At 33.4% G+C, this 66,211-nt stretch overlaps 6 protein-coding genes across 9 annotated transcripts; 1 reads left to right on the plus strand and 5 right to left on the minus strand.

Moving 5' to 3' along the window:
* The first annotated feature begins 14,185 nt into the window (after positions 1-14,185).
* On the plus strand, positions 14,186-16,774 carry LOC115719370 (uncharacterized). Of its 3 annotated transcripts, none has more exons than XM_030648385.2 (5): positions 14,186-14,508; positions 15,203-15,538; positions 15,875-15,979; positions 16,070-16,117; positions 16,211-16,774. In XM_030648385.2, the coding sequence occupies exons 2-5, from the start codon at positions 15,272-15,274 to the stop codon at positions 16,448-16,450; spliced, it is 660 nt and encodes a 219-aa protein (XP_030504245.1). In that variant the 5' UTR covers positions 14,186-14,508; positions 15,203-15,271; the 3' UTR covers positions 16,451-16,774. The 3 variants fall into 3 exon arrangements, with proteins under 3 accessions (XP_030504245.1, XP_030504246.1, XP_060964832.1); XM_030648386.2 differs by having other exon boundaries at positions 14,188-14,508; positions 16,059-16,117; positions 16,211-16,291; XM_061108849.1 differs by having other exon boundaries at positions 14,505-14,632.
* A 5,517-nt stretch (positions 16,775-22,291) lies between these two features.
* Positions 22,292-23,748, minus strand: LOC115721419 (zinc finger CCCH domain-containing protein 3). Its single transcript, XM_030650712.2, has 5 exons — positions 23,567-23,748; positions 23,429-23,490; positions 23,196-23,280; positions 22,992-23,060; positions 22,292-22,587 (listed from the first exon to the last, which is right to left on the minus strand). Exons 1-5 carry the CDS (start codon positions 23,694-23,696, stop codon positions 22,478-22,480), a joined length of 456 nt encoding a protein of 151 aa, XP_030506572.1. The 5' UTR covers positions 23,697-23,748; the 3' UTR covers positions 22,292-22,477.
* Positions 23,749-26,958: 3,210 nt separating this feature from the next.
* Positions 26,959-31,185, minus strand: LOC115718818 (shaggy-related protein kinase alpha). Its single transcript, XM_030647635.2, has 13 exons — positions 30,915-31,185; positions 29,920-30,095; positions 29,700-29,792; positions 29,449-29,508; positions 29,046-29,318; positions 28,819-28,893; positions 28,625-28,681; positions 28,401-28,541; positions 28,263-28,313; positions 28,013-28,108; positions 27,853-27,936; positions 27,584-27,686; positions 26,959-27,446 (listed from the first exon to the last, which is right to left on the minus strand). The coding sequence occupies exons 2-13, from the start codon at positions 30,025-30,027 to the stop codon at positions 27,364-27,366; spliced, it is 1,224 nt and encodes a 407-aa protein (XP_030503495.1). The 5' UTR covers positions 30,028-30,095; positions 30,915-31,185; the 3' UTR covers positions 26,959-27,363.
* Positions 31,186-32,797: 1,612 nt separating this feature from the next.
* LOC115719237 (putative RNA polymerase II subunit B1 CTD phosphatase RPAP2 homolog) lies at positions 32,798-37,779 on the minus strand. Its single transcript, XM_030648194.2, has 7 exons — positions 37,071-37,779; positions 35,838-36,629; positions 35,476-35,669; positions 35,122-35,385; positions 34,859-35,017; positions 33,488-33,969; positions 32,798-33,377 (listed from the first exon to the last, which is right to left on the minus strand). Exons 1-6 carry the CDS (start codon positions 37,660-37,662, stop codon positions 33,850-33,852), a joined length of 2,121 nt encoding a protein of 706 aa, XP_030504054.2. The 5' UTR covers positions 37,663-37,779; the 3' UTR covers positions 32,798-33,377; positions 33,488-33,849.
* A 1,308-nt stretch (positions 37,780-39,087) lies between these two features.
* On the minus strand, positions 39,088-44,629 carry LOC115718627 (uncharacterized). Of its 2 annotated transcripts, none has more exons than XM_030647441.2 (2): positions 44,253-44,629; positions 39,088-41,381 (listed from the first exon to the last, which is right to left on the minus strand). In XM_030647441.2, exon 2 carries the CDS (start codon positions 41,332-41,334, stop codon positions 39,352-39,354), a length of 1,983 nt encoding a protein of 660 aa, XP_030503301.2. In that variant the 5' UTR covers positions 41,335-41,381; positions 44,253-44,629; the 3' UTR covers positions 39,088-39,351. The 2 variants fall into 2 exon arrangements, with proteins under 2 accessions (XP_030503301.2, XP_030503300.2); XM_030647440.2 differs by having other exon boundaries at positions 39,088-41,389; positions 44,253-44,615.
* Positions 44,630-57,989: 13,360 nt separating this feature from the next.
* On the minus strand, positions 57,990-62,264 carry LOC115718626 (FACT complex subunit SPT16-like). The gene is made up of 2 exons (XM_030647439.2): positions 61,730-62,264; positions 57,990-61,438 (listed from the first exon to the last, which is right to left on the minus strand). Exon 2 carries the CDS (start codon positions 61,422-61,424, stop codon positions 58,224-58,226), a length of 3,201 nt encoding a protein of 1,066 aa, XP_030503299.2. The 5' UTR covers positions 61,425-61,438; positions 61,730-62,264; the 3' UTR covers positions 57,990-58,223.
* Positions 62,265-66,211: the final 3,947 nt, after the last annotated feature.

The raw sequence follows: 66,211 nt of genomic DNA on the forward strand, positions 1-66,211 counted from the left end.
AGACTGTTAATGACAATTAGTTAGTCGGTTGAGATGTATTGATTGAGTTGGTTAGTTAGTTAGCTACTGTTAAGCATTCTGTTATTAGTTTGTTATGTCAGCATGTATAAATGTCTTGTATCACAATTGATTCAATGAGATCTTTCTTTCCTTCTCCACTCTTTCTCTGTTCTTTCTCTCTTCCCTTTTTCCTCTTCTTTGTTCTGTCTTTCATGGTTTCAGATTACAGGTTCTAATGGCACAGAGGTTTAACATGGTATCAGAGCGCTGGCCTCCGCTTAGTGCAAACATGGCCACGGTTGGAGCTGCTGGAATCTCCAACAATGGTGCAGCTGTCAACAATCATCAAACCACACAGAATAGAGGTTCTCAAGAACCGGTGTACTTCAACCACAACATTTCGATTCGCCTCAATGACTACAATTTCTTGCTGTGGAAACAGCAAGTTCTTGCAGCCATTAGAGGAAATCGTCTCTTGAAGTTCATCAAAGGACCACCACCACCGGAGTTCGATACAGATGAAGATCGCAATCAAAATCGAGTGAGCCAAACCTTCATCGATTGGGAAGTTCAGGACCAGCTCCTAGTCTCATGGTTGTTGTCGTCGATGACTGAAGGATTACTCACAAGAATGGTAGGGTGCAATTTAGCTCATCAGATCTGGAAATCATTGGAGAAACACTATACTTTGCAGGTCTCTTCGAAGATTTTAGAGTTTCGCACAAAGCTTCAAAACCTAAAGAAAGGAACACTAAGCCTTAACGATTACTTGCTGAAAGTAGAACAACATGTAGACCTTCTTGCAGCTGTGGGAGAAACATTAAGTGACAGGGATCATATTGCAGCAATCTTCAAAGGCCTACCGAGCGAGTACGACACCTTTGTGATCTCCACCAATACTCGTGTCGAACAATACACAGTAGGTGAGATCGAGGCTCTGCTTTTAGCCTCTGAATCGAGGATCGAAAGATCTGCGAAGGATATAGATCTCAGTGCGAATCTTGTGACTGATGATCAAGATTCATTGATGGAAGCTAATGTTGCCTGGAGAAGGTTCAAACAACAGCAATTCGGTCGAGGAAATCCCCAATCTAGTGGCTTTGGTCAATATGGAAATTTCTTGTCTAACAGAAATTTCAATCGTGGAATCGAGTTTGGCTCATTCTCGGGTCAGAGTTCTAGTGGTCGAGGAGGAAACTTCTATAATCAAGGAGGAAGATCTGCACCTGGAAACAATGGCAATAACAAAGTGCAATGCCAGGTGTGCTTGCGTTTTGGGCACACAGCACATGACTGCTTTTATCGATTCGATAAGTCATTTTTTGGTGCAATATCTGGTGCAACATCTGGTGTGAATTCTATGTTGAAAACTGGCAGTAACAACACTCAGCAGACACAGATAACTCAAGCCAATATTGCCACAAATAGCAACCTGGATGATGGTAACTGGTATCCAGATTCGGGAGCAACAAATCATTGCACTCCACAAGTTCAAAACATTGCAAATTGCTTTGACTATGGTGGACAAGATCAAATGTATGTAGGAGATGGTACAGGTTTGTCAATAAAGCATATAGGTCAATCTTATTTTATTCCTCGGCATACTTCTCATTCACTTGTCTTGAATAATCTTCTTCATGTGCTTGAAATTACAAAGAATTTGATAAGTGTTGCTAAATTTTCAAAAGATAATAATGTCTACTTTGAATTTCATGCCGATGTTTGTTTTGTAAAGGAGGAAGTGAGTCATACTACTTTGCTGATGGGGAGACACAGGAATGGCCTATATACTTTTGACCCATCCCAAATTGGACCTATCTACTCCACCCCAAACCAGGCCGAGACACTCAACTGTTTTTAGCAGAACCATTTTCAACTCAGCAACACCATTAGTGATTCTCCTAAGTCCAAGTGTACCTTTGTTGCTACTTTGAATAACACTTCTGTCACTATGTCAAATTGTTTTAAATGTAATACCAATGTTCAAAATAATTTCACCTTGTGGCATAATAGACTAGGACACCCCTCAGAGAAGGTTGTTCAAACCGTTCTCAAATCTTGTAATCTTCCTACTGTTAATAAAGAATCTCAGTTTTCCATTTGTTCAGCTTGTTGTCTTGGAAAAATTCATAAGTTTCCCTTTCCCAAAGCATCCACCACTGTCATTTCTGAGCCATTGCAACTGGTTGTCTCTGATTTGTGGGGACCATCCCACACAACATCCTTTAATGGCTATAAGTACTATATACATTTTGTGGATGTTTATTCGAGATTCACCTGGTTGTATCTCTTGAAAAACAAATCCGATGCTTTGAAAACTTTTCAACACTTCAAAGCTGAAGCTGAGTTACAACTTGGCAAGTCCATTATAACTGCAAACCGATTGGGGGGTGAATATAGATCCTTTACAACCTTTCTTGCTGATAGTGGGATTCATCATAGACATCCTTGTCCCACTACTCATCAACAAAATGGTTTAGCTGAACGAAAACACAGACACATAGTTGAAAATGGTTTAGCTCTTCTTGCTCAAGCCTCATTACCCCTTAAATTTTGGGATGAAGCATTTAGGGCTGCTGTCTACATTCATAATAGGCTTCCTACACCCTTATTACATGATAAATCTCCTTTGGAAACCTTGTTTCACACTAAGCCTGACTACACAACCTTTAGAACTTTTGGGTGCAAATGCTATCCTAATATCAGACCTTATAACAAGCACAAGCTTGAATTCAGATCAGCTCCCTGCACTTTTATGGGTTATAATCTTAACCATAAGGGTTACAAGTGTCTAGATCCCAAGGGTAGGCTATACATTTCGAGAGATGTTATTTTTGATGAGTTTTCCTTCCCTTTTGAGCAAGATGTCATCCATCACACTGCTAGAAAAATCCCCGACTTTCCTCCCTGTGTTTCAGCATTGATCCCTGTATGTTCTCACTTAAAACAAATGTACACCTATGCTGATCTTGTCTCCCCAGGACTAAACTCGACTACTGTTTTTCCCAGCACTTCAGATAATATTGACCATAATGCTTTTATTGATTCACTTGTGCTTGATCAGTGTAATCTTGATGCTCATAATTTGCACACAGCACAGCCAAATTTTGTTGCTACAGGTGGCATATCTGGTTCAGGTGGTTCAGGTGATTCACTTGTGCCTGATCCGTGTAATATTGATGCTAACAATTTGCACACAGAACAGCCAAATTTTGTTGCTGCAGATGGCATGTCTGGTTCAAGTGGTTCTGCAACACCTCTCACTGAACCAAATACTTCAGTAACACCTGATACCAGATCTGTACCAGGTGCTGGCTCTCCTGAAAATGGTGCTGTTGTCACTGCTAGTTCAACATCACAGCAGGTTCATGAACCCTCAGCTACCAGGCCTGCTACTGCCACTCACACCAGACCTGCTCCAGACCCTAGATCAGCACCAATTTTCTCTTCTCCAGCAGCCTTACCTCTCTTAGTTGGTTGTCTAAATGCCCCAGGAAGAAATAATTCTCACAAAATGACAACCAGGTCTAAGCTTGGAGTGTTTAAACCTAAAACACTCATGGCCTTGAGAGAACCTACATCCCTTAAAGAGACATTACAACAAGAGCATTGGAACAATGCTATGGGAGATGAGATTCTTGCCTTGGCAAGAAATAAAACTTGGGTTCTTGTTAGATTACCCGAAGGGAGACAAGCCATAGGGTGCAAGTGGGTCTATAAGAGGAAGGAAAACCTAGATGGTAGTGTGCTCAAACATAAAGCAAGGTTGGTTGCCAAGGGATTTCACCAACAAGCCGGCTTCGATTTCACAGAAACTTTCAGCCCCCTTGTCAAGCCTGTTACAATTAGAGTTGTGTTGACTTTGGCTTTATCCAAAGGATGGTCTGTCAGACAACTGGATGTCAACAACGCCTTTCTCAATGGTGATCTGCAAGAGGAAGTTTACATGACTCAACCACCAGGTTTTGAGATTCCTGGGCAAGAACATTTAGTGTGCAAACTAAACAAGGCTCTTTATGGACTCAAACAAGCACCTCGAGCTTGGTTTGAGAAGTTACAACACAGCTTGACCTCCCTTGGTTTCATCTCTTCCAAATCTGATCACTCACTGTATATTAATCATTCTTCCAACTCAACAACACTAGTTCTAGTGTATGTTGATGACATTCTAATAACAGGGAGTGATGAGATAGCTGTAACCAAATTGATCACCACACTCAACAATCAATTTTCCCTCAAAGATCTTGGTCCTCTTAGATACTTTTTGGGAATTGAGGTCACCTATACAGAACATGGGATTCATCTGTGTCAAACCAAGTATGCAAGAGACTTGTTAATCAAGGCCCAAATGCTCGGATCTAAACCTTCTCCAACTCCCATGACTAGTGGCCTTCGCTTATCAGCTCACGAGGGGGAACCGATTGGAAATGTTCAGATGTATAGATCTATTGTAGGTGCTTTACAGTACCTTACAATTACAAGACCCGAGCTATCTTTTAGTGTCAATAAGGTGTGCCAATTCATGCAAAATCCCTTGACTACTCATTGGCAAGCTGTAAAGAGGATACTTCGATATGTTAGTGGCACAATGAGCCATGGACTTCACTTTACTAAACCAGCCTCTTATGATCTTACTGCCTTCTGTGATGCTGATTGGGCTTCAGATCCAGATGACAGGAAGTCCACTTTTGGTTTTGCTATATTCTTTGGTCCAAATTTGATTGCTTGGAAAAGCAAGAAGCAACAAACCATTTCTCGGTCTAGTACAGAGGCAGAGTATAGGAGTGTTGCTAATGTCACAGCTGAACTCACTTGGCTCCATTATCTGTTTTCCGAGCTTCACATACAGTTTGTTCAGCCTCCTACTGTGTGGTGCGATAACCTTAGCACTATAATGCTTACACAGAATCCGGTTCTACATGCAAGAACAAAGCATATAGAATTGGATCTGTATTTTGTTAGAGAGAAGGTTATGAATCGAATGATACAAGTCAAACATGTTGCAGCCATAGACCAAATAGCAGATGGGCTAACTAAGGGCATTTCCAGCCAACGATTCTCGATCTTTAGAAGCAAACTCACAATTGAAGACCTTTCAATTATGAGTTTGAGGGGAGATGTTAAGACTGTTAATGAGAATTAGTTAGTCGGTTGAGATGTATTGATTGAGTTGGTTAGTTAGTTAGCTACTGTTAAACATTCTGTTATTAGTTTGTTATGTCAGCATGTATAAATGTCTTGTATCACAATTGATTCAATGAGATCTTTCTTTCCTTCTCCACTCTTTCTCTGTTCTTTCTCTCTTCCCTTTTTCCTCTTCTTTGTTCTGTCTTTCATGGTTTCAGATTACAGGTTCTAATGGCACAGAGGTTTAACACGTTCAAACTAAATCAAAAAACTTGACAAAAAATACAAACAAAAAAAATTGACAAAATTATAAACCACCCAATCTGTTAATTGGGCAGGTTGAAAATAAGTCCAACCCGCCCAACCCAACTAGTAGTTTTCTACTTTTTTCACATTTCACTTGTATTATATATATTAGTTAGAAGTTACGTACCGATGCACGTAAATATTAGTTTTATTTAAAGTTTAGTTTTTTTTTTATTTAGATTGTATATAAAGGTATGATCATGCGAATGATTTGTTTCATTAAAGTAATATTTGTGCTATTATAATTGGTTGGTAAAATATAATTGGGTATATATAAATCATGACAAAATAATACTTATTATTTACTTATAGAAAATTTGGAGGAACAAGATATAAGTTTTGCAAAATTTAAAGCAAACATTATGTAACAAAAATTAAAGAAAATGTGCGATCTTAAAATAGAAGAAAAAATTATTAAAAACAGTCTTAATATATGAAATATTATTAGAAAAACTAAAAAGAGTATAGTAAAACTTTTTCCTAATCTTCCATTGGTTCAGCTGCTTGAATGGTGAATTGATTGTACTTTGAACTCATTGTTCGGTTTTGATCTACATACAACTGTATTCTCCATTTTTTGGCTAATAATTGCTCCGTAATTTTTTGGACAAACAACCTAGGTTTCTGTAAAAATAATTTGTAATAAGATTTATTATACTTCTATTTATGAAAATGGATAAATTTTAGATATTTATTTTTGTATATTTACCTCGTCCGAATATGACTTTAGTTGAACTGCAGTACATGAGAATATGTTTTCTGCAACATCTCCGAACATCACAGCATCCAACAACTCGATACCATCGTCGGATGTACATATGTCTTTGAACTAATAATTTATACAGAATATATAACGGTTAGTATAAAATTTTTGTTTTATTTAAGATCTATCTAAGTGGAACTATATGCAACTGAATAAGGTAGAGTGTAAAAAATAATTTCCAAGTTTTTAGGCAGTAGTTGAATTGTATAATATTTTTTCTTTTCAAGTTAACGATTGAAAAGAATATTTAAAAAAAAAAATTATTTGAATAATTTATAAAATACGATTGAAAAGAATATTTTTTTTATTTTTTATTTGAATAATTTTTATTCTGTTAAAGAATGGTATATTTGAATAAAACCTAATATAAAAATTAGATACCTTCAAATGCTGATATTTGAAGCTATACCTTCAAGATTTAGAAAGTTGTGCAATAACTAAAACCATTTTGTTTAGCATAGCCTATAAACTATTAACTTGTCAAATATTTGGCACGAAGTAATATATTTGTAACCTATTTCAATTTATAATCAAATGTGTTTACTGGCTTATAGAAGAATATAATTAATTATTATAATAATTATACCTTTTCTGCTAGACTGTGACTATCAGTGGCTTGGCCCCTCCTGGCTCTAACATGAACAACCTCCTTTAGTTTCTCTTCTACTTTTATTGTATTGTTTTTCACTCTCTTCCCTTTTCTAGAATCCTGCAACTAATTAAAAACATTTAATGTTGAAACGTAAAAATAAAAATGTAACGTTAATTTACATATATAGAATAATATCGATATAGATATATAAACAAAGTGGTTACATTTTTCTTCTCAACCCCAACAAGTTGAGAGACTGGACGAGAAGAGTTGCCTGAGTTGCACTCAGAGGCATCCAAATTGGTCATGAGTGCCTTTCTCTTTCTGCATTCATGAGATATCTCATTTGTATTCTCACTAACAGTTGGTTGATGATGATGATGATGATGATGACTATAAAAGCCTACCTTAGCTCCTGAAAATGGTTAAGAGCACACTATAATCTAAACACAAAGGTATAGTCACTCAGTAAAATCAACATCATTTTATCAGATATACAATCAATTCATGAGCATAGCAACAAAATTTTAAGCATCAGTCTGAAGAAACATTATTCAGACCAAAACTTCACAAAGGCCCATATTGGGTTGCCTTCTGGTTTTCCAGGGTTCTTAGAGGCCCCTCCCCAAGATTTACTGCGAAAGATAAAAATGAACAAATGAATAAGTCCAAATGAGGCAGTTAGAATTACCTAATTTTTTTAATAGAACAAGGATCACTAATCACTAAAAAAATTAAAATTGAAATTATTTTATATTATGAGATTTGAAATTACTTACAGATTGATTCTATCTAAAGTTTGATTACTTCCTTTCTGGGACTGGCCCACTTGTTGAGCATCAACTTCATTTTCATTCAGCTCCGTCTCAGTTTTCAAATGCTCAGATTTACAAACACTCTTGTCAATATACATCACATTGATGCCATTTAGAACGTTTATAGCCTGTAAATGCATTCACAAACACAACTCAATAAATTATAAATAATTACGGAAGAAAGAATAGAAACAAGCAGTACCAATTATCTTGTTCAAATATTTTAATGTATCAATATTTACTTAAACAAGACATTTTGTGAATCTTGACTCTTGAGTGTCAAAATTATTAAATGATGTAGCGATGACATAACATACTTCACCAAAAGCCTACGTTAGTTCCTGAAATTTGGTTCTTCATTACTTCCATGGTATTCATCCGTTATTATTTGAGATCCATTTGATAATTGTGTCAAATGATATTGAGGAGCTATAGCAATTGAACCCAGTGGATATTCTTCCAACTGATTGGTGCTTTTACCATCTCCACTTAACTTTGCAGGACCTAGAACCCTATTTTCTGGGATTATATGCCTGACGATTTTCTTGTACTGTGTAGAAAGACCCACCCACCTCCTTGTGGGTAAGATTAAGTGATGGAAAACTTCCATTGTTTAACGTCTGATACCTGAAAAATCACCCAGAAAATGAGAAATACAAATTTTTAGTTAGCTATTTCTTAAAATTTCAAGTCAGTAGAATTCGTATAACATCCAAAAACACAATTCATGTAAAATTCTATAGCAAACATTTAGCACTTACTCTATAATGCAATTACAAACCCATTACTCCTTTCTCAAATAACCAATTCACATGTATTTAGACAATGTCGTAAGTAGAAATGCAAATACAATAACAAATTTAATTATTTATTTTAAAAAAAATATCAATTCAGAAATTTGGACATCAATGAAAAAAAAAATCATTGAGAAGAAAGAAATTACCAAAAAAAAAAAACTAAAGAAAAGCCTTGCTTAGAGAGCGCAATGGAAGAAAATAGCGGTATCGACTCTGTTTAAACCCATCCCATATCTTTATCAATTTAGGCAAATATCAGTTAGTATTGGGCACACCGAGGAACTCTGTATCAATGAAATTTGGGCCATCGATCACAATATCAAAGGCTGAATCAAACATTCGCAGCAGTTCGGTTGATCCGGTACCGGAGAAAACTAACTATATGTTATAATAAGCAGAAGATCTCATGAATCGTCAGGGAATTTTCACCTCCGATCAAGATCTTCAAATTTCTGCGATTGGAATTTCTGTTGTAGGGAGTGTTTAAAGGGTATATCAATTGATGTGGAATGGGTAAAAGTTGTTTGGGATTGGGATTGGGATTGGGATTGGGATTGAGAGTGAGATTATGGCTAGCTTTAGGGTCATTTGAAAAGAATCGTGTGAAGAAGGGGATGGTTAAAGGCGTTAAAAGAAAACGTTTTAAAAAAATAGTGGATGGTTCTTTTGGGGTTAAATTTAACAGAATATTCTTTTATTTGAAAAGTATATTCTGTTAAACCAAGAAATGTCGTTAGATAGGTACTTTTAATATATAAAGATAATATATTTTATTTTTATATTTATTTATTATTGTAGCTTGTAGTACTAATTGCATTTATCTTTATATTTATATAATTTGTTTTAGCATATATATGTATAGGTATAATTAGGGGTGTTCATCAAACCACTTAAACCGCCCGCACTGCAAAAAAAAATGCAGTTTGAAATTCTTTGCGGTGCGGTCGCGGTTTGATTTTTTCTTAAACCGTGCGCGCAGTGCGGTTTGCGGTTTTGAATTTTTAATATGCGGTTCAAACCGCACTGCACCGCATATTATAAAAATACCAATTTTTATATTTATTTAGGTCCAATATGTGAATGCCCAACTTAAGTCCACTAATTATTGTATTGTTGAAACTTGAAACTTTTTTTTTCATATTTATTTTTAAGTCTTAGGGTATTTTTGACAAGTGTTGCTCAAACTTTATTGTAGTTGTAATAGTTTAATTATTTAATGATAGTCCAAACCGCATCACACCGTACAATTTTTTGCGGTGCGGTTTTTGTAGTTTTTTAATTTCGCGGTACGGGTGCGGTTTTTGAAATTGAAAAAACCGTATGTGCGGATTAGTTTAAAAAAAATAGTAAAAAACTGCATTACCCGCACCGCGAATAGTCCAATGTGGTTTAATATAAATGTACTAGGTAAACTAGATAAAATGACATATTGTTATAAGCAATTGGGAGTGATGTTAGAGTTGCCTTTAGTTGTTGGGCTATGGTCACTGGTGGCGAGATGAGACTTGAGAGAAAACGTGGCTTTGGGTTTTGTCCGTGTCGTTTAGTAATGTATTCACATTTTTTTGCGTTTTGTCTTTTAAAAATTAAACTTCTTCACTTCAAATTCTCTTGCTCTCTTTTTATTATTTAAGGGTTCGTTTGGTACGCCGTATAAGGATCGTATTGTATTAAATAATAAATAACACTGTGTTTAGATTAAGCAATGTAGGGCTCGTTTGGAACGCCGTATTAGGTCGTATTGTATTGTATTGTATTATATTGAATTGTATTTTATGCAATATTTTTATGTAAAACTATATGTAGTATTAACTTTTATGGACACCTAAATATATAATATTTTATTATAAATTAAATTTTAACATAGTATTATATAAAAATATGATATATAATCCAATTTAATATAATACAATACAATACAATACGACCTAATACGACATTCCAAACGAGCCCGTAATGTATTAATTATTACGACCAATTTTTTTTAATACAATGAATGTTGTATTATTTAATACATAATAAATAGTTTGTATTAGCTTGTATTATAATATTTACAAATAATTTGGAGTCAACACCAATCTCCGACCCGGACCCGAACTTAGACCACGGACCCGGACCCGAACTCAGACCACGGACCCGGACCCGGACCTGGACCCCAGACCCAAACCCGGACATGGACCCCGGACCCAGACCCAGACCCGGATTAGGACCCCGGACCCCAGACCCTGACCGAAACCCGTACCCGGACCCAAACACGGACCTCGGACCCGAACCTAGACCCGAGACTCGGACCCGGACCCCAGCCTGGATTCTAGACCCCAGACCCGAACCTAGACCCCAAACCCGGACCCCAGATCCGGACTCGGTCCCGGACCCCGGACCCGGACTCGGTCCCAGACCCCGGACTCGGTCCCAAACCCGTACCTAGACCCAGACCCGTCATTGGTATTGGAATCGAGTGTATTAAAAATATATTATAACTTTACATAATCAATTAATACAAGTCAATACCAAACATTGTATTGTATTAAATAATGCTAATACAATACAATACAACACAATCCAATACAATACAATACAATATAATACATTACAATACGGTGTAACAAACGAGCCCTAAGTAAAAATTCATTCGCCAGTCATTATTATTATTAGTATTATTTAATATCGTGCTCTACAAATAAAAATTTAATTAGTTACTAACTAATCAATCAAAATGTATGGATGTATAAATGGAATTCTCTGCTTCAAAACTTTCTAACAAAAGACATCCTATCTTATATATGACAATATAGTTAGTACTTGATCGACTATATATTTATATAATCATTTTGATTAATAATTTGTTAAAATGTCAATGGTGTTCGATTGTAACAGATTTTGACATTTTTATTTATTTGTTTATGTTTTTCTTGCTTCCAAAGTTAACATAATAACTAATAATACATCTTCCATCCTCTATAAATTTTTAAAATATTACTACTTGAATAATATTTTGATTGTTATTTCCACAAACAAATACAAAAATATAATATACCAATTTCGATAAAACTGAAAAAATGATTATATTATTTTACAGAGCTTCGTTGATAGGCTTAATTACTAGTTACTACATTTTTTTACCAACCAAATGATCTCCATAACTTTGTCCTTACCTAATAATTGACTTTTTCTATCCCTTTCACCTCTATTCTTTTTTATTTTTCTTTATTTTTATAAGATCATAAAAAATGACATGTATATGCCTTACCATCATCCTATTATAATGCATATATAAAAATAACATAACAAAATACTCCAAGAAAATCTATAATATATATTAGGAAATGTTGGAAGAAGTACTTTTGTCTTTCTCATTCTAGAAAAATCTATTTTATTTGGATTATTCTATAGCTTACAGCCTACAATGCATTTTCTCCATCTAAAGCAAGCATTATAACTATTATTTTATAAATATATAGTTTGAACAATGAACATTTCATTGAAATATATGCTTTGAATTAATAAATAGTATTAACCTTTCGGTTTTCCTATAAAGAAAAGAAAATTGCCCATTGTTACTTTTGATCTACCGAATATAAAAAGTGTCTCCCTTTAAGAAAGAAAAAGAGAGAATTTCTTGGTGTGATGTGATGCTCTCCATAAAAAATAATGTTTTATTTAGTTTTTTTTAAAAAAAAATAAAAATAAATAATTCAATGCACTTTTTAAAAGAGGTGTACCTATATATTTTTATCTATATTGGTATGAGGAAGTATATTTAATCTAATTTTTTTTTATATCGTGTAGACTATATTATTTATTTAAGATACTCTGTAAAATTTTGAGAAATTCAAAAAAAAAAATTAATATGCCAAAAATAAAGTTAAAATAGTTTATTGCACGAGTAACTCTTTTATTTTAGAGCATTTTTAATAAAGATGCTATGAAGGATACTTGATAACATAGATATATTTTTAGCATGTTTTAATTGATGCTTATCATTAGAATAAAAAAAGAATACCATAAATGAATGTCATACCATAATATCTTTTACATCTTCTCTTTTTTATTTTTTATTATTATTTTATCATAGTGAGAAAAATTATTTATTTAATATATATTAAATAATAATCTAATAATATTTTAATAATTTTTAGAGATGTTTATTATTAGATTATTTTTTAACAAAAAATATCAAAAATGATATAAAAGAGAGATAAAATAAAATAAAATATTTTTAAGTGATGTAAAAGTTTTTGACACTCTTAAAAATACTATTATTAGAGATGTTTTTATCCGTGTGTGAAATAAATTATTAAATAATATTTTTTATATTGTAAGTTATTTTAAATTTCTAATAAATTTATAATATATCTTAAATAATTATAAATGGGAAATTTGATTTTCTATACTTAGAAAATCAAAAAAAAATTTCCCTAAACCAAAAATTTAAAACCTAAAAAAACTATTCCTTTTTTTTCAAAACCCCAAAAATACCCCCCTCACAATATTCTCTCTCTCTGCATCATCTCTCTCTCCCTCTATCTCACCCCAACCGCCCACCCTCACCCGAACCACCCTCACCCACCCACGTCAACCCCAACGCCGATCACCACCCTCACCCCCGTCGACCACGACCCCAACCCCAACCCGAAAGAGCAACCCCAGTCCGACCCCAACCCGTCCGACCGTCTCTGAAACTTTTTTTTTTTTCCTGCGATTTGAGAGAGGGAAGAAGACAGAGGTCCGATGGTCGGACCTTGGGGTCCGATGGGTCCGACCAATTGGACCCATCGGACCCCAAGGTCCGACCGTCTTTTAAATTTATTTTTTTTTTCTGCGATTTGAGAGAGATAGGAAGAAAGAGGTTCGATGGTCGGACCTTGGGGTCCGATGGGTCTCGGACGGGGTCCGACCGTCTTTTAAATTTTTTTTTTTCCTGCGATTTGAGAGAGAGAGGGGAAGAGAGAGGTCCGATGGTCGGACCTTGGGATCCGATTGGTCGGACCCCATCGGACCCCATGGTCCGACCATCGGACATGGGGTGTGGGATTCTTGGGACCGGCCGAGATAGAGAGAGAAAGAGAGATGCTGTGAGAGTTTGGGGGTATTTTTGGGGTTTTAAAAAAAAGTATAGTTTTTTTAGGGTTTAAATTATTGGTTTAGAAATCAAATTTTTTGATTTTCTAAGTATAGAAAATCAAATTTCCCTTATAAATTACTCAATTATTAAAAAGTTAAGCTAATTTTTTTTCTTAAATATCAAAACAGCTACAAAAAAAAATTGAGTCCACGTCATTGTAGGAGATAAATTGTATAATCACACATTTTTTATATATATTTACTGAAATGAATCATATACCTTTCAATAAAAGAAAACAATAGATTATTGATTCTTTCAACTACCTAGCGCAATTTAATGGAGGTAATATCTATAATTATTAAAATACACATATTAATTTAAAAAATATTCCATTCAAAAAAAACTTAAAATATTTTTTTTTCATTAATTCTTTCATCCACAAAAAATTAGCAATTTCAATAACTAACAACTTTAAAATAAATTAATGATTTTTTATTATCTATATTGAATAATACTTCATGTAAAAATAATTTTAAAAATTAGATCACTATGTAACAAGACTACTCTAATAAAGAACCCAGTTGATCATGCTCTTTAATAATTTTAGTTTTGGTAATAATAAAACAATAAACGACAAATAATTGGATAAAGAGAAATGGAAGACAGTAGGAAAGAAAGTTTCAATAAAAGAATGTCATGTAATGCCAAAATGTTTATTGCATGCTTATCACAAACTCCATCATATATTTTATGACCAAAACCCAATAATTCTACACAAATATTAATATTAATACATTTCAATACTTGAGATTCATTCATATAAAACTCTTGTTGCTCTTTGAAAATGACCCTCCACTACCACGTTCCTTACTTCATTATATAATATTTATGTGTGTATTTATGTAATTCTCTCTCTCTCTCTTACTTTATATATAATCTAATTGGAATCTTCACCAGTTGTAATCTCATCCTTCTTTCTTCAGATAAGATTGGTGGTTGAGTCATTTTCTTTTTTTTCGTTTCCTTTGGAGATTATATTACAGGTAATAATCGAATCGAAGCTAATCAATTTTGTTTAATATAATTCCAATAATCTCACATGGTTTATTTTATTTTCCCTTGCTGATCCATTTTTAGTTTAATTAATCTTCATTTTTCTGGGTTCAGGTAATTTGGCTTAATAATTTTGATTTTATGCATCAGATATCAATTGGGTTATTTCTAATTTTGTATTTTTATTTGGTTTGGAGGATCTAATTTGTTGTTGGGTCTCTTTTGTTTTTTTTCGATTTGGGACCAGATTATTGTGTTTTTTTAGGATCTTCGTTTGTTTTTAGATTCTGGGTTCGTATCTGTAATTCTCTCAACCCAATCATCTGACACGGCAACCAAGTTTGACTTTTTCTATTGCTCTGTCAAATTAAAAGTTTGTCCTTTTATTTTCTTCACAGACTTAAATACTCTTATCTGAAAGAATGAATTAGATAATGGATTAAATTTTGATGTAAAATGATTGCTTTTTTTGATTACTTTTTGTAGTGTTTATGGATCTAATTGTTTGATTTAACAATAGATTTTAAAGACCATATCTAGATGAAGAAACCAAGCCAAAAAAAGAAAGAAATAACAAATAAAATTGGGGGTGTTTATACAGTCTAAAGTGATGTTAGATTTCATTTGTTAATCGTAATTAGTGGGTTTCTGTTTGTTTAACTAGTTTTCTTATGTTTGATGTAGTTTCAAAGGTGTTGGATTGATTCTTAATGCTATAAAAGCATTTCTATTTTACATTCCACTGTATAGAAAATGGGGTCTGAAGGGCCTCCTGCAGTCACTATTCATGTGACCGGGTTTAAGAAATTCCATGGAGTTCCAGAGAACCCGACTGAGACCATTGTGACCGGGATCAAAGACTACTTGAAGAAGAATGGCTTTCCAAAAGGCCTAATCCTTGGGAGCTGCAGCATTCTTGACACTGCAGGAGAAGGTGCACTTGATTCCCTAAACAAGACCTTGCAATCTTCAATCACTGCTAAGGATTCAGAAACTTCGAATCCGGGGAGAGTTGTTTGGGTTAGTTTTTGCTTATTGGAATTAGTATGTTTGGTTGTTCCTTTGGGAAACCCCTTTATATGGATTGTTTTTAAACAACTTACACTCTTGAGTTAGCTTTGATTTCCTTGTGTTTTTTTTTCTTCATTTGAATGAAGAAGCATTGTTGCACATATTAGAAAAAAAAATGTTAGAATGGGAGAATTGAGAAAGTGATGGTTAGAAGATTTTAATGACATTATAGACTAGTCTTGTTCTGGTATGAGAGTAAATTATTAATAATGTCATCTTAGTTTCTGGGAAGTTACTTGTCATGTGTCTTAAACAACATTCTAAATTCAAGTTATATTTCCTTAGGTGCATTTTGGAGTTAACAGTGGTGCAACAAGGTTTGCTATTGAGCATCAAGCTGTCAATGAAGCTACTTTCCGTTGTCCGGACGAGATGGGATGGAAACCTCAGGTTAGATATAGATCCTAAGTGATTGTATTTTTTTCCCTTTTCTGGATTTAGCTTTTATACTCTTCTCACATATATTTAGTTGTTTCGCAGAAAGTACCGATAATTCCAGAGGATGGTGCAATTTCAAACAAAAGAGAGGTAATTGTCGAAATCTAGATTGTATTCATAGTTAAGATGGTGCAGACTTTCTTATTGCGTCTCTTGAAACGCTTTTCGGTTCAATTTTTACAGACTTCTGTTCCAGTTGAGGAGTTAACTAGTGCCCTTGTATCTAAGGGTTACGAGGTGATGACTTCAGATGACGCTGGGCGTTTTGTATGCAACTACGTTTACTATCATTCGCTTCGGTTTTCTGAGCAGAACAAAACGAAATCGCTGTTTGTGCATGTCCCGCTCTTCTCCACTATCAACGAGGAGACCCAGATGCGATTTGCTGCTTCTTTGTTAGAGGTACTTGCTACTTTATACTAGTAGTAGCCTGTTATCGTCGAACGCAGCAGCTTACACTTGGTTGCATTGCATGAACACTTCCATGTTTGTAAAAAGGTGGATGGATATGCTTGTTAAATGTTAATTGATATGCTTTCAAAAATTAATAAAGTGGTATTTCAAGGGGGAAAATATGTGTCCGCGAAACTTGCATCTAATGTATTTTTCGTAGATGTTATGAAAAGGTTTCTGGCAACTCGCCGAGTTTGCTAAGGTTTAGTAGGTTTATCTCTATTACCAGGATGCTGCACACTTTGTTATTCTCTGCTTTTTCCTGTGAATGAAAATATTAAGGTCTCACTTTCACTTTTGTTTCTCAACAATTTTTCATTGTGGTTTTGCTATATTCTTTGTCCCATTAATGTGCTCAAAATTATAGATAAAACAGTTTATAACATAGGTATCATATTCAAGAAAAAACAATATTATCCAACGAAAATAATAGTTACTTTATAAAAGTTGAACCACATTCATACAAGCTTTCCTTGCCAATTGCCAAGTCTTCAATTCTAAACGACTTGTGAGTTGGGAATTTTAAACGTACGACACTATATATCAAGGGTTGTTAATGTTGAGTAGGGATGCACATTTCTTTCACGGGGATGGGCTATGCGGGGACCCGTCTCTTATGGGGTAGGGATTTCCCGTCTAAATGGGAAACAGGGCGGGGATAGGGATTACTTTTTGTCCCTGAATGTTAAACGGGACGGGGACGGAGATCACACTTCTCGCCCTGACAGGGACCCGTTTAGTATTTTATTTTTTATTTTTAATAATATTTTATAATTTATAATGTATATTTGTATTTTTTAGTATATTAGTATTTTTTTTATGAATTTTAAATTGTATTTTGGATAATAATTAGTTTATTGAATAATAATTAATGTGTAATATTTTAATTTTTATGTAGTTTAATATTTTTTATATATTTAAAATTTTTATTGTAAATTTTATTTTTGCCCTATCTCCGATGGAGAATAAACAGAGATGGAAATTAAAATTCTTAACGGGGATGGGAACGGAGGGAGCACTTACCGCCAATTTTTCGCCCCGTGTGCATCCCTAATTACGAGTTAGGGCTAGGGCCGGTTCAAGGGTGGGGCAGCAAGGGCCTATGTCTAAAGCCCCTCCCAAGCCTAAAATACCCTTCAACATAAAGTTCTCAAATTTGTTTTCTTTTTTAAATACTATTTTTTGTATTTTTATTATTATTTATTAAAAAAAAATATAATTATTTTCTAAAAAAAATACCCTATCTCTTAAGATACTATATTTGATATTTTATTGAGAAAAAAATTTAAATATATTTTCAAAATACTATATTTTAAATTTTTACCATTATATATATATAAAAAAAAAAATAAAAAAAAATAAAAAAAACATAGAAACTTCCATATAAAAATACCCAAGACTTCCAATTGGCTTGAGACAAGCATGTCGTGAGCCTTGCCATTTTGGCTCAACGTTATCGTCGTCGTTCATAAATTATATGAATAAAAAAGATAGGGATTATATCACAAATACATAAAAATAACAGTAAAATTATTAAAAAAAAAAAATTAACACTGAAATATCTCTTAGTAAAACATAAAGTAGTTACCTGTAGAAACTTCAAATTGAGATATGAATACTTATGGTTTTATGAAATTTTAAATATTTTTACAATTTTTATGATTTTAGTTACAAAAAATACGGTCTTTTGATGTATTTTTATGTTGTGTTATTATTAATTTGTTGTTGATAGTTTGTTATTTGTATGTTATTTTTATTGTTAGTTAGATATTATTTTTTTTTATTATTTTTGTGCAGTTTTTTTTGATATTTTTCGTATTATTTTTATAAATCATTATGAAAATATAAAATAAAATCTTTAAAGTAAAAATGTAAAAAAAAATTACAAGTAATTTGTGTAATCATCCCAAAGATTAAACATAGCATCAAAAACATCATTTCTTATGATAATTATTCATTACATTAATTGAAATCTCCCATTTATACTTAGAGGAGTAAATTACATATTTTATAAAGTTTTATACTTTCTATCTTAAAATATGATGTTTTTATAATAAAAGTTGTTGTATGTGAAAAAAATTATGGGAAAATCATATAACGGTACCTTACGGTTACCAGAATGGTAACTAGGTAATCTTAAGTAGCATTTGATTGGAGGTAATAAAATGGAATGAAAAGGAAGTAATTTTTATTTTATTTCTTTGTTTGGTTTCTTTTAAAAATATTAGAATATCATTTTTATTGTAGCTATATTTTCATTCCTTCTAACATAACGCTACTTAATAGGATATTTGTTATGTGAGTTTGAGTTGGAGAGAGTAGACTTAAAGGGAATATGAAACTCAAGTGTTGGAATGGATTAATATTACATAGAACCTCTATTTAAGAATACTCTATTCAAGAATAACCTCTAATTTGTTATAAAATAATCAAGTCCCGATTTGGACTAGTTATAAATAAGAATAACCTCTAAATTGTAATTAGTTATACATTTTTTAAGTAAAATAATAATTTACATCTATATAAGAATAATTACATCTTAATAAAATATATACATGTAATTTGTAAATTTATCTATGTAAAATTAATAATTTTATTTTAAATTATAATACATGTATAAAATTATATTTACTTTAAAATATTTTTATTATGATATAGTATTAATGTTTATTTATTGTTATTATTGTTACATTGATATTTTTTAGTTTTTTAATTTTTGTTTTCTTGTGTAACTCTATTTAGTTATAACCTCCCAATTAGAATATAATTTACTTGGTCCCTGTACTACCATTTTAATTTAAAAAGTAGAATTCACTTGGCAACACAACCTCTTGGTCATTAAAATTTAATTTAGTTTGACATTTTCATTCCTATCAAGTTTCAACCTCATACCAAATACTCTTTAAGTAACTAGAGGAGTAATCAGTTAAGTTTTTCTCATATTTTTTAACTTTCTTTTTTAAGTTTTCCTACAAAATAAGTTTTGATAATAAGTCATGTTTTTGGTAGCTTATACCTTAAAATTCATAAAAAATGAAAATTTCTTTATTAGATTTTGTAAATAAGGCATTTTTATTATTGGGCTTTTCAGCTATTGCTTATTGGGCCTTAGTATATAAGGCATCTTTTCATATGTTGTAATTGGCATTTCAACTAACAGCTAAAGTGGCCATAGGAGAGTGCATGTGTGTTGGAAGTCCTCAGTTCGAGTTTCAAATTATGCATTGTTATAATATATGAACGCTTAAATAAAAAAAATTGCCATTTCAACTACTTTGAATGAGAAGAGACTATTCTTCTAATATGGCATCAGTGATATCACTCCTTTAACCCTAACTCATCCCACCACAACCCTTGACTCTAACTTCTTCTTCTCCATGGCACTACGAACCAAAAACTCTACCATAGCCACTGCTGAAGCCTCCTCTCTTCTGATGACTTCTATAGCCACGGTTCTCGCAACCACATCATCCCCTCCACTTTCGTCTTCTGATGTTACCATTGAAGTTTGCCTTCTTAGATTACAGAGACATTTTACGTTAACACTGGAAAACTTAGAGGGCTCTGGCTCAAACTCCAAGGGTTGAACCCGAACCTACAACACTTGTCTTTTTTATTGCTTAAGTGTTTTTTTTTTCACAATTATTGTCTTTACCTAGTTGACTTGTCTTCCTCTTTTTGTACAATTCTTCTGTACACTTGGGCAATGGATGCCTTAGAAGAATTCAAAAGAAATTTGGCTGTACAGACTTGGACCGTGAGGAAGGCTGCGGATACAGGGACCAAGAGGCAGAAGGAGAGACCCTCCAGTTCCAAGAAGATGATCAGGGGGACGCCATCTCCAGCAAACGCGGTGGACACCATGGTCAACCCAAACTTGGTGGTCCCGGCTATCCCAATTCAACAAGTCCCATTAGTCAATCCTCCTGCTCCAAACATAGTTGAAGGTAGGGGTGTGCAGAAAGTCATCCAATCCAATTCCAACCGACCGATCCAATCCCAACCGATCGATCCAATCCCAACCGATCCAATAGAATCGGATATCCAATCATAATTGGATCGGATCGGATGTCAATTTTAAAATTCCAATTGGATCGGATCAGATGTTGGATGAGACATCTGATCCAATGGATAACCAATCCAATCCAATCCAATATCATCCAATGTCCATCCAATCATATTTAATATTTATGATTTTATATATTTAATTATTTTATTTAATATTTTATATATTATTTTATTATCTATGTTAGATTATTAAGTTTTAAATTATGTTTTTTCATATATATATATATATTTAATGAAATTAGCCTAAATAGTGGTTAAAATGGATTGGATTCATCCATGGGATCTATTAGATGGATCCAATCCAATCTAATAAAAAACCAGTTAAAGCATCCAATGGATGGAACCGATCCAATCCAATACATCCATTGGATCGGATCGAATCGGATGACTCAATTCAATTGGATTGGATCGGATGGAAAAATCCAATATCCAATAAATAATTGGATTGGATTGTATGGGTCCAAATCCATTGGATGTGACCCAATGAACACCCCTAAGGACCTAACCAAGTGATCGATCTTGACAAGGAAGATGCCCCAAAAGTGCCTCTCAATCAGGGAAGTACGACATGTGAACAATAGGAAACTAGTACAAAGGCCAAGGCAACAGCCTTAGCAAAGAGTCAAAGAGAGGAAGGAGAGCAATAGGCAGCGAAGAATAAGCAGCAAGTCCCAGAGAGAAATTTGTAGTGACATCCCAATGGGGAGGATAACCCTCGAAGATGCACGAGAAGTCTACAAGGGGGAACCCTATGGCTCCATCCTTCCCCCTCAAGCCAGTTCAACCAAACGAGGGTGAAATTGCCTTTGGCAGAAAGAGAGATGGACTGATCAACATTCACATTGTCGCTTGCCGAATCATAGTAAGGTGGAGCTCAAAGATAGTCGTAAAGGGCTCAAATGCTCCTTTCGGTACTAGGATACTGGATAGATCCGCCGCTTCCGAGGGATTCCAAGTAAAGTTGGGCAGTGATGCAACTTCGTTTGTTGCGCATTTATACGAACTAACTGGGACTTCTCTAGGTCAACTGAGGCCAAAAAGGTGGGCCACGATCAATAGCAAAGATGTCGTGTTCTTATCTCAGGCTCTCTGCCACTAGGTCGTTGGGGTAAGTATTTCGGCTTGATACTATTCTCTTTTTAATCGCTTTTCATGTGTTGATTTTTTACTAAGTGTTTTCCTCCTGTCTTTTAAGGATGCCCTTCTTAGCGAGCGATGTGCTAATGCCAGGTTGGCTCTACTGGAGAACGCTCAATTCGAGTGCAGATTTGGTATTGGAGGAGCATAAGGTGGACCTTGGAAGCTATCTATTTTGACCTCGATATGGAATTCAGCTTCCAAGGTCATCGTTGTGCTATAGGATATCAAGTTATACCGGTGAATCGTGTATTAGACCAATCCATTTCAATATGTAATGATTGCAAGTGCCCGCACTTGCCAGATGGGTCTGATGTATGTGATAGACTAGTAGTGATGGTAAGAAGCTTAAACCATGAGAGAATTGGTAGACATACTAATTGACAGCAATGTGCGTGTTGTTTGTTAGCCTTGCCTTTGTCTTGTTTGGTGTTCTGAAGCATAACTCACGCCCTTGCTTGTAGTGGTAGCACTTACCTAAGGAAACCTTTGACCACTTTCAAAAACAAACAAGAATAAGTTAATACACCAAGAAGTTAGTCGATTTCAATGTCAATCACTTCCTTATAGTTTTGTTAAATTAAATATCATAGAAGATCTAGAATCAATCTCAAATACCCTTTTTTTTCCATTAAAAAAAACAAGTCTAAAAGAATGCAAATGCATGATATGTTGATGGATCAAGTTAATAGAAACAAGCAAAATGTTACATGAAGAAGTCAATTGATAGGGTGAAAATTGACTGGTTTCATACTAATGGTAAATTACACAACGAATTCTGAAACCCAAATCCTATCCCCAGTCCACAAAAGGAAGACTTGGATATCCACCCTCTGGAGGAGGCTTTAACGATGGAGGTAGATTGCCCCATGATATCCCCATTCTATCTCTGACCGTATCACCTGGCAAAACCCAATAAGGGAAGCACAACTGTCTCATCAAGCAGGTAGAAGAAATACCAAACAATGGAATAGTAGAAGAAATAGCAAACAGACAAGAGAAAAGGTTGTATTATTGAATGAAAAAGAAACAAACAGTGTAAAGATCCTTTAGGACCTCTGTTCTGCAATGCAGAAAGAAAGACTTAAATCATGCATAACACTACTCTCCCCTTACTCACCTACATATACTATCCTATTCCCACATTCAATAACTACCCTCAATACAATGACTCGTACACCTTTTTGTTTGCTCCCTTCTATCTTGTGTTCTACTCATCATGGGGTCTAAAAACTAGCCAATATAAAATGATGGCAACTGACTGTTGAAGAGTCTAAGCAACATCTTACTTAGATTGTGTTCTTACCAGACATAGAGTTGGTTCCAATAACTTGATTTCCTTGAAAAATAGGTGACTGATTACTACCAACGAAACCTGCCAACACATAATAACATCAAAACTATAAGCTAATAATGCTCTTAACCACCCCTATCAAAGTTAGAACAATAAAATTCCAAAATTATTTGGCCAAGCAAAGAAAAAGAGAAATATTAAAGTATAATTTTTTACCTGGCCTCCCTTGAGAATTGTTCAAATTTTGGACTGTGTTCTTTGGATGCAAATACTTGCAAGAATCCCCATATTGGCAAATTCCCTATAACCCACCCCCCAAAAAAATTAAAAAAAAAAAAAAAAGTTAAGAATATAATTTGGGATAATCGAAGAAAAACGCAAATTCTAGCACAAACCCATTATTCAGAGAGCAATTGAAAAGAGAAGTAGAAAGTGGAAGAAGACGCAACTGTTTTAACGAAGCGGTTACAGACACCATTTCCGAAACCTTCTGCATAAACTTGATTTTGGTCTGCAATCAATCTCAAACCAAATAAATAAGTATATAGAAATTACACATACATAGCATAAATATAGTAGATATATACCTTTGAAGGAGTCGTACCAGAGAGCTTTGGCTCTAAGGTGTTGAAGACCTTGAAGATGGCGTTTCCTAGCGAAAGGACTGTCCTGAAATTCCTTGTCGCAATAGTCGCAGTGATACTTACCCAACGGCATCTTTCCCTCTTCCTCCTCCTTTAAGGGTTTTCAATTTATAGGTTTGCACAAGTTTGAACTTTTAATTTTATTTATTATTATATTTTTTTTTTTTGAATAAATTTTATTTATTATTATTATTATTATTATTATTATTATTATGGGTAAATAGCGGCATAAATACCCAAAGTTTTGAGTTTGTAAGTGGCATAAACCCAATGATTTTTTTTAGTGGCATAAGTACCCAATGTTTGTAAAACTGTAATTTTTCTCTATTTTTGTCAATACAGGCTCCATTTTAAATTTATTAAAAAAAGATTTGGAAGTAACTGATACTAGGGCTGTACAGAAATTTTCGTAAACCGCCCAACCCGAATAACCCGACTAAACCAAACCGACAAAACCGAAAAAAAATACAAACCGACATAACTTGACAAAATTCTAAACCGCCCAATCTGTAAATTGGGCGGGTTGAATTTTGACCCAAACCGCCCAAATGAACATGGAACCGATTTAACCCGATTAAGAGTTTTTTTTTTTTATATATTATATAATATATAATAATATATAATATATATTAAAAAAAACCCAATCCCTAAATTGAATTTAGATTTGGAATATTATGTATTTAATGTTATTAATTTTTATTTTAGTTGAATCGAAAAAAAAAAAAAAAAAATCCTAATTCGGTTTGGGCGGGTTAACACTTGACTTGACCGTCGGTCGGGTCCAGAATTTTTTTTTTTTAAATTGGGCAGTTTGCATGCAGAATTTTATAACCCGATCTTTATGTTGGGTTGAAAAATATATAGTATAAACCGACTAAACCGACCGATGTACAGCCCTAACTGATACTACATATTTTTCGTCTAGACTAAATAATCTAAAATTTGGGTCTTGTATGTGTCCTGTTTAAAATAATAACAGAGTCTATACTAATGAAACTGGAAGAAAATTACAGTTTTACAAACATAGGGTACTTATGCCACTAAAAAAAATCATTAGATTTATGCCACTTACAAACTCAAAACTTTGGGTACTTATGCCACTATTTACCCTATTATTATTGAGTAATCTACTATAAAAAATATGTTAGGTAACTTGTTGTTATTGTTAAGTAAACTACCACGTGTCAATTTTAATTTGTCGTATTATTACCGTCAAAAATTAAACTTGAATATTTATTTACAAATTAAATTTAAATATTTATCCTATAAATTACTTTCTTATTATTAATTACTTCACTCAATTTCTTAGCAACATGAAAATGCATATTACATACTCAAAGGTAAGTCCATAACTTAAAATAATTTATGATATTTATACTAAAGTTTAAATATTTTGTTGCGTATAGTCGTTTGAACTTTTTTGACACTATATACTATTTATCTATACTATTTAAAAAAATTTAAAAATTTACAAATTACCCTAAATAGCTATAAAATACGTAATTATAAAGAAAAAAAATTAGACTAATAAACTTTTGTCAATGTCCTTATGAAAAAAACTTTTGAGAATGTTGAAACAAGTATGAAAGTCTACCGGAATATCTTTTAGGAAAGGAGGGTGTACTTCATAAATTCCCTTATAGTAAATTTTTCTAAAAGATGTTTTAATATTTTTATCTGTTAAGAAAAAAATTTAGTCTAACTTTTTTATTTAGAAAATTTTAAATAATTTACAGTGTGTTCAAATATTTTTTTTTTACATATGTGATTTTTTTTTAATTTTTTTTTTGGTGTTGTAAATTATTCATAATATTTTAAAAATTTATAAGTGGTCCTAAATAATTAAAACGCACATTATCATGAAAAAAAATTAAACTAAAAGAATTTTTTGAGTCACGAAATAAATAGGGGTCTACCAAAACATTTTTTAAGGGTTGTAATAGAGATTTTTCCTTTTATTCTATATTAATAAATAAAAACATGTCTAGTTTGTTAATTATTTATAATATAAAATAATTGTATAATATCTAGGTGGATTAATAATATGCTCACACATAAATTTTGACAAATAATGTCTACCAAGTTAAAAAAAATAGTCTTCACAAATAAAGATGTAAGAAAAAGTGTAATAAAGAATTTTTAAGCACTCTTCTTAAATAAACAACAAAGAAGATCAAGTAAAGATACTTATTAGAGGTTGTATGAAAAAGGGTCAAAAAGTCTTTTACTACCTCCAACTACCATTGTGGAATAATTGTTTCTTGCCAAACTTCATCCTTAAATAACTCTTACTAAAAAATTGCATTTTTCATCAATCACCCGTAATTTGAGTAGTTGGGACTTTGGATTAGCAAGTTTATATATAAATATATATAATATAAATATAGGGATATGATTTTGTCCCGTTATTGTACTTTCACGAATTGAATCTGTGATGTACGGCAGCCGTCAGATGAGAGAGTTATTTGATCTGACGGCTGAGATTGATCTAGGGGTAGTTAGGGTTAAAAAGTAAAAACGTACACTGACACTCAATTAATGTACCCTGAGACCCATCTAATGTATCACGGAATACATTCTGTACATCACGAGACAAAATCATATCTCTACCATGCTTTAAAAAAAGATACCTCCTTTTAAGAAGTTGCATCGTAGAGTTATCATATATATTTATATTTATATATGTGCCTATTTTTGTGGTGGTGGTAGTGTCCCCTCTGGTGGTGATATCTAGTTCTCATTGATCCAACCCAAGAGTATGAATGAGTAATGTGAACGTTAGTACTATTAATAATTTAATGTAATATGTAGTACCAATAATAATAAATAAAAAAGTTTGCTTATTTTCCCAATCCAAATAATATCCATGAATAACAAGCAAAACTATCCATACCTAAGGTTTTTGTTTTGGTATAAAAAGGTTATGTTTATTGGAATATAGAGCCTTGGTAAGCATGATCAACATTGGAAGAGAAAAGAGATTACAAATTTAGGAGCATTATTAATATGAAATTTCCATGTTAAAGGGTCAATTATGCAAATTAACAATTCCTTAAATTAATCATAGCAATCACCAAGAGAACTTAATCTTACATTGAGTAAACCTAAAGTTGTGGAAAGATACCACAATCCACAAGCCTCCCTAGGTTAAAATTAAAGCTTTGAGTAGCATACAAGGTAACAAACATTAATGAAAGATTTAAAATAGTGTACTAAGAGCATTATTAAGAGAATCTCTTCAAGGATTAGGAGTATTAAGAGGACAATCTTTATTCTCATAAAAAAATAAGTGTAGTCTAATAGAACCATTATCTTTGCCCAAATCACCTTTCAAATTTCAATATCAACATTCATTTAATATATTATATAAAGGTTAGCAAACAAACATGAAAAATATTGGAAACTAATATGCTACAAACAAAAAAGAGAGGGTATAGATATAAATAATACATATATAGTGGGACCTAAGGGTTATCACAAACAAAAATTGAGGACTACAGGTGATATTTTTGGCTTAGATAAATGCTCATGTTCATCTTCTATGTATTCTTACATAATACCCATATAGAGGTTTGGACAAGATAAGTAGTAGAATACATCTAGATCTGCTTCTTCTTCTTCTTCTTCTTCTTCTTTTTAATATAGAACAAGTTGATGGTACATTAAATAAACAGAGAACAAATAGTACACAAGGACAAGGCATAGCATTCATTTTGTTACACTCCATATTAAGTAATCAATCACAACCCAAGAAAGGAGGTGTTCTTTCTCGCGTGCTCCGGGATCAACTTCACCAAAATCTCCATTGAAACTCCCTTCAATTCTGAGATTATTAAATACCGGACGCAACATTAGAGGGACAAAAACTTGGCTCGAAACCAACCAAAGTGGATCCAATGAAATACAATTACAAGAATTCTATAGTAAAACAAACTGTCTGAGGAAAATAACAAAACATACCGTGTGCTTTAAAGTTGAACAATGGTGGAAGGAAACGTCCATTTGGTAAGCGTGCATTTTGGTCGCGAAGCTCATCGAAGAAGGGATGTGTTAAGGCGTCCAGCTGACATTGCATCAGGAAATTTAATCAGAAAAGGACCGAGTGAAATGCAGAATACCAAAACAAACACCAGATTACATATGTAATATGGATAAGAAAAATAAAATTTTTAAAAAATATGGTCACAATAAAATATTAAGCACTACAACTGCAAAGTACTACTACTCACAGCCGAGCATCGAAGATTTGGAGAGTATTGCAGTAGTCTTGAAACCAGATCGACAGCTTCTGGGGGCATACGCTTGTGGAATATCTGAAAGAGAAATAAGCATATATTAAAGTCTGGAATCCTGAAGGATCAACCATAGATGTATATCCTGATATATTACCTTGTGCCATGGATGAGCTTTAATTTGGGGGAATTTGAACTCTGTGTAGTTAGGATTCATGCATTTTATCTCCTCCCTTGTGGGAGTGCCCAAAACCTACACAAAAGATGTGAAGAAGTATTTTGTTCAGCAAAACATTCATCTGTTGTAGCCTCATCAAACAAATATAGACTCTCGAAAATCACAACAGCATTTCTGCTGATAGCAATTTCGCTAGGTGGTTTCACAACAAAGCTACATAAAAAGGTACCTTGATGATTTCAACAAGCTGGTCAACTCCGCTCTCTCCAGGAAACAGAGGCTGGTAGAATAAGAAAAAAAAGATTCACTGTGAGCGGCATAAAATCAATAGGGTATTTATAAACTGTAATTCACAAAAACTATTTACCTGTCCAAGTAGTAGTTCTGCAAGAACACAACCAGCAGACCAAATGTCAATTGCAGAAGTGTACTCAGTTGCTCCAAATATAAGCTCGGGTGCTCTATAATATCTAGAGCAGATGTAGGATATATTTGGCTCTCCTTTTACCTAAGAACATAATAAACATGTTAGATAAAATAAAAGGAGCTTTGTATGAACAAACAGAAAAACAAAAAAAAAACAAAGCTTACCAAAACTTTTGCACTTCCAAAATCACATAATTTAACTTGGTGGGTATGTGGATTAACCTGAGAAAAACACAGAAAAGGTTCAACTTTAAAATACTTTCCAAAAAGAACTTTTCGGTTCTAAATAACTCGTGTCCACTAATAGCTGTGCTGTTTCCAACATAGTTACGTTGTATGTGAAAGAAATATTAACATACCAAAAGATTTTGAGGCTTAATGTCTCGGTGACAAACTCCAATACATCGATGAATATAAGATAACGCTCTGAAGATCTGTTAAACCACAAGTAATACAATACGAACATGATCAAAAAGAGATGACATACAATATCAGCATGTACATTCAACAGAAGAACATGTTTAAATGATTATACGTAAAATGACAAATAGAATTGGAAGATGCTGTAAATCTTTTTAGAGCATACCTGGTATGTGTAAAGTTTTACATATATCAGAGGCATCCTTTGATTCAACTTGTTGTAGTGTTTAATCACACGATGAACAGTTTCAGGAACATACTCAAGTACCAAATTAAGATAAAGCTCATCCTTTTCAGTCGTTGAAAAGAAACAATGTTTCAAAGCAACAACATTAGGGTGGTCAAGAAGGCGCATTGTTTGCAGCTCACGATTCTTATACCTCTTGTCTTGAAGAACCTTCTTTATAGCCACAGTTTCAGAAGTCTCCAAGCACTTTGCCTATAGATACCCAAAAAGAAAATGAGCATACAATTGGAGAAGTGCATTTAGTTTGAGAGGAAAAAGTAGAATCCATTTAAAAATAAAAGAGCCCACAGCTACAAATAATCGAAACTGTACATAGCCTTACTTGGAACACAACTCCAAATGATCCGTGCCCAACAACACGCTCAGCCATGTAACTTATAGTCTGAAATCATAAAAAAATACACATATCACCATTATGCGCAATTTCTAAATATGGTAATTTTGGAATAAAAGTTTCAGAAGTTTCACAATCACAACAACCAGAATCAACACAGGAAAAATACAAATAGAAAGGTAAAGAAAAAAAAAAATTGTTATAACTAGTCATGTAAACATCTAACTGTAGTGCCATACCTGCTTTGGCTGACCATTTCTACCACCGATAGTGGTCACAATAATATGCCCTGTCTCGGTCCCGTTACCATCAACAACGGTGGCTTCCATCTCCTGCAAAAGATGAGAAGAAAGGAAATTTCGTGAGCACCTGGCACAAACATTGTAACTGAAAAACACAAGAACATAAAACAGCCAAATGTAACACAAAAAGAAAAACTAAAATGAATAGAAGACATACTTTGTCATCTCTGATTTTCATGTCATTCATCTCCTCAGGTAGCTTATCAACACCAGCATGACCACTGGGTTCTCTTAAGCCAGTAGGTGCCACCCCCACTGAAGCCATTCTTCAAAAAAAGAAAAAACTATTCTTGTCTTGTTAAATTTTTCACCTTGATTTAACTAACCATTTACCTGTTCAAATCAAAGCACTTGTAAATCCATTTGTATTATGGAAGTAGCATCTATTAAGCTCTCTCACACATAAAATCTCCAACAACAAGAAAAATGCATTAGTACTAACTAATAGATAAAGAACTGTAATCAATCAAAGCCATCAAAAGATCAAGATAAGTTCTCAGTTCCCCAGTGACCCATCCCCACCCACATTTGTTTGTGCCAGTAACATGTTTATTCTTAGGGAAACAGTTGAAACAAAACATATAGTTTAATATATTAATATTTTCAGATTCTGGACACAAACAAGAAGTAAGAGAAATGAAACAAAGAAAGATAGATGTGATGGATCAATAAATATTTTAAGTTAAAGAAAAAAAAAACCAACAACCAATTTTTAAAATTTATCAAAACCCACTTAAAAGTATTGACACAAAATAATATGCAATAAATGCAATTATTTTACCAAAACCACAGTTTTTATGTGTGTGTGTGTGTGTGTATACATATTATAAAAACAAAGATCAGAACAAAACGAATCCAGCTCAAAAAACCATTAACCTCAAGGCTAAAACATATAAAAGTTCATCACTTTTTTAAAAAATAAATAAATAAAATATTAAATAATTCTCACAAAAAAAAAATTATTAACGGAAAATATATAAATACCAACATACCAGAGGAAGCTGATCCATATAACCAAAACAAAAACAAAGAAAAAAAAAAAACCCCCCATAAAACAAATACACAGAGAAGGAAAAAAACTTCTTTTTTAATTTTTTTATTATATAAAAAGCAACAAAATAATTATTAAATTAGAAGGGAAAAAAAAAATACCGGAAGAAGCAGAAAAAAAGGGATCATGGAAGAGTTGAGCATAGAAGAAGAGCATCAAAAGCCTAGATCCATTGATTTGAGAGAGAGAGAGAGCAGCCGTTGAGGGTTTTCCTTTTGGTTTTGTTTTCGCCTAGTTTCCAGAATTGGGATTATTTTGGTGTGTGAGGAGAGAGAAAGAAGAGAGAGAAAGAGAGTGATGTGTTGATTTGTGTTTTGAGTTTATTTTGGCTGTTTTGTTTGTGTATGTGGTTGTGTTTTGATGCGCTGGTGACAGTCAAAGAAAAAAGCCCTAAATTATTAGTCCTTTTTTAAAATATTAATGTTTAATAATTTAATTTAATTTAATAATTAAATGAGTGTTTTGATGGCAAACAAAATTAGAACAAGTAAAATAATAATAATAATAATATTTTATTTATTTTATATTTGGAAGCAAGTGAGAGAAGTTTTGTGTTGTGTGCCTCTTTTTTGACCGTTCAAACTTTAATCTTACTTTACTATTATTATTTTTTTGGGAGTTTTAAAAAGGTGATTTTCAAAATAAATAATAATAATATATATATAATTATCAAATTAGTTGATTTTGACACTTCCCTACCTGTGACCACCTCCCTTTACTCTTCCAATAAATAATTAAATATTGACACAATATTTTAGATGTGTTAGGTTTTTCTTCTTGTTTTTTTCAATGAAATTTTAAGGTATTATTTTTTGAGAATTTCAGTAATTATATTCCCCTAAAAGAAAGGTGTAGAAAATTTATTATAATATGTCCTTTTATCTTTTAATAAATAATCTACAAAGAAAAAATACATAGTGCATCATTTTAAGGGTCTGGTACATTATTTATTTTATCTACATCTAATAAGAGAAATTTTTTAGTTTAATTATATAATTTTGTATTACATTAGATTTTCCATATAAAAATAAGAGTGGAATATAACATATAAATTATTATTTTTTATATTAAAATATTAATTGTTTATATAATTTTTAAATATATAAATATGTGTAAGTTAGATTAGATGTTATTTTTACATTATTAACATCTAATCCACACAATTACAAAATTTTTAAATTTTTTAATCTAAAATGGATTAATTATTTTATGAAGACTCTAATTACAACTTCCGTCGAAATAGATAGAAGAAGATATACCTGTCTAGGGTTGTACAAAAAAAATTGTAAGCCGCCCAAACCGAACCGAAAAAACTTATAAAAATTACAAACTGAAATAACCCGAAAAAATTACAACCCGCCCAGTCTGTTAATTGGACGGGTTGAAAATAGGTTACACCCGCCCAATTAAACTGAATAACCCGACCAACCCGATTTTTGCCTTTTATTTTATTTTTTTTTACTTTTTAGTTTTTATTCTATATAACATAAACGATTAAATATATAATAATATAAAATTATATACTTAATTGTTAGTTTCAAAGTCATATATATATCATGTTGTGCTGGTGAAATGTGATATTTTTAATTTATTTTTTTAATTTTTATTGACTTTAAAACCAAAAAAAAAAAAAAATTGGCCGTTTGGGCAGATTAACCCGACCAAACCGTTAGTCGGTTTACAATTTTTTTTTAAAAAAAAATTGAACAGGTTGCACTTAAATTCTAGCAACCCAAACTTTAAATTGGGTTAGAAAATATATAAGATAAACCGCCCAAACCGACCAATGTACAGCCCTATACCTGACCCTTTTAAATAGTGCACTATAAAATTACCCAAAAACATACATCTACCACAACCAAAAAATATACATATATATTTAATATTACACTTTTTTCTTTGGTGATGATAAACAGGAAATGTAACATTAACAATTAGTCCAATCCCAACTTTAGGACAAAATAAATAAATAAATTTTGGAATATATATAACATGATTTCTTTTATTTATTTATTTTGAAAGGGAGACTATAAGATGATTAACATCCAGCTTAAATAATTTCCTGCACAAAGAAAAATGGGTTAAAGAAATTGACAAATGAATGAGTTGTAATATTTTTATGAGTGACATTTGGTGGCAGCTTAATGGCCAATTAAGAGGAGCAGTGGAATTACGATTCTACCCCTGAATGAATAATACATGTGATTGATGGTCCAAAATCCCAATCCCTACTAAAGTCATAGCCTCACATAGTCAATGGTGTGGTTATAGGCTTCGGCTGACTCATTAAGAAGTGAGACCAAACCAAACCAGACACAGGACAAGTACAGACCATATTAAACCAATCCTAATGTCTTTAACCAAACAGACAAAGAAGAAAAAAAATAATAATAATAAAATTAAATATTATAAAAACAAAAATAAGAAGGCAGGTGGTCTATCAATTGAGGGCAATGAAATCCAACCCCACTTCAATTAAATAAAGGTTTGAACGAATAATCCTTTTTAGTAGAGAAGGTATGAAGGTCTCATCAAACAACTGCCATGATTGGACCATGAGGCACCTACATGATTAGCACGATAACTATTACTTATTTAGTACAAAAATTATATATAATTAATATTAAAAAAAATTACATATATTAATATTAGCAAATGCTAGACTAGAGCTTACTTGACTTAGGGTCCCACACACATTTGAAGGGTTCCTTTTTTTTCTTTTTTAAAGATGATACCCAACAAAGCTCCTAGTCATGATTCATGAAGGTTTGAGCAACATCATCATAACAAAGTCAAATATTCACAGCCAAAATTTCATACAAAGATGTCACATGGCACTTGCATGAAATCTCTATGAGACCTCACTAGGGTAGTTCTGTAGTTGTAAACTATCTTCAGTTTACAAGTATAAAAAAATCTGCCCAATTTTTTCAGCAGCAAAATCTTCCATATTTACTTCCAAGATTATCTTATAAAAACCCAAAACCAGAAGTTACCAGAAATGATTTTGGGAGTTGTGGAGTTCATGAAGATGGGCTAAGTTCTTTCGTTAAGCACCCCGTTCTGATCTGAGAAATGGGGAGTTCCGCCAAGCGGTAGCATCAAATCCTTCATAATCTCGTACTCTGCAGCACTAATTTGGGCACCATCCAGTACCTATGTTTTCAACCCCAACCACAATCATTGGCTTAACATTAATTTTCATTGATAACACATCATATCCAATATAATTGGAGATTTAAATTCAAGGGGGGTAATGGATGACTAGAATGTCAAGTCGAAGATGCAAAGTCATTATTAACAACCCCATATTAACTAAAGTTGAGGCAACTTTTATTGGAGAACAAAAGTGTTTTCATGTTTTTTGTAGTCAAACATCTCAATGTACTTCTAACCTCTAAAGTCTAAACTCATTGTTTTATTGGTTGATCCAGTTTCTTAGGTTATGATGGTTAAAAATACAATCATAAATGATTAATAAACATGTAAATTCTGTGAATACAGAACTACCACAAGAAAATATTATTCACCACCTAAAAAAATTAAAGGATATTTACAGCATAACACCTTGTTGCACTTAAATCTCTACGTAAAATTAATGGTGGCAAAAATCCTTATATTTGTTGCACTTAATCCCTATGTCAACGTTTTAGCAGCAAAAATCTCTATGTAATCATTTTGTTACAATGTTAGTCCTTTTGTTGTTTACCATCAGAGGCTAATTTTACCTCAAATGTGTAACGGTAGGGTTTTTGGCACCAAAGATAAACTACATACAAATTTTTGCTCCTAAACTAATTAAATAAGAATTTAAGTGCAACAAAACAAACAACATAGGGATTTTTTCCACCAAACAGTTAGAAAGAGATTTAAGAGCAACAAAATGACCTACGGTATTCAAACAAAGCATATAGAAAGCCAGCTGGCAAGAAAATTCAACATCACAACTCTGACAAAGCATTAGGTAGAATATACTGAACTCCCCATATGTAAAAATAGAAGACAATAATAAGTAAAAGGGAGAAAACCTTATTGGGGGGCTCACCTTATGGAACAACACCCTTTGATTTGTCATGTGTGGTGTAAGTGCAGGAAGTCTAAAGACAGAGAGAGCCTCAATGAGGAGAAGGACAATTACTTGCCATTGCTTTATTCTGAATGGTGGCAGTGCATCAACAAAAGACATTGTTTCCAATAAACGCCCCTGTTTGCCAAAGCAAATCAGCGAACCTCTCAATCATCTTAAATCTATCCAATCAAATTATTTTGAAAAAGAGGGGAAAAAAAAACAGTTTCACGCATCAATACCATTCCTTGCTCCAAACTAGACACTGGAACTGGCAGCCTGAGGTCAGCAACAAGTCCAGGTAAGGCTCGAGCAAGAGAACCAGCAAGAGTTTGCTTGATTTCAGAAGAACGACCATCTCCTAAGGCAATCTTTTGAGGATACTCCTTTCCGTTAACTGATAAATACTCCTCATGAACACTTTCGTCCCTTCCATATATATAAGCCAAAGTGGATGATGTCGTCCATGTAAATAGTGCATTCCACATTTGTGCAAAATGTGATAACTGAAAGGCAGTTAATGAAAGGAATTAAGAGAAGACACATCAACAAAGCATAAATTCATGCACCAAATAATAAGAGTTTTAAGAAGTTACTGTTAAACTAAACCCCTCAGGTGGCGTATCAAACCAAGAATCCTCGCGATTAAACACATCAGAATGCTGATTTACGGGTTTTTTTGGCCATTTCGAAGGAGCTTTTTCTGGTTCAGATGTATCTTTGTCCTCCAAAGACACTCCTCCATTTGCATCCTCTGGATGAGGTAATATAATAATTCCAGCTTCAGACACTGCAGAAAAGTTCAATACACGTAGGTAGAATATCTCAGTCATGAAACGAAATCAGCTATCTGAAAAACAATAGCATAATAAACTACAAACCATAAAAACAGGCATAGAGGCATACAATATTACATGTTCTTTTGTTAAGAGCAAAAATAAGGCAAACAAAAACATACTTGCATCACTGACTTCAAATTCTCCAGCGGAAACAGCTTCTGATGCCTCATTCAATGCATTTACACAAGCCTCTGCTGATGCAAGGCGCAACACGTCACCATCTCCAATGTCCATACTAAGCATATCAGAAGTTTGATTCAAATCTTTTATTTCTCTAACCTCATAAGCATCTTTACACACTTTGGTATCACAATTTTCACCAGCCCAAGACATGGAGGTACCAGCTTTCAGTGACCCCGAAGGTTTAAGAGGAACTTTGCCTTTCTTGCCTAATATAGAAGTAGCTTCTTTTTTATCTTCAATTTCTCTAACCTCGCAAAGATTACTTTTCCCGCAGCTATCAGATTTCTCATCAGCCCATGTAACAGAGCGACTAAGTTTGTTTTTCCGAGAAGCTTTTAGAGACGATTTAAGAGTAGCTCCAGTCACTTTATGAGATACCTCTCCTACTTTTTCAGAGCTTGAATGCGAGCCAAGTTGGGAAGACGCTGAAGTTGAAGGCATCTCCTGAATACCAAGCTCATCTCTTGAAACAGCTTTACAACTCCCCACTTCCATTTGTTTGGTTTTCGTTTCTAAATCACTGCTCATGGGATTAAACGATGTGTCCAATAAAGTAAACTGATTTTCAGTCTTCTTCCCCAACTTTTCTTGTGGTTCTTTTAGTTGAATATCAAAACCGGTATTTTTTGAGCTCAATGGTGTTTTGGACACGGTATATTCAACTTCTGTGAAAAGAGTACTCGAGAACTCCATGTCATTGATAAGAACCGGATTTTTAGCTTTAGACCCTGCAATATATAATCCACGTTCACTTTTGCCAGCAATAATATTGTAGCAAAATAAGTCAGACACATAACAAGACTACTCACACGAAGTAAATGTATTTGAGTTTTTTTTTAAATAGTTTTGGATCATTTTCAGGTTGACACCAATAATCTGCTAACTCAAAAATGGCACAACAATGAACTCATATTTATTATGTAAATGACATTAAGTTGGTTAAATAGGTCACAAACATATTAAATGATTGATTAAATAAGTCAATAAACATGTTAACATGTTAAATGCCTCTTAAACAAGTAAAGGTTATTATGTCAGGTGAATTCATTTATAAACAGGTCGGGTTTGGATTGAATTGTCACCCATTGCAAGCAAATAACGAAGAAAATCTATTATCAAAATCAGAAAAAGCTTAAAGTTCCCACATAAAGAGTTTAAACTTTCAATACCTTTCTTGGAAATTTTCGAACCCACCGACTTGAAATTCCGTTCTCTCTGCGGTACATAACCTTCAATCGCATTAGAAGGACCAGCCCAATCCTCCAAATTCAATTTCCCATCGTGGGTTTCTGTATTCTCCTTAATCGTTAGCTTAGAAAAACCCAAATCCCCATCTTTACCTAAACCCACTTCATTTTTCGAACTCGAATCCCCAATCAACGCCAAAACCGCATCAATCTTGGAAGAATCCAAAATCGAACACCTTTCTTCGTTCAAACTCCTACCAAAGGTACCGCTATTGACCACACAATCGGAGGAGCAATACATATAAGTCTCCTGGAGATCATAGACCTTGTGCTCCTTGAGTGAGATACGGTAACGACTCTTACGAGGTCGATCGGAAGGAAGGGGTTTGGAGCAAAGAGGGTTACCGCAGAGGTTAGCGAGAGCTCGCTCGGTAACGACGTCGTTGTAGTCGGAGCGGGAGATGACGGAGCCAGCAGTGGAAAGCTGGTTCTCATTGGCAACGCCTTGGAGAAGGGAGAGTTGGATTCTGTAGACGGCGTCTTTGACAGAAAGTGGAGGTTGGTTTTTCGCCATTGCAGAGGGTTTAGAGCAATAGGGTTGGTTGTGTTGGGTTGTCTCACTGAGATTTTTGAAGATGATTACTCTAATTTTATAAGACCATATCTTCTATTTGGTGCAACAATGATTCATATTAAATAATAAACCCACTATTTCACTAAATAAAATTTATAACATAATGGTTTAATATTTCTATTTTGCTTCTATTTAACTTTTAAAATTCAAATTTTAGCGGTAAAATTTCTAAAATTAAGAATCTGTTAGTAATTTACAATTGCTATATGTTAAGTGTTATATTAAATTATTTATGTGTACCTCTACATAGACACAGTGTACACAATGCATAATTTAATTGATGTACATAATACATTATTTTAAAAATATTAATTTAAGATTAAAAAATTATAGATAGAAAATATATATTTTCTAAAACAAAAACCTTAAAATAATTAAACTTAAAAATAAATTTAGTTTAAAGGGTATAAATTAAAAATAATAAAAATCTTAATTTCTTTTTTCTTTCACCCTCACTCGACACCCACCTTCTCTCTCTTCTTTCTGCATGGGACCACCGTGCTCCGATCACCCACGCCCTGAGAGGACCACGCATCACCGTCCTCAAGTTCAAAAAACTCCAAGGGCACACGGCTCGGGATCACAAAATTAATGCCTCCAAGTGACAGTGAAACCATTTGTAGCTTCCACTTTTTCTATGGATGACTGGAGACACTCTCTGATGTTGGGCCGAGCTTGACGCGACAAGATAAAAATAGTTTTAGAACACTTTTTTTTTCAAAAACAAAAATTTTACTTTTATTTTTATGTTTAAAAAATTTAAAATTAAAAGTAGGGGTGTACATCAAACCGCTCAAACCGCCCGCACCGCAAAAGAAATACGGTTTGAAATTATTCGCGGTACGGTTGCAGTTTGAATTTTTCTCGAACCGCGCGATGCGGTGCAATTTGCGGTTTTGAATCTGTAACTCTTCACAAACCCTCGTTGGAAGTTTGTGTTTGTTTTATTTTTAATCTATTGCTGAAAGTATGTTAGTTGTACATTTATATTGTTGTTGGAATTTAATTAGTTTCAAGTTTGTTATTTTGATTTAAGTGTGTTGTTGAAACTTTAAAAAGATTATTGACTTATTGTTGTTGTTATAGCTTTTATTAGTCTCAAGTTTATTGTATTTTGTTAAGTGTTTTAGAATAATTATATTAATGATAGTTTAATTATTTTATGATGATTTCAAAAAAAAAATTGTGATAGTTCAAACCGCATAAACCGCACCGCATCATTTTTTACAATGCGGTTTTTGCGATTTTTTAGTATCGCGATGCAAGTGCTGTTTGAAAAATTAGAAAAACCGCATGTGCAGATTGTTTTGAAAAAATAGTTAAAAACCGCACCACCCACACCACGAACATCCCTAATCAAAAGTCTTACCAAAACACCACTTAAATTTTATCATCAAATTTAAAACCCAATTATTTTAGTGTGGCTACAACACCGTGTGTTTCATAGAGATATTAATTCTAAACAATAACGAAGTGATAATTGCAACTTAGTATATTTTTTTGTCCATCTCTCTCTCTATATAAGATATAAATAGGAAAAAAGAGAAAGTGAGAATACAACAATCTGATCCTTGTAATTGCACCCATTCAGCAAGCCGATACATACAGATTTGTTCACAGAAACCTCAATTAACAGTCAACTGGTTCCTTGCTGTTATATTCCTCCCTTGCTTCAAGGACATCAAAAGAATATCGCTTCGATAGAACTTCAACTTGTTCAGAGAATGGCTTGTTCACATGGTCACCAATATGTTTCACCATTTGATGCCATCGCTTTCGACAAATATCCCCTGTCCTATGCTCAAGCAAATTATCCCAGTCCACATCTTCGATGCAGGCAGCATCCAAGTCGCTGAGACTATCAATCAGGCGGTGGTCATCGGTGTCATCCCACAACCCTTCAACCACCATTGGTGATGTTAATTGTTTGTACCATTTTGAGCAGCATCCAACATGGTGCCTGGTGGACAACTTCTTACTAATTATTTCCCAACAAATATTATCCCGCAACATGCCATGCTTGACTCTCTTTTGTTCAGACGCCCTCAAACGTAGGTCCATGTTGACTAAATCAAATAGTTTTGAGTACTCGTCTTGGCTCCAACGCCCTTTGTTCACTCCAGTGAATTTGATTCTTCGAAATGTATCTTTGACATGTAGTCTATGTTTGTTTAACTGTTTCGACAGCTTCTTCCAATCTGCTCCATGTTCTTTGTGAAAATTTAAAACACACTCGTACTCTTCGGGAGTCCATTTGTGAATATCACTCCTTTCAAAGATCATGTGGGCTCGATAATACACGCTATAGCGTGGCCTCCAAGGTAGAGCTAAGGCTATTGTCTTCCAGCAATTTTTCACTTCACGATGTGATTTGCAATTGAGAACCATGTCTAAACCCGCATCACCTAAACCGCGCTCTTCTATGTATCCCAAAACTGCAGCTTTGACCAACTCATCTTCTTCTGGTGTGAAGCGCTTACCTTGTACTAGGCCTCCCACTTGCCTACTCTGTACACTTGGACTATCAGATGGTGAAAAAACCTCCACATGATCAGAAAAAGTAACTCTCTTAGATTTACCTTGTGGTGAAAGATTCTCAGATGTCTCGATAGTCTTGCTATCTTTTTTTGTTCTTACCTTTTGCTTGTTACCTTTTCCATCTGAAACTTGCTTTGCTGCTTTGGCTTTCTTCTTCTTGTCTTTCTTGGAATCATCTTCCTTACTATCTCCTTCACCACGTTTGGTTGACTTGACCTTCTTCTTGCCCTCATCACTAGCATGAACAACATCATCCAATTTATCTTCAGTACCCAGATTGTCAGCAATAGCTTCCTCTATGGGCACATTTTCCCTCTTTCTTTTCTTTTTTGAGAGGTTTTGTACATCTGTCTCGCTGTTCTTTACCTCATTATCACCATCATCTTTTTCCCTCTTTCTTTTCTTTTTCTTTTTCTTTTCCGCATGTTCTACATCCATATCCACTACAGAAGTTTCTTGGCAATTCTTGTTGTATCCTTGCCCTTTAACTAATTCTTCCATTTCACAATTCGCAGCATTTTCACCCGAAGAGGATATTCCATCAGCTCTGTCTTTCTTGTTCTTTTTCTTTTCAGCACGGTCCATCTCGTCATTCACTACATTGCATTCCTGCACCTTGACTACCTCATCCTCAACATTCTCCCTCGACGAAGATATTCCATCAACTCCTTCCTTCTTCTTCTTCTTCTTCTTTTTTTCCTTTTCAACCTGCTGTACCTGGCTACTCACTGCAGAAGTGTCTTGGAAATTCTTGTTAAGCTCATGCCCATCCATTTCATCATCCTCACAGTTCTCACCCGAAGATGATATTCCAGCAATTCCCTCTTTCTTTTTCTTATCCTTCTTGTGCTTTTTCTTCTTCTCTTTTAGTTCCTTTTGCTCAATTGCTTTTTCATTTGTACTGTCTTCGCCTTCTAAGCAAGTTGTCTTTATAGTTTCCGCAACTTCATCAGTAATCTTTTTGGTATCCTCTTCATCTTCCGGAAATTCCTTGTCATCCTTTTCATGCCCATTTGTTTTCTCCTTGTGCTTCTCACTTTTATGCTTTTTCTTCTCTCCCATTTTCTCGCCCATGCCAATAAAGATGACTTGCTGAACTCAGTACTCTCAATCAAATAGTCCTACAAAGTTGAAAACAATTAAAGATCATCAGGGAAGCTGCTAAAGTACAAATTATATAACCAGCTGACCAGCATGAATGGAATATCAGAAAATATAGAAGAAAGGTCAATAATCACAATCTAATCACGACACGCATATAAAGAAAGAAAGACTGGGAAGGGGAGAATATTTTAAATCAACAAACTCCTATAACATTTTTCAGATACATAAAATGGCAAGAGTCACAGTTTGGAATTTACCAACGATCTCAAAGTATTATTAGATTTATTTAAAAATAAAAGTTTAATGAATCAATTGAAGTTTAAAAAAAATGCTCAGGTTTTTGTTGTTAGAAGATATAGAAGGAATTCGTGTTGCAAAACTGTCTTAAGAATTATCAAACTGTTGTGACTCTGATCCATCTCCAAATTCAAACATACAAAAGCTTTTGTCTTTCTCTTCAATGATTTGCTTCATTACTATTATTAATTCTCGTTTTTGTTGTTTTTCAGACTATTCATATTTTCTAAAGAGCCACTTGATCAATGAGCCACTTGATCAATAATAAAACTAGAAAGCATTGTATTCATATAAAAAAACTGAAGACTACAGAATGGATTCTAAGGCCTTAAACCCAAATAATTAGGATTAATTCTACTTCTACCGACAAAAATCCTCAACAAAATTGTTGAATCAGAAATCTAGAGCAAACACTCGGACTTAGAATAGTTGCAATCAAGTAGTAGTACTAGCTGTCAACAAAACTCAGAAACACCTCCAATAGCAAATTTCAAAAACATTATGGCCTCTCTAAATTACTTCCTAGAACTTCCTCACCTATCACCAAAGATAACTTCAATTAGATAAGGAATTCTGTTGTGAAGAATTTGGTAGTAAGTCAAACACTTAAAAGTGTCTCAGCTACATAATCTTGACACAGAGTGAAACCAAGAATTTAAAGACTGACAAAGAAAAGGAACCAAAATTCTCTCAGAACATATTCAAACTACAAACCCAACAAATACATCAAGTGAAAACTTCAGCCAAGCTTAACATATAAACACCTCCTACATTGCAAAAATAAATTATACATACATCTTATCTTATCTTACCTATATTATAAATGCCTGTGTAAAAGAATTTCTTGTGGCTTAACATAACATTTTTAAAACTCTATTAGTTTCAACAGAAACGTGTCAAATGCTAACAACAATGCTGGAGAGATGCAAATGAATAAACCGTAATTGTTCACAACTTCTCTAAACTAATTATTAGTTGGTATCTATTCAATGAAGTATTGTCCATTTTGGTTCGAAACTTCTCTAAACATGTTATTAATTGGTAACTAGTCAATGAAGCATTGCTTATTTCTCTTCTCTTACTAAAATATCAGATAAAACTTGAAACAAATAGCTACAAATTATCTCTCCAATCAACAACACAACATTGTTCAAGGTAACTTATTTGTCACTATGAGTAGTTAAAAGAATTATAATTCAAATTGCCTAGGAACACCATAAATTAAATTTTATCTGGAGAAAAGATTCTCAATGTCACCAAACACTACATCAACACCAAGATATAGAATTATCCCAAAGTTAAACACAGTGCTGAAATATAATATGTAGGAACAAATACATACAAATGGGATTCACATGAAAAGTGTAATCCCAATGAACCAAAATCAGAAAATGATGAAAGTTTCTTTGGCCCTGGCCCTTAAATTTCAAAACCATCCAGATTAAAACAAAATCTCGTATGATGATTAACACATATAAACTAATTAAACACAATTCTAAATCTTAGAACTAAACATTACAAACTAATTACGACAAACCTAACTATTAAAAAGAAAAGAGAATTGGATAATAGCTGAATCATATCCCTATAAAAAAGACATTTAATGCCAACGTAAAAACAAAGAGAATCAAAAAGTCAAACAACTAGAGAAAATTTATTTCATCATCAGGTTTTTTCAACCCTCATTAGCAAGTACCTGTAAGTGAAGTAATTGTTTATCCGGCCAAGGAGTGAAGCGTAGTGGGAAACGAAATTCCTCCACTCCGATCAGGTTAGTGAAAGAGGTTGATAATAGTAGATTTCTAGGGTTCTATTCTAGTGAGTAGGATTGTTCATTGGATCACACCCAATATTTTTAGACCCATCCAGATCCAATCCAATTATACATTGGATGTTGGATTTCTCCAACCGATCCAATCCAATATTGTAGGCTCCACCGAAGCGATCCAATAAATCATTGGATTGGATCGGTTCCATCTAATGGATGAATCCCTGCATCGGATTGGATCTATCCAATACTTTTGATCCAATATTTTTTAGACCGGATTGGATCCATCCAATCCAATCCAATCCAAGAGTAAAACTTAATTTTCACCTAAATGGCTAATATATTAGTTCAAAATATTACAACCCAATATAAAGCCAACCCAATATAAGTCCAACATAAATTCAACCTAAATTTTAACATAAGTCCAAAATAAAAGCACAAAAACTAATTAGAATAGAAAGGAATATGATAAAAAAAAAAGTTGATTATCATATAATTAAAGGAAACCCACTTAGAAACTAATTAGAATTGAAAGGAATATGATACATTTACATATATCTATAATACAAAAAACTAAAGAAAACACTTAACTTTGATACTAATTCATTCCAATTTAATGCATGATGTCAAATGTTAGCAAATTCATTCCAGCATACAATTTAATATATCTATAATCAAATATGTATCCTGATTTTTCAACTCACAAATTAACTATTATTGGTTACATCTTTTGACCAAGTTAATTAGACAAAAATGAACTAATTAAGTCACTGGTTTTTAATTTCAACTATGAAAAATGAAAAATAAGAGAAAGTTAAAAGACCTGAGTTGCTGCCGTTTGCGAGGAAGAAATGTGTCTTCGTTGGAGAGAGAGGAGCTGTGTCTTCGTCCGAGAGGGAGGGGCTGTGTGGGTTCCGTCGTTAGTGAAGATGCCGTCGGCGACTTAGGGAGGAGATGGGCGTCGTCGTCAGCGAGTAGGGGAGAAGATGCTGTCGTCTCCGTCTTCGTCAAATGGCTGGGCAGCGAATCACCGTCGTCGTCCACTCTCTGGGCAGTGGGCAGGCGGCTTCAAAGAGTGAATACGAGAGAGAGAGGAGAGAGAGAGAGAGGTCTGACTTAGGGTTTTATTTTTTTAAAATGTTTTTTATATATCTAAATATAACAGAGAGGGTCTGATTTAGGTTTTTTTTTCTAATGTTTTTTATATGTAATAAAATAAATATAATATATATATATAGTGAAGGGTCTCATGCGTTTATTTTTTGTTTATTTTTTTTTTATTTTGGTTTTTAAAATATAATATATTTAATATTATAAATTTATAATATATATTTTCTATTTTAATATTATATGGTATTAAATGACTATTGGATTGGATTGGTCGGTTAGATTCATTGGATTTACGTATCATCCAACCAACTGATCTAATATTGGATTTTTAAAATCATCTGATTCAATTTAATCATGATTAGATATCTAATTGTTGGCAGTCAGTTGACATTAAATCAATCGGTTTCTCATTAGATTGAATCATTTCTGCACAACTCTAGTAACAGGAATTACTACGTCAAAACTATATTCAATGTACCTAGAACGCCATTCAATCCCCATGACGCTAATTCTCTTAAGTTTCAGGGATCAGTTTATCTAAAAGAAGTTTCATTCCGCTCCAAGGACCCAAGACACGTAAATGAAGGTGTACAACAAATGAAGATCCTCTGGCAGCAAGTTGCTTCTAGGGAGTCAAAAAAATCTGAAAGGGTAACTTCAGTTACTCAAGAGAGACTACAGCTTGTAGGAGCAAAATTTAAGCTTATGGATTCGTCCTCCTTTTGGTGATCATGGTAGGAAGCTCTAGTATGCGGTAATGGGAGAAGTGGGAATGAGAATCTGAAAGTTTACTATGTTTGGTTAGGTTTTTAATATTTTAATGTTGGCTAAGTGAAAGTGGTGGGCTTTAGTTTCACTTTTCAATGCTATTTGCAGACACAAACTTTTGCATTTTAAATTTTAAATTTTTTATATATGAATACTAATATATATATAAATATTTAATATATGAAGTAATTCTCCCAAATTAAAAAAAATGATATATGAAGTATTTTCCTTATTTTTTTTATATATTTTATTTTATAAAATATATTATCAATTTGTATATAAATTTACTCTTTATAATTATTTATTATTGTTAATTTTTTTATAAAATTATATGAAAAAATAATAAATAAAAATTATTTTGAACACTTAAAAAAATATTGAATTATTAGTATTTTATAAAAAAAAAATTATTATTTTTTTTTTTTTTTTTGACGCGGTGATCCAGATCACACATGATTAATAAAGCAGCAATCCACAATCGGCGGCGGCACCTCCTCGAACCAGGATAGCTCATTGTCTAACCGAAGAGCATGTTTTGCCAAACCATGTGCTGCAGAATTCATATTCCGAGCCACATGGGACAAAACTGCTCTCGGGAGTTTAGACAATAAAGCTATGACATCCTCAAAAAGCACACCCAGCTCGTTGAAAAAAACCTTTCCTTTGTTTATAGCTGTGACTAGAGACAGAGAATCGGAAAAAACCTCTTTAATTTGGATTCCGCATGAAAGCGCCCAATTAAGTCCAAACAAAAGTGCCAAGGTCTCCGCTTGTAAAACAGAGATACTTCCTGAAGACATAACAAACCAGAAAACACCACAATGAAAATTATGAGTCAAAGTTAAAGGCAAACTACCACAAGAGACGTAACCCCAAAACGATAAAATCAACAATGCTAAGAAAGAATAAAAGGAAAAAAACTAGCCAAAGGGATAACCCTTTGGCTAGTAAAAGAACACCATAAAACATAAAATAAACATTTTCCCCGAAAAAGGGCAAAAACATATTAGTCTTGGTACATTCAAGCCTGATACAAGTGCACTCCAAAAGTAGCCTACCAATGATTAACTAATCAGTCTAAAAATACCTATCCACATTATATAAGCACCACCAGGTACTGCTCAATCACTTAGCTATAAGCATATTTTAAAACTGTTACATCAGACCTAGCCCTTTTAGCAATTAAGATATAAAAGACCATGCATCATCTGAAATATATAGAACCAGACCTAATACTATTCAAACATAAAACCGCCCCTTGTATAACGTTTGGAAAACCTGTTCAAAACACTATGCTATAAAATTTAAGGTTAATACAAATCGAAAAAATTTCCTTAAAGATAAAGATCTGTCTACCTTTGAGAGGCTTGCAAACTGCTGCCCTTACCCTTCTATCTTCTGAAAGGATAATAGCCCCTAAACCAACTGAACTTGTATTATTCAGTACTGCTGCATCAACCATAAGTATTGTATGTCTCTGTTCTTCTTGAGGATCCCTATGTAGAACTTCTGAATTATTTCTATTTCTTTGAATAGGAAGGCTACTAACCTTGGCTCCTTCACGAGCAGATACAACAGTTCCATAATAACTGTCAATCCAATTAACAATCTGTTGTGGTTGTCCTAAATGTTGACCATGAGTAATTTTGTTTCTCTCCGTCCATATGGCCCAAGCACTAATAATAATTTTCTCAAACAAATCCTTTTCTACCACCTCAGCAGCATATAATATCACATTTTTAAAATCAATTACCTCTCTCACCTCATGTAGAAATGTAAACTCCAGAAGTTTCCAAATTTCTTGTGCAAAGGGACACCAGAAAATAGCATGAGCATTAGACTCTCCTCCAAATCCACATAACTCACATGAATTATTAGAAACTATTTTTCTTTTTTCCAATCCAATACGCGTTGGCAAGATTTCATGGAAACCCCTCCACGCAAAATGTAAAATTTTCCTGGGTATTTTTAATCCCCAGAATTGCTTCCACCATGTTGAGAACACATCACTAGCTGATGAGGGTAATGACTTATCCAAAGTCATCGCAGTGTTATATCCACTGCCTACAGAATAATTACCATGATTAGTATAATGCCAAAACCACGCATCTTCATGATTGAATGGACTCAACGGGATGGAAGAAATACATTCTGCATCTGGAGGATTAAAGTGTTGTTGTATTATGGTAAAATTCCAACATCCAGGTGACTCAATAAGATCTGACACTCTTGCCACCTCATACGCTGGAGCTGAGCTAGGAAGGAAAGAAGGTGGTCTTGGTAACCATGGGTCTCTGAATGTCCTTGTGTCTTTACCATTTCCTATACTCCGTCTAAGGCCCTTTAATAACAGATCTCTACCCCATAGAATTCCTTGCCAAGTTGGTGACGGATATGATCCCTTTTCTGCCTGTAGAATATTCTTGAGTCTGAAATATCGTGCTTTCAAAACTTGAGCCAATATTGATTTGGGGTTCATTAAGATCCTCCATGCCTGTTTTGCCAAAAGAGCTTGATTATATTGGCTGAACCGTCTAAAACCTAAACCTCCATCACTCTTTGGTTTACAAATCTTATGCCAAGCTCTCCAATGAATTTTATGTTTGTTGTCAACTGATCCCCACCAGTATCTTGCTATCAATTTTTCTATCTCTTCCCCGATACCCTCTGGAATTTTAAAACAGGACATTTGGTAGGTGGGCATTGCTTGGATAACAGCTTTGACCAGTACTTCCTTACCCCCTTGTGAAAAAAGCTTTGCCTGATACTCATGAAGTTTTGCCCATATTTTATCCTTTATTGGTCTGAAAATCTCAGTTTTGTTCTTTCCACCTATCATAGGTAAACCCAAATATTTTTCAATGGCCTCCGTTGTCTGCATATTTAAGGCTTCTGAATACAGTTTCCTCATTTCTTCCTTTGTATTTGACGAAAAACAGAGAATAGATTTATTGAAATTTATTACCTATAAATTCGAAAGAAAGAATTAAAACATAAAGTTACTTATCCAACTTTTAATTCAAATAACATTTGGTTATTAATATAATAATGAAAAAAATTCCAAATACCCATACTACCAACTTTTTACCTGTCCTGAGCATCTTGAATAAACTGCAAAAATTTGTTGGATTGAATGCAATGATCCCTCATTAGCCGCCAAGAAGAGTAAACTATCGTCAGCGAAGAATAGATGACTAATAGAGGGAGCTTCTCTCGCCACTTTTAGACCAAATATCTCTTTCTTGCTTTCTGCCTGCTTAATTAAAGCCGAGAGACCTTCTGCACAAATGAGGAACAGATAAGGAGATAATGGATCACCTTGTCTTAACCCTCTATTTGGAATAACTTTTCCATAAATGATACCATTAATTTGGAAGGAGTAGGATACAGTTGAAACGCACTTCATAATAATATGAACCCATTCTGCCTTAAAACCCATCTTCAACATCATCATCTCGATAAATTTCCATTCTACTCTGTCATATGCTTTGCTCATATCTAACTTCATAGCCACGTAACATCGCCTACCATCTTTCCTCGCTTTTAGGTTGTGCAGGCATTCATAAGCAATGAGAACACTATCGGTAATGAGTCTTCCAGGAACGAAGGCACTTTGGTTCCCACTTATAACTAAAGGTAAAAGAATCTTGAACCTATTAATTAGCATTTTAGCGATTATTTTATATGAAACATTACATAAACTAATCGGTCTAAAATCACTAATCGAATCAGGATTCTTGACTTTAGGAATAAGAGTAATCAAAGAATCATTAATAAGTGTCATATCAGCTACTCCCGATAAACAATCAAGAATTGTTTTAGATACTAAAGGTCCAACAATGTCCCAATGCTTTTGGTAAAACATTGCACTCATCCCATCTGGCCCCGGGCTTTTATCTGCTGGCATACTAAACACTGCTTCTTCAATTTCCTTAAGAGAAAAAGGCTTTACCAACGTTTCATTCATCTCATCTGTAACTACTTGTCCCACTGCTTGCACCAAATCTTCAATATTCTCAACTGTAGGCACAATTGATGTAAAGAGGGAAGTATAGTATCTTTTAGTAATATTCCCCATCTCATTATTATTGGTACACCAAACATTTTCTTCATTGAGCAAACCTAATTGAAAAATTAAACTTAATCAGCTCATAAATAATTAACATGATATAATAATAGTAAGTCTCTATATAGAAAAATCATAACCTTCAATACAAGCCATTTAAACAAAATAACATTTCAAAATTATAATATCATTACTAATTAAACTCATAAACTTCAATTTCCAATTTACTATACAACTCAATGTACCTTTTATTGTATTATTCTTTTTTCTTGCATTTGCTTTTTGATGAAAGTATTTAGTATTTTGATCACCCGCTTGTAGCCACTGAACACGTGCCCTTTGTTTCCAGAAAACCTCTTCTTTCAAGAGCAAATCACTAAGCTTCCTTTCTAGTTGTAATGACTCTTCTTTTGCTGCTCCCTCGCTTTGTAAATTATGTAAGCTTACAACTTTTGATTGAACCTTTTTAATTTCTTTAAATAAAGATCCATATTTACTCTGGTGCCAAGTAGTTAGGTTAGCTGCGCATCGTTGTATATTCTGAAGTAATTCTAGAATGGGAGTAGAATCATCATTCATCCAATTATTCCGAATTATAGTCTTACATTCTTCATCTGTAGACCAAATATTCTCATACCTAAACCGTTTCCTCTTCTTGGAAAGCTTTTGCATTTCCAAATTACCCATCATCCTAATCAAAAGTGCTCTATGATCAGAGTGATAATAATCGAGGTGAGCCAGGATTGTTTGTGGGAATGAGTCCTCCCACGCCTCATTGACCATTGCCCAGTCTAATCTTTCCTTTAAACTTTCATTACTCGCATTTTTTGCCCATGTATAACGATCACCCTCGCATTGCAAAGGATGAAGTGCACATAACTCTAAAGTGTTTCGAAACGCCTCAATTTGTGTTTCATTTCGAACTCCTCCTTTATTTTTATCTTGTTGGCCTAATATCTCATTAAAATCTCCCATAACCAACCATGGTCCATTATATATTATCCGTAAATGTTCCAACATATCCCATGTTAATCTTCTTCTAGAAATATTAGGTTCCCCATAAAAACCACAAAAGTGCCACGTTTGTGGATTATTTTCAATACTCATAAGACAACTTATATAATTAATAGTTGACGTGATGCTTGAAACCACAATCCCCTCATTCCATAGAAGCATTAAACCCCCACCCCTACCAACTCTCGGCACTTCATAAACATTATCGAATCCCAATTGCCTCTTTATTTCATAACTCTTACCTTCCACCAACCTTGTTTCCATTAAGAAGATAACATCTGGCTTGTATTCTTTTAGAAGTAACTTCAAATGTTGAATTGCCTCTTTTCCATTTAAGCCTCGAACATTCCAACTTACTATTGACATTTCCTCTTTAAGTGTATTGAGAGACTTACTTCATAAACTCAAAATGCTTTTTTAATATTCTCCTTGAGACACCATGTATATTATAATATTTTATTATTATATAATAAACACTACTATCTCCATATCAATATCCTGGGAACTTTTGGCCTTAGATACTACTTTTTAATTCTTTTAAAATAATTCACCTTTTATATTAGATATTAGGTGGTCAACACCTTATTTTCACACCAACACATATTCTAAATTCCTTCAATTACTCCTAATACAATTACTCAATTACAATTGAGTAAAATCAGTTGATTATTCACAAACATCATTATAAATAAATATCGTGATTGATATAAATGTATTAAATTAGATTACCGTAATTGGTACCCTTTATAAAATTGTAATAAAACACTCATCTACATAAATGAGAATTGACCAAACCCACAATTTTATATCCTTTATAAATAATAAGATATTTAAAGACTAACATTACTAAATCAATCAGAAACAATATTTTTAAACCAATAAGGCTCATTTACATTTACATAAAAAAAAAAATATACCGATTCCAATCAATTACAATCTAATTGAAATAAATTCTATAGCTTTAAATATATCCAATAATCTCATAAAGATTTTTAAAACTTAAATTTAAATTCTTTAATTCAACACTAAATATACGAAATTAAGAAATAGTAACGATCAAAATTTTAACTTAAAATAGATATTTTGTATGTTAATATTTTTCATGAAGGTCCACCCATTATAGTATAGTTAACTTATTCCCCATTTTAGTTTAATTACCATGATACCAATGTAACTCATACTTTACAATATTATCAGTTTTTTCAAATATTACTACTACAACAATGACAACTATTGAAGACTATTTTTTGTTAATATTCCTAAACTTATAATAAAAAAGTAACGTTCCTTTATTATCAACCATATTCTGTTTTAATGATATTCAGTTTTTTGTTAATATTTTATTGTTTATAAACTTAAATAATATTATTGGAAGAAAATGTACTGTAAGAACTTTTGTAGATGTATCTCATGAAGAAATAATCATAATAGTTAAAGTATTCATAGCAGTGATTAAATTAAGCACAAACATAATTTATTGATAAAATAATTCTTCCTCAAAATATCATTGCTTACATCCACCTTCAGACAAATTAAACTACTGACCAAACTAGAATATTAATTAAACCAAAAACAAGCAACATCACAATTTAAAATCGAATACATTGAAACTTCCATAACATTCTGATAGCCCCACCATTATTCTGAACAACTCCCTTGTAGATGAAAAATAAAACTTCCTTTCCATTTTACTCCTTCACTCCTTTATTAGCTGCCTTTTTACTATCTCCTCCATCTGACTTCTTCTGTTGGATATTCTTTGAACAATCCTGCATATTCTCAACATACCGGGAAGATGGCACCTTATCTATTTCTACTAATTTTATTCTCTTATTTTGGTTATCCGTGTTGGAACCTTCAGACCCAGAACGCACCTTATCAAAACCAATATGTGTAAAAGCTTTATTATTATGTTTGGCAATCTCCACATCAGTTAGATTATTATTAAAGGGGAGGTGCGGTATAGGCAAAGGAGCAGCTTTAAGTGAATCATCATATTCAAGGTTTGGGTTAAACCCTTTTTCTAGCTCTTCTAGAAAGCTCACACAATTTTTCTGTATATGATCCAAACATCCACAGAAAAAACAAAACTTATTTAAGCGCTCATATTTGAAAGAGATCCAAATTGAATCTTTAAGGCTACTCAAGTCTACCTGCAACCTTTTTATCAGTGGTTTAGTGACATCTAACTCTACCCTGAATCTCATAAAAGGACGTTTGGTAGAAGAGTCATACTCTAAAAACCTACCCATAATATTAGCAATTTCTTTTCCCATTTCAAAATTAACCTTACGAAAAGGAATACCATAAACATGAATCCAAAAAGAAATACCTTGAAAATTCTCTTCAGATATATGTTCCAAACCAGTAGGATCTATGAAGATTAGATAATTACCTGAAAAATTCCATGGTTGCCCCCTCAAGACTCTATTCTTAATAACCCTTGACTCTAAGGTAAGGATAAATATACCATCCGTATAATCTTCAACTTTCTCACATGCTTTATTTTGCCAAAGTTGATTAAACATATTCATCAGCCCACCTTTATTAATAGACCTCTTAGAGATTGATCTTCCAAAAACCGCCTTTGAATACTCATCTGTCTCCGCTTCAATCATGGTGGAAGGATTTGAGAAAATGGTCAACTCTTTTTGGTTCATAGGACGAGAATTATTATTAGGTTCCATACTAGGAGTACTATTTAATCCTTAGGAGAATTTCGAAATAAGAATGATACCTCAAGAAGGCTATTATCTATTTATAAGATTTCCAAAACAAGTAACAGCAGGATATCTTAACGAATAAAGCAATTAATTAAAAATTCCTTAAAATTTTATTGTCTTAAATATAGTGCGGCAGTATATATTACCTATTATAGCACCAAAATTGAAAAACAATGAATACCATTAAGACCGGATACCCTTAAATGAATCAGAATCTAAATTACCTAGTTTAGCACCAAAATTAAAACACACTTAATACCATTAAAACTGAATATCATTAAATTAATACCGAAGAGGAAACCTTCCTATAAAATTTATAACCTAATTAATCTCTAAATCACCTTCAAAATCTACCAATATCACAGCTATGCACATTTAAAAATATCTTACTCTACAGGAAATCAAACTTTTAACCAATATTTTGACAGAATACATTCCTCTATTAACGCTATACCATAATTACATACAAACATATAATTATCTAGTAACTCATGGGACACCAATCTAAATGAATCGTAAAAATCATTCTATACATACATTAGGAATCTTTTTTTAAAATTGAAATCCAAAATATTTAAACTAATATAAAACTATCAAATCCACTATTACCAAAATCATAATAATCAATTCCCTTTATACCCAATAAACTTTTTCTCCAAACACTAAAACTGAATTAAAACTTATTTTATAAATTCCACTATTCTTTCCAGCTAAAGCCTTAATAAATTTATACCTAATACCTAAACTCAAATAATGCTTTACAAAACGCTTCAACATCTAACCTACTTTAATGTCCTCATAAATTCATTCTTACCAATTAACTCCATTGAAATCCCACAAATTCGGTAATTTAAGATAAACATCCTATACGATAAGGTCAAAACACTCTAAATAAAGAAATTAATACGGTCAAAATCATAATTGTAATAGCTACTTGAATCAGATTACATCAAAATACCTTAAACAGCAGCAAAACCGTAATACATATCAGAAAAGCCACATATCATGGCACAAAAACCTCACCAAAGGCACAATTTAACCACAAAAGGCACAAAACTTCCCACTTTCCATGGCACAAAACTCTCCCATCTTTCCGTAATTCCAAAACTTGTTGTTTTTCCTTCTCCAGTAAATTCCATAACAAATCTAAAACTAGAGCAATCAGAATCATTAGCCTAATTACACTAATATACATAAAACCAACAAGCCAATTAACAAGTAAAATAAAATTCAGGAGAAAGCCTAAAAAGGACTAATAAGCTAGCCTAACAACAGAACCGGCTTAATAAAGGCACCCATACAACCTAACTAAACATCCCCTAAAGTTAGACCCAAAGAAGAAAAACTACACAAATCAAGAGATATATACAGGAAATTATTACATTTTAGAGAAAATTTAAACTCTTGTCATACCGAAAATGAATGACAGGAATTCTACAAACTAAATTTTTATTAAAATAATTAGAAACAAATTGAATTTCATATAACCATCAAAACTATAGAAAATATTGGCAACTTACGAAAAGGGAAGAGATTGAAAAACACCCTCAGACCTTAAGATCAGCCAATTCAAAAATTTATTATACTAATATTTAAATTCAACAGCTATTGCAAATTACACCATTCATATCAGATCCAGATCAAAATGAAAAGATTCAACGCAAAAGAACAATAGATTTGTAAATGTGAAACTGAAAAGATTTAAAGAAAATCATAGTCTAACAATACCGAAACCATAAACCAATCAATATAAACGTAAAAAGAAACGTACCTGGAAAATCAAGCGACTTACTGGCTATGGGCAAAGTTCAAGCTTCAACACTCATGTCTCTTCCGTCGTCATCTTCGACACCCGACACTTATCTCTCTCTCTTTTCCAAGACATCGTTTGGATTGTCACCCACACTCATCCCAGCACTTCCCAGTACGAAGGTCTTGGACTAGGACCTTTGAAATGGCCGATTTCTCTTTCCTCTCGGATACGGAACTCAGAATTCAAAAGGTCCAATACTCGGTGAGCGACTTCCTTGGAGGAAATAGAGTTTCTAACTCGGGGTTGATCGCATGGTATGACTAAAATTGCTAATAGCTCAAAAAAAAAAAAAAAAAAAATTATTATTATTATATAAAAATAAAATTGTCACATTCCATTCCAATGTCAACCAAACACGGTAATGTTGCTTTTTTAGGTTTATCATTCCCTTCATCACTCTCTAAGTCATGTTAAACCTATTCCCATAAAATGAAACATGCATACCAAACAGCTCATATGGGTCTCTTGAAGCCCATACCAATGATTTTCGTTATTCTACTTCAAGGGCAAATGAAAAAGTAGATGTTATGTTTGGCAACATTAAACATGCCTTTTTCCAGCTAGCAGACAAGGAAATGATCACTCAGTTGTATTTTATTTACATGATCATATTATGGTGGGAAACAAAAAGACAAAAGATGTGCAATTCTATGCATAGGTGATGGATAAGGTCCAAACTTTAGGAGGTGGGAAGAGATTCGCCTATGATCTAGATGAGATAGAGGAAGAGCAACGGGAGAGGGCTTGAAAAAACAAAACTAATATGGACCTCCAGAACTTTGTGAACAGAGTTAATGATTTGTGGGGACAACCGAGAGAGCTTGGCTTTCATGGAGTACCTCACAAGGCCTCAGCTTTCATAGTCACAACTTCAAGCTGCTTGGTTGAGCTGATAGAGATACCATTTGTGGTAATCACTCTTACCGAGATTGAAATAGTCAATCTCGAGAGAGGTGGCCTTTGGCAGAAGAATTTCGATATGATCGCAGTATTTAAAGATTTCAAGCGAGGTGTATTTATAATTGATTCTATTCCTTCAACATCTTTGGATGGCATCAAAGAGTGGCTTAACACAACTGATCTTAAGTATTATGAAAGTAGATTAAATCTCAGATGGCGTCCTATACTGAAAACCAATATTGATGATCCTGAGCAGTTCATAGAAGATGGTGGATGGGAATTTTTAAACACGGATGTTAGTGATTCTGATTATGATAAATTTGAAGAATCAGACAAAGGTTATGTACCTTCTGATATGCAGTCTGACTCGGGTTCTGAAGATGAAGAAGACGATAAGGAGTCATTGGTAGAATCAGAATGACGACGAGAAAGCCTCTGAAGAAGAATCAGAGGAAGACGAAGGAAATCCCTATGAAGAATTGGAGAGCGAAGCAAGTTATGCAAATAGGGAAAAAGGAGATGATTCAGACAGTAAACAAGAAAGAGGAAGGACTAAGATTAAGGCTTTTGGAAATGCTAGAGCGCCTGACCAGAGAAATTTGAAAAGCAGCCTTAGCAAAAGGCCTAAATTAAGGAGATAAGAGGTTTCTTATTTTCTTTCTCTTGCTCTTTCCATTTAGTTATTTGTATAACTGCGTTCTACAAAGATGTTCATGCTTGTACTTTTATTTAGTATTATTATAAAGACGTCAATCTAAGTCTGAGTTATAAACTATTCTTAATTGTAAGATGGTGTTTGATGAAAGTCTTGCATATCTTATTCTTTGGCAACATTTAGTTTAGCTGCATAAGGCCTTTAATGAAATACTACTTAGTTACGTACTAGTACCTAAGGAACTTTGAACTCTATTGAAAGCTTCAAAACACTAGCTAGTGATCCTTCGCAATGAGAAAAATGTTATCATATGTTTGTATATTCTAATTCCTTAATATTTTTTTAGTATTTGAGGCCCTCTGTAGAAGCTATTACGGGATGTATTAGGGGTGGGCATCCGATCTAATCTAACATTTTTCCGCTCATCCGATCCAATCCAATTAGACATCAAAATCCAATCCAATCCAATATTGGATTGGATCGGTTTTTTATTGAATATCCAATTACACACCTAAATTTCAATATTAATTTAAAAAATGAAGAAAAATATGTAAAAACTAAATATCACCTTTTATTTAAGTTTAATATTTCATAAACATATTATTCTTACGAGTGTAATGTAGCCAAAAATTTCAAATAATTAAAACAACAATATTTCTAAGTAATAAAATAGAACAAAATATCATGAAAATAAATACACAAAATAATCAAGTGTTGCAAATTCAACATACAAAAAAATTTAATAAATATATATTATATTTTCAATATTTTTTATTATATAAATAATTTTTTAATATATATAAATTTAATTGGATTGGATCGGTTTTTAATTGCATTTTGAGATTGACATCCAATAACCGATCCAATCCAATTAGAATCCAACTTTTAGCATCCAATCCAATCTAATTGTAATTGGATATCTAACTTTTTGTAATTGGATTGGATTGGATCGGTTCGGTTCAATTGGATTGGATGATGCCCACCCCTAGAATGTACAGTTGCTGATAGGGCAGCACCAATCACTAACTAAAACTCACACAAAAAGCTCTTGTATTTTGCAGATTTCAAGTTTGATAATACCAATTGTAGAATGCTGCAGTATTTTTCTGTTTTCAATTATTTTCATCATCTAAAAACAAACCAATATAACTAGAAATACATCTCCTCTCCTAATGATTCTGTGCTAATTAGTTTTCCTTTCCACAATATAAGAATTAAATAATATGTATGTGCAGAAAATTCTCAAGCTAATAACTAGCAAAGCAAACAATACTTCAGCCATATTTAAAGGCAAGTAAATTTTGTGAAGGACATGAGTAGACAGTAAGGCAAAAAGTAAGAAGTTTACAGTTACTGTTCATTGTAAGAGTAATATGAAGTTAAAAGATTAAACAAACAAAAGAGAACCAATTAAGGTTAATTAGGTTAGTTAACCCAAGAAGATTATATATTAATATATAAAAGAAATACTTTCTTATGTGCTTCCCAAAAAAAAAACATATGTTACCAAATGAGTCAAAAGAAACGTAAAGAATTTTCTTCCAGCAAAAAGTGATGCTAACAATATACAACCAACAACAGATAGACTTTTAAGGTAACCTATTTGGTCCAGCAATACAACTAAAAACTTGGAAATAAACTAGAACAAAATAAGAATTCCAATCTAGGTAAGCCATACTGCAGCAGTAAGTTGCTGCTTAATACTACTACAAAGGTAAATGAAAACAAGAAACTTCTGGTTACACCTATCTTCTTGTTTTAGGTCGCTTAGATGGTGCAGATCTACTAGGAGGAGGAGCTCTGGACTTTCCGAAAGCTTTGATCTTCCTTCTTTGCCTTTCCTCCTCACTGTCGGATTCGACACCTTTCTCCCTGTCTGCATTACTCGCCTCCTTCTCCAACTCCTCCCACGTCTTTCCCTTCTCTTCTTCTGAGTCTTCTTCAGTATCCTCCTCCTCCTCCTCATCTGACTCCACCAGGGACTCACTGTCAGAGGCCTCATCTTCGGACTCTGATTCAACTTCCACATCAGATGGCTCATAACCCTGGTCAGACTCTTCTGATTGCCCTGATTCTGAATCAGTAGCTTCCAAATTCAAAAATTCCCAACCACCATCGTCAATGAAGCTCTGTGGGTCATCAGTGATTGTCTTCAATATTTGTCGCCAGTTTAGATTCAGCCTGCTCTCGTAGTACTTGATGTCTGTCGTGTCAAGCCATTCTTTGATGCCATCAAGTGCTGTAGAAGGAATAGAATCGATACGAAGAACATCCTTCTTGAAGTCCTTAAAAACAATGGTCATGTCAAAATTCTTCTGCCCAAGGCCAACTCTTTCTAAATTCACAATCTCAATCTCACTCAGAGTCACAACAAGGAAAGGAGTCTCTATCAGTTCAACTAGGCAAGTTGAGGATGGAACAATAAATGCTGAAGATTTATAGGGTACCCCGTGGAAACCAAGCTCTCTCAAAGGCTGATCAAACTCAAGGTCAAGGCCACTGAACTGAGGTTGCCCCCAAAGATCATTCACCCGATTCACAAAGTTTTGGAAGTCCATGTTGATTTTATTCTTCCTATCCCTCTCCCGCTGCTCCTCTTCAATCTCATCAGGGTCATAAGCAGACCTCTTTCCACCACCCAAAGTTTGAACCACATCCATAACCTCACAATAGAATTGGACATCTTTGGTTTTCTTGTTCCCCACCATTATGTGATTGTGCAGATGAAAGTGAAGGAGAGTGATCATTTCATTCTCAGCCGGCTGGAAGAAAGCATGCTTAATATTCGCAAACATTACATCTACACGCTCATCCTGCCTAGTGGTAGAATAGCGAAACCCGTTCAAATGAGCTTCAAGGGTACCGGGTAACTTTCTTCCACGACCGCCAAAAACAGGACGAATCCAAAGGTCAGATAACCTGATTGGCTTGAATCTGTTACCAGCTAACTGGAGTTTCTCCTGAGTAACAAGTGTTGCCCTCTCAGCTCTCTCAGATTCCCTTGCAACAACTTGCCGTCTAAGTGTTTTAATCTGCTGTACCACCTCACTTATATGCCTTGGGTCCTTAGAGCGGAAAGAAACCTCTTTAAGAAAAATCGAACCCTGATACTTTGACGAATTTGCATCATGAGGACTAAAAGGGGTCCCAGGAACATTAAAAATAATTCTAATATAACAATTTCTATTAGTATCTTGTTGGCTGGAGACTGTCCTTATTGTAGCAACATGAAAAGGAACCATACTCCCATATACAGGCAACAGAACAGCTTCATTCTTCTGGTCAATCTGAATCATCAAATCTCTGGGAGGAGGAAGATCATTAACACTCTTGTAGGCAATTAGGTCCGCTGAAGTTCTAGCAGCATTACGGTTGTCTCCTGCACCAGCTCCACCGCCAGCAAGTCGACGGGCAGTTTCTTCATTCTTCTGTCTGGCAAGCTCTGCTTGGTGCTGCCTGCGGAGCTCCTCTTTGGAGATCTCATGATTATCTGACCGAAGAGTTGTCTTAGACATATAGCCCTCAGTACCATTAGCCTCAGCATTCCCTTTAGGCTTTTCATCTTCTTCTTCGTCCTCATTAAATGAATATGCCACATCCTTGACAGCTTTAGAACTTTTACTGGTCACTACTTCTGTCTTATCCTTGTCGACAATAACTGTGTCAGCAAGTAACAACGAAAAATTCTGTTTTTTGGGGTTAGTGGTTTGAATCTGTAAATTCTGAAAACCAAGTGACACATTAAAGATCATGCCAGCTTTCACTACCCTGTCATTTTTTGCATTAAGATTCAACCCAGACTCACGAAATTCAAGACCAATGCCTGTCCCAGCAGATTTTGTCAGATTTGGAACTAATTCAGGAGCATCCTTCTCAACAATTGAGAAAGCTGCTTGATAAGCAGCACTGATTTTATTCCCTGGTTTCAACTCGCTGATAGCTGCATCGTGTGCCTTAAGAAGAACCGCATATGCCTTACTTTGAAGCGGGTTGGCATCAATCAAGAATGTCCTCGCAACATTGGAGCAGTAACTCTTATACCGGGATCCAATAGCACATATGATAACACTAGCCGAGTCATAGTAAAGTAGCTCGTCATTGCTTGCAGCACTAGGCCTCAAATCAAACTCTCCACCACTTTGAAAAATAGGAGGGTAACAGATGTCAACATTCTCTGCCTTAAGCTTCGCACTAGCTTTAGAAGGCTCCAATATAGCCTTCTCTGTCTCATTCATCAAAAGAGAATGGGTGACTTTCTTTTCCTCGTCAATGACGTTCTCAAGCTTCGGAACCACAATGTTATTCATAACATTAGTAGTCAAGAAGGCAGCTTTCTTAACATTCACAAGCTCTTCCTTGTCTTTACAAGCAAACAGATCGGATAATCCATTTGCTATATCACTAAGCTGGAAATTAGCATTTTTCAACTTGTCAGCCCACATTTCCAAAAGATTTCCCTCGGGAACTTCTCTAGCTATGTGTCCAACCACGTTGCCGCCCTCATCCTTGGATTGAGCTCGGATGACACCAAATATAGCTTCCATGAGTCCACTTCCATCATCATTTTTTGCCTTCACGTGCATCACAACATCAATACCAAGACTCTCCTTTGCAGGTTTTTTCACAACATCAAGCAAAGATACCTTCTTCTGGCTGCACAAAAAGTGAATCTGCTTCTTCATGAAGACCATAATTGTATCAGGAAATTCATATCCCAGAAGCCAAATGTTCAATGCTGAGGACTTCAGATACCGCAGATCCTCAGATGCTGGCGGAGTAGCTATTGCAAGCACATCAGAAGAACCCCACATGTCAGATTTGTGTTCATTCCAATGTGAATAAAGAGTCTTCAATCGCTCACTGAATTTGACTAGATCAATAGAGTACGCAGCCCCAGTGGCCTTCCCGTTAGGAGGTTGGCCATTTCCATTGCGATGATCAGCCATTCTGAACTATTCGTCTGTGCAGCAATAACATTCAAATTAACCAGGTAATAACCATTTTTTCCTCGATTTAATAAGAAAATGAACAAGTAAGCAGTAAAATATCATATTCAACTTTTTTCCCATTTCCTTTAAATTAATCAAAATAAATAAAGCCCACAAGAAAAATTCAAGAATCTTCATGTATAAAACCCTAGCTGCAGTATAGATAATAGAACCAGACACAAATTTATAATTGATTCATATGCCCAGTGCAGCCAAACGAAGAAACGAACCACATCAAAAAGCAATATAAGTAGAAAACGTACATTTCCAAACCTTCACTCTGACCTTTCAGGTCAGAAATGGGAAGATGCCAGTACCAGATTAGGTTTTCACTATCGGGGGTTCAACGCGAGGGAAAATCGAGCCAACCTCTCCGAACATGAATAACTAAATTTTAAGAGAATAATCGTACAAAATAAGAAGAGAAAGAAGAAGAAACTAGGGTTAGATTTGGGGACAACGATATGGCGAATTAGGGTTGATAAATTTGTCTTCGTTGGAGAGAGAGGAGCTGTGTCTTCGTCGGAGAGGGAGGGGCTGTGTAGGTTCCGTCGTTGGTGAAGATTCCTTCGGCGACTTAGGGAGGAGATGGGCGTCGTCGTCAGCGAGTGGGGGAGAAGATGCTGTCGTCTCCGTCGTCGTCAATTGGCTGGGCAGCGAATCACCGTCGTCGTCCACTCTCTGGGCAGTGGGCAGGCGGCTTCAAAGAGAGAATACGAGAGAGAGATAGAGAGAGTTCTGCCTTAGGCTTTTGTTTTTCTTTTAAATGTTTTTTATATATCTAATCAAATAAACAATAATTAGCAATTTTGTCTCTTGAACTTTCGATAATATTAATTTTGGCTCTTAAAATATATGCTTCTTAAAAAATTTCTTGAACTTTTACACACTAGTATATTGTTGCACGTATGCTATGTTTTATATTAAGTATTATATTATGAGTTCAGAAGGAAATAAATGAATAAAAAATAAATAATATTTAATTTAGAGAGATTTGAATAATAAATTTAAATTAAACTTTTATGTCCAGTAAAAATATATTAGAAACAATAATAATAAGGTTATAATATATGTTGCATTTGTTCCCTTTCTTAAAATAATAGCAGCAAGAACATCTTTGACCTGGAAAAACAAATATTACAAAATTAAAAATAAGCAAAGCATGTGTAAATTAGACAAAGAAGGAACCCTCAATTCTCAAAGTCTCGATTATAAAGTAACAAAGAAGTATTAAAATTTCATCTGCTCATTATAAAGCCACCTTCACTCAAAATAGCACAACAAAAGTAACAAATAAATATTAAAGGTGTAAATTTTACCAAAAGCAATGAGAATTAACAACTGATGATTGCATTCTGTTTCAGTAGGTGAAATTGAGAGAGAGGCTTTTGTTGTGTTGGTGATGAATGGGTTAATCGTAAAGATTGTTTAATTTTTTGGGTTTAATTATTGGGTTTATTTTTTAAAATTTGAATGAAGCAGCGTAAAAAAATTTCAGGTTTATTTTTTGAAATTTGAATTTAGCCGTGTAAAAAAATTTCAAAAATGGTAGGATTTGTTAGAGAGATATGTGGGTAAGATATTTTTTTAATTTAAAAAAAGATTGTTTAATTTTTTGGGTTTAATTATTGGGTTTATTTATTTATTAACGTTTAACGTTAACAGTCTGTTAAGTTAATCGTGTAAGGCTAAATAAAAAAAGGAATCGTTAAACCAAGAATCGTTAAACCAAGAATTGCCGTTAAATAGGCACTTTTAATATATAAAGATACAGAAATTTAATCCTTCTGTTAGGTTCCGTCTCATTATTTCGTTTAAATGCTGACGTGTCTTTTTAAATTAGTAACTTTGCTCTCTAAATTTTGACAACTATCAAATTGTACCCCTCAGAATAAAAATGAAAAAAATTTAATATTTTTTTTAGTAAATCTCAAAAAATTAACGTAGATCTTAAGAAAATGTTATTTTGAATGATTAAGAAAATTAAAAAATAAATTAATTTTTAATTAATTTTTACGGAATAAACTTGAGAATATTTTATTTTTCTCAAAATATAGGTTTGTTTAAGTAAACAGGACATTTTTTTAGTTTAATTTATAGTTTTTTTTTTTCAAAATAATTTTATATTTTCATTGAATTTTTAATTATTTTTATTTATTTATTAAGTTATGAATTTATAAATATAAATAAGTTTGATTTTCTTTTTCAATAAATCTTAGTTTATTTAAATAATTTATTAGATTGTCAATAATTTTTGTTTGATTTTTTAAGATATGTGTTTATAAATAAAATAAAGTTTAAAAATATTTTATAAGAATAATATAATTTTCTTAAGTAAAATTAATATTTTTTTAATTAATTTAATATTTTTGTCAAGTTTTTTTTAATAATTTTTAAAATTATTTTTTAAATAAAAGGGAGCAAAATTTCATATTAATTAAAATTTAGGGAGTAAAAATGCTAATTTTTAACGGTAAAGATAACAGAACCTAACAGAAGGGGCATAATTATATAAGTGTTATATTTTAGGGAGAATTTTTAACAAGCCGTATATTTTAAGAGGCAAAACTAGGTAGTGTTGAAAGTTCAGGGGCAAATATGCTAATTATTCTAAAATAAATATAAGAGAGATGTCTGATTTAGGGTTTTGTTTTTCACTAATTTGGGGTAGAAATATCTGTATTTATTTGTAATTGGAGTTATTTATACCGTAAATTACTCTCTTTATTTTTACTATTTTTTATATATGGAATAAAATAAATATAAGAGAGAGGTTATGATTTAGGTTTTTTTTTCTTAATATTTTTATATATATAATAAAATAAATATAATATATAGAGAGAAGGGTCTCATGCGTTTATTTTTTGTTTTTCTATTTTAATATTAGATGGTATTAGATTATTGGATCGGCCAGTTAGATTTATTGGATTTACATGTGTTGCGATATTTTACACACGCAAGTGTACTTATCGTTTCAAGTAGTAAAACTCACCAGGAGTGAGGTCGATCCCACAGGGATTGCAGTTAAGCACGTTAAAATTAAACTTTTACTTCTATTTGGTTGAATGAAAATTAAGAAAGAATTAAAAATAAGAAACTAGTAAGAAGCAATTGTTCAAGAAAATTGAAAGTTAATAAAAACTAGGGCTTCGATTTTAATTGTTTCTATTAATTATGGCCTAATATGATTATTTTCCTAATATTAATTTCTATGCAATAGCAGGTTTACTAAGGTAATTTATAGTCTTCTCAGATATATAAATCTCAATTGCATGCAAACTTTCTACTCTCATGATAAATTTAACATGCAACAGGCATTAAGCATAAAAACCCTATAAGCTATAAGCTATCTAAACCATATAGGTACTCTCGTCCTATAACGAAATTCAGTTCTATTTTACTATAGTATATTTGACACTCACTTCTTAGATCTCGCATCAAAATCATAGACAGTTAATTGGCGATCAGGCAATTAAAAGTAATTAAGTACAAATAAAATAGAATACATAGAAATTAGGGGGAAAATAAATCATATTAAAACCATAAAATAATGTTAAACATTATCCATCTAACCCTAATAAAGTGTTTAGTTACTCATGTTTATGAGAGCATAATCACACATATTAACTTTAAGAAAAAGAGATGAAAACAGAGAAGAGAAGAATGTTGAAAACTCTCTGAAGAATGCCTCCAATATTGCAGTTGATCTCTCCACTTTGCATCTGAATTCTCTCTTTTTTTCTCTCTGAAATTGCTTGACTGAAATCAACTCCAATTCACCCTTTATATAGGCTTTCAGGGACTAAAAAGATAGAAAAACGCACATGTTAAATGCCTATTCGAACTAGGAAACTCCCAACACTCACGTGAGACAAAAATACGATTTTTGTGATGCTAAAGCCATGCTGCGACCTGTGTTGGAAGTGATTTTTCTGCTGCGTCGACTGATAGTATTTTGACCATAACTCTCTCGATATTGCTCGGAATGGGGCGATTCAAGATGTCCCGGAAAGATAAAAGAGAGATCTAAAACTTTTATGTTTCGACTTTTTCCAAAATCTAATCAGAAGATAGTCGAATTCAGGCTTGAAGTTTCAGCTTGTACAATTTTCTCTACTATAAATATCATGATATTTTTATCTTTTTTCCCATCTTTTTCTCTGATATTTTTCTAATCTTCTTCTATTTTAAATCTGCACAAATAAAAGATAACAAGCGTAAAAATGCTCCAAACACGATTAAAACTCAATTAAAAATATACTAAACTTAATCTAAAATTAATACTAAAAATAACCTAACAACATGTCATCCAACCAACCAATTTAATATTGGATTTTTAAAAATATCGGTTTCTCATTGGATTAGATCATTTCTGCACAGCCCTAGTAACAGGTTTTGCTACATCAGAATTATACTCAATGTACCTAGAACGCCATTCAATCACCATGATGCTAATTCCCTTAAGTTTCAGGAGTTAGTTTATCTAAAAGAAGTTTCATTTCGCTCTAAGGACCCAAGGCATATAAGTGAAGTTGTACAACAAATAAAGACCCTGTAGCGGCAAGTTGCTTCTAGGGAGTCAGAAAGAGCTGAAATGACAACTTTAGTTACTCAAGAGAGACTACAGCTTGTAGGAGCAAAATTTAAGCTAAGAGAGACCCTCCGCCTGATCTATCGTACAAAATAAGAGGAGAAAGAAGAAGAAACTAGGGTTAGATTTGGGGACAACGATATGGCGAATTAGG

Source organism: Cannabis sativa, chromosome 2, assembly GCF_029168945.1.
Source record: "Cannabis sativa cultivar Pink pepper isolate KNU-18-1 chromosome 2, ASM2916894v1, whole genome shotgun sequence".
NCBI classification, from domain to species: domain Eukaryota; kingdom Viridiplantae; phylum Streptophyta; class Magnoliopsida; order Rosales; family Cannabaceae; genus Cannabis; species Cannabis sativa.

Bases quoted from the DNA above. Each gene is read 5' to 3' on its own strand.
- LOC115719370 (XM_030648385.2), top strand. From the start codon at position 15,272: ATGGGGTCTGAAGGGCCTCCTGCAGTCACTATTCATGTGACCGGGTTT. The intron at 15,539-15,874 runs GTTAGTTTTTGC...ATATTTCCTTAG, and splicing joins ATCCGGGGAGAGTTGTTTGG to GTGCATTTTGGAGTTAACAG. The intron at 15,980-16,069 runs GTTAGATATAGA...GTTGTTTCGCAG, and splicing joins AGATGGGATGGAAACCTCAG to AAAGTACCGATAATTCCAGA.
- LOC115721419 (XM_030650712.2), bottom strand. From the start codon at position 23,696: ATGCCGTTGGGTAAGTATCACTGCGACTATTGCGACAAGGAATTTCAG. The intron at 23,491-23,566 runs GTATATATCTAC...GATTGATTGCAG, and splicing joins CTGGTACGACTCCTTCAAAG to ACCAAAATCAAGTTTATGCA. The intron at 23,061-23,195 runs GTAAAAAATTAT...ATGTGTTGGCAG, and splicing joins CAATTCTCAAGGGAGGCCAG to GTTTCGTTGGTAGTAATCAG.
- LOC115718818 (XM_030647635.2), bottom strand. From the start codon at position 30,027: ATGGCTTCAGTGGGGGTGGCACCTACTGGCTTAAGAGAACCCAGTGGT. The intron at 28,314-28,400 runs GTAAATAGTTTT...TTATTCTACCAG, and splicing joins CAGAACTACTACTTGGACAG to CCTCTGTTTCCTGGAGAGAG. The intron at 27,937-28,012 runs GTAATATATCAG...TTTCTCTTTCAG, and splicing joins AAGCTCATCCATGGCACAAG to ATATTCCACAAGCGTATGCC.
- LOC115719237 (XM_030648194.2), bottom strand. From the start codon at position 37,662: ATGGCGAAAAACCAACCTCCACTTTCTGTCAAAGACGCCGTCTACAGA. The intron at 35,018-35,121 runs GTATTGATGCGT...TTTGGCAAACAG, and splicing joins CTAGTTTGGAGCAAGGAATG to GGGCGTTTATTGGAAACAAT. The intron at 33,970-34,858 runs GTGAGCCCCCCA...TTGAAAACATAG, and splicing joins AAAGGGTGTTGTTCCATAAG to GTACTGGATGGTGCCCAAAT.
- LOC115718627 (XM_030647441.2), bottom strand. From the start codon at position 41,334: ATGGGCGAGAAAATGGGAGAGAAGAAAAAGCATAAAAGTGAGAAGCAC.
- LOC115718626 (XM_030647439.2), bottom strand. From the start codon at position 61,424: ATGGCTGATCATCGCAATGGAAATGGCCAACCTCCTAACGGGAAGGCC.